Source organism: Antechinus flavipes, chromosome 1, assembly GCF_016432865.1.
Source record: "Antechinus flavipes isolate AdamAnt ecotype Samford, QLD, Australia chromosome 1, AdamAnt_v2, whole genome shotgun sequence".
Classification (NCBI taxonomy): Eukaryota; Metazoa; Chordata; class Mammalia; order Dasyuromorphia; family Dasyuridae; genus Antechinus; species Antechinus flavipes.
The window spans coordinates 339696692-339768780 of record NC_067398.1 but is presented as its reverse complement, the minus strand read 5'-3'; the positions used below and the strand labels follow the sequence as shown (position 1 = coordinate 339768780).

Sequence of the window (72089 nt, the reverse complement as noted above, 5' to 3'; positions counted from 1 at the left end):
TATCCTTCTCTTTCCCACTGTTTAATTATGGGGAAAGAGGGTGATGAATAATCCTCCTATTACTTATCATTGTCATTGCTTCTCATTGTGTAAATGCACAAAGCCATGACATCAAGCATTAATTTTTAAACACAATAAGCATTTATTAAGTAATAAGGCAAAGGCAAGAACAATCAAAGACCACAGTTACTCAATAGAAATCAAAAACAAAATTAGCCAAATTATCACAGTCCACCCATAAATTTTGGATCACTCTCTTCCACAACTGCACACTGGTGTCCATCAGGGAGAATGGACATAAAAATATAGAAAACTGGCAAGAGGTACATGATGAGTAGGGGAAATCATATACCCGATCAATTTCAGACTTTGTTGTTTTTGTTCTTCCTCAAGGACAATATGCATCACATGAAGCTATTTCTTTGCTAGTTGTTCCCCCTTTAGCTCTCACCGCTCTCTTATTGGACAAAGTCATTCCGTTTCTGCTCATGAGTCTATGAATCATTAACAAGTTCTTTTTGCTTAATAGGGTGCTGAGAAAAAAAAATGATAAACTGTCATTAACTAAGTGCTAAGTCACATAACATTAGCATTATAGACTTAAAACTATAAGAGGCCTTAGAAGTCAATGAAGAACATTGTTATACAGTAGGGAATATACAAAGTTTAGGTAAGATTGTTCTCTGCTCTCTTATATTTTACAGACTGGTAAAGAGATAAAACCAAACAGATAATTATAGACCATTATTATATGGTCAGTAAATAACAGAAATAAAGAGCAAATTAGCATGTAAAATCCAAAGAAGATATTTACTGACTGGGGGGCAAAGATAGTATCTCTTTATTCAATTATAATTTCCTAGAAAACAATGACTATATTTCCTTTCAACTTTATATCCTTGACTTTCAGAGCAGTGGTTTGCAAACAATGGGTGCTTTAGAAATCTGTGGAATTTAAATAAATTGGATAGGAAAAACCTTCAAAGACAAATGGGACCACATCTTACATATTAGATCTATCATCTTCCTTCCTTAAATTATGTTCCTGCTTCTCAGACTAGTTATAAGGAGATATACTGAAAAGCCTAAAGTCTTACTGGTTTCTGATCTGGTTTGATCATGTTGATTCTGAGTCAATTTGTGCTTGACTGTGACCCCAAAAGCTATTTATCATTTATCATTAGGATTTGGTTGTGTTAATTCATAGTTGTGACTCACTATCAATTATTAGGTAAATCATAATTAGCTTGGGTAATTATTAGTGAAGTCTCAGCACTTGCCAAACTGAGAAGGCAAAGTTCATTTTCAGATATTTTTTCCTTTCCTTTGGACTAAAGGAGTTGCAATCTTTAGTTAAGTGTTATTTGATAACCACTTAAACTATTTCCCTCTGAAGACAATTGACAATTTAATAATGCTATCTTGGAGAATGAAAAGTTATTAAAATTCAATTGGGAGAACTGTATTTTATAAAGTCCTACCTCTACTTCTGACATACTTAGTGACCTTGGGCAAATTATTTCTCCCCTCTAGGCCTCAGTTTCCATATAAAATTAGGATGATATATTTACAGCTGCAAGCTTACTTAAAAGTAATTTATTTTAACCTCTTCATTTTTCAATTGAGGAAACTGAGGTCTAAAAAGGTTAAGTTACCTGAAGCTATATAGATAATAGAAAACAGAGCCAAGATTTCCAAATCTAGGCCACTTTCTACTATTCCATATGGACTGGATATATTAAATTTCTTTCCAGTTCTGAGGTTTTTAAAATTATTTTTATTTTGTTAAACATTTTCCAATTATATGAAAAATTTTTTTTACAATCATTAAGATTTCTTTTTGAATTTCAGACTCTCCCTTCTATTTGTTCCCACTTTTTGAGAAGTCAAGCAATTTGTTTTCAGTTATGCATGTGAGGTCATGCAAAATATATTTCTATCTTATCCATGTTGAAAAAAAAAGCATATCCAAAATAAAACAATAAAAAATAATAAAGTTTAAAAAGTATGCTTCACTCTTCATTCAGAGTTCATCAGTTGATCATGTTTAAAATCGTTGTTACTGTGTACAATGTTCTTCTGATTCTGCTCACTTCACTTTGAATGAGTTCACATAAGAGTTCCCCTATTTTTCTGGCCATCTTGCTCATCATTTCTTAGAGCACAATATAACCCCAACACAAGCATATATCACAACTTGTTTAGCCATTCCCCAATTTATGGGTATCCCTACAACTTCCAATCTTTACCACAAAATGAGATGTTATATATTTGTTCACATTGATCATTTGCCCTTTTCACTGATTTCTTTGAGATATAAAGCTAGTAGTGTTAATGCAGGCTCAAAAAGTATGCACAGTCTTATAGCTCTTTGGTTATAATTCCAAATTGTTCTCCTAGAATAGTTGAATCAATTCACAACACAATATATTAATATCCTGATTTTTCCACATTTCTTTAATGTTATTTTCCTTTCTTGTTATATAAGCCAATCTGATAGGTATGAGGTGATATCTCAGACTTGTTTTAATTTTCATTTTTCTAATCAACTATGATTTTCAGCATTTTAAAAACATGACTATAGATACTTTTGATTTCTTTTGAAAAATGTCTTTTCATATTCTTTAGCCAATTATGAACTGGGGAATGATTCTTATTTTATAAATTTGGCTTAGTTCCCTAAATGTTTAAGAAATTTAGTTTTTTTCAGAGAAACATTGAAAATTTTGTTTTTAGTTTCCTATTTTCCTTTTAATTTTGGCTGAATTGGTTTTGTTTGTACAAAAGCTTTTTAATTTCAAATAATCAAAATTAACTATTTTTTTCTTGTAATTCCCTTTTTCATTAATTCATTTTTCATTCCCTTCTCCAGAGATCTTGATAAGTAAACTATTCTATACCCTACTGATTTATTTATGATATCAATCTATGTCTAAGTCAATCTTCCATTTTGACTTTATCTTGGTATAGCGTGAGTGGTAAGTATAGTGCTCTATATTTAGATTCTGCCAAACTGTTCCTAGTTTTCCAGAGATTTTGTTAAATGTTGAATTATTATTCCCAAAGCTTGGATTTGGGGGTTTAACAAATACTAGACTATTGTTGTCTTTTATTGCTGAGTATAGTGTACCTAATCTATTCCACTGACCCACCACTCTGTTTCTAACCAGTACCATATCATTTTCATTATTACCATTTTGCAATATAGTTTTAAATCTGAAATTGCTAATCTGCTTTAATTTCTGTGATATTCTTGAACTTTTTTCTTCCAAATGCTTTTTAAAATTATTTTTCTACATCTGTAAGACAATTCTTTAGTAATTTCATTGGTATAACACTGAATAAATTAAGAATTGTCGTTTAAAAATTATATTTGGATCACCTATCCATGAGCAATTATTTCTCCAATTATTTAGATTTATTTTTATTGGTATGAAAATTTGTTATTGTGTTATTATAACTCCTGGGTTTATCTTGACAGGAAGACTCTCAAGTATTTTATATTATCTATAGTTATTTTAAATGTTAATTAAATTATTTTACTTTCAATTTTATTAAGCATTCCTTAATTTTCAGGATTTCCAATTTGGTGTTTAACTTGAGATATTTAATTTAACCTTTTCCTAGGTTTTTAATTGCATATCCAATTCATTGATTTACTCTTTCTCTCTTTTATTTATGTGTGTATTTAGATGTATAAATTTTCTCCTAAGTACTGCTTTGGATGCATTTTCCAAATTTTGTAATATTGCCTCATTATTGTTATTCTCTTTAATGAAATTATTGAATGTTTCTATGATTTCATCTTTGACCCACTCATTCTTTTTTAAATTAAATTTAATTTTTAAAATTTAATTTAATTTATTTTTTTATTATTATAGCTTTTTATTTACAAAACATATGCATGGGTAATTTTTCAACATTGATCCTTGCAAACCTTCTGTTCCAATTTTTCCTGTTCTCTCCCCCCACCCCCTCCCCAAGATGGCAGGTAGTCCAATACATGTTAAGTCTTTTTAAGTATATGTTAAATATTATATATGTATACATATTTATATAGTTATCTTGCTGTACAAGAAGAATCAGATTTAGAAAGAGGGCAAAAATAATCTGAGAAGGAAAACAAGAATGCAAGCAGACAATAACAGAAAGAGTGAAAATGCTATGTTGTGGTCCACACTCATTTCCCATAGTTTTTTCGCTGGGTGTGGCTGGTTCTCTTCATTACTAAACAATTGGAACTGATTTGGATCATCTCATTGTTGAAGAAAGTCATGTGCATCAGAATTGATCATCATATAATACCGTTGTTGAAGTGTATAATGATCTCCTGGTTCTGCTCATTTCATTTAGCATCATGTAAGTCTCTCCAGGCCTCTCTGAAATCATCCTGCTGGTCTTTTCTTATAGAACAAAAATATTCCATAACATTCATATACCACAATTTATCCAGCCATTCTCCAACTTTTGGGCATCCATTCAATTTCCAGTTTCTAGCACTACAAAAAGGGTTGCCACAAACATTTTTGCACATATGGGTCCCTTTCCCTTCTTTATGATCTTTTTGTGACCCACTTATTATTAAGGATAATATTATGCAGTTCCTTATAACTTTTAATCTATGCTTCTGTGGCTTTTTATAAATTTTATTATGGTTTGAAAAAGTGCATTTAATATTTCTGCTTTTCTGTATTTGGTTTTAGGTTTTTATGTCCTTATACATGGTCAGTTTTTGTAAAGGTGCCATGTACAGTTGAGAAAAAGACATACCTTTTTAATTACCATTGAATTTTTTTCAAAGGTTTAGTATGTCTAATTTTTTTTTTTTTTTTTAGCATTTCCTTGACTTTTTAGTTTTTGTGGTTAGATTTATCTAGGCCCAAGAGGGGAAAGTTAAGCTTCTCTATTAATATAACTTTACTGTCTATTTTTTCCCTGTAATTTATATAAATTTGTTTTCAAGAAATTGGATGTTAGACCAATAGGTGTATATATGTTTAGTATTGATGTTACTTCATTGTCTATAGTACCTTTTATCAAGCATAGTTTTCTTGCTTATTCCTTTTAATTACATCAATATTTGTTGTTATTTATCTGAGATCACAATTGCTACCCCGATTTTGGTTTAATTTCAGCCAAAGCATAATAAATTCTGCGTCAGCCCCTTATTTTAACATTTTGTGTGTCTATTTCAACTGTTTCTTGTAAATAACATATTGTTCAATTCTGATTTCTAATCTATTCTGCTACCCACTTCTATTTTATGTGTGAGTTCATCCCATTCACATTTACAGTTATGATTGCTCACTATGAATTTTCCTCTTTTTTTAAAATTTCGCTTTTGTTTATCTTTTTTTCTCTCTTTCTTCTGTCCTTTATCTATAGTCTGTCTTACTTCTGACCACTGTTTTTTTAAAATCTGTTCTCTTTTTATTCACCCTCTCTCCTTATTCCCTTCTTTTACATATATACCTATCTTTATATATCTATTTACCCTTTTCTCTCTTTAAACTCATTTAAATATAAATGAGTTTAAATCATTTCTTACACCCACCATTTTTCTTTCTACTATCAAGGTTCTTCCTTGTGTGTCTCTTCTATGTGAGATATTTTCACCATTTCTTCCTTTACCTTCGTTATTGATTATTCAGAATATAGTTCTTTCTCACCAATTTTTTACATCATCACAACATAATTGACCTATTTCTATCTAGAACTTCCTTCTAACAGGCTTTATAATAATAAAGATCTTAACGTTTTACACAAATAAAATTAGAGCTAAACAATTGGAAGAATATCAAATGCTCAAGGATAGAATGAGCTAATATGACAAAAATGACAATGATATCTAAATGTATTTATTCAGTGCCATATTAATCAAACTACCAAGAAATTACTTTATATTACTAGAAAAAATACCAGAATTTTTCTGGAAGAACAACAGGTCAAGAATTTCAAGAAAATTAATGAAAAAAAATGCAAAGTGACCTAGGTATTCCAGACCTAAAACTATATTATAAAGTAGTAGTCATCAAAACTTTCTGGTATTGACTAAGAAATAGAGTACTGCATCAATAATTGACGTTAGGTTCACCAGTACAATAGTCAACGACTATATAAATCTAGTATTTCATAAACCCCAAAATTCCAAATTCTGGGATAAAAACTCATTATTTAACAAAAATTGCTGTGAAAACTGGAAAATAGTATGGTAGAAACTAGGCACTGGCTAACATCTAGTACCTGTACCAAGATGAGGTCAAAAGGATTCATGATTTAGACATAAAGGATGATACTATAGGCAAATTAGGAGAACAATGGATAGTCTGTCATTCATATCTGTGGAGAAGGAAGGACTTTGTAGCCCAAGAGTAACTAGAGTACTTTATAGTGTGTGAAATGAATAATTTTCATAATATTAAATTAAAAAGATTTTGCACAAATAAAACCAATGCAGTCAAAATTAAAAGGGAAACAGAAACCTGGGGGGGGGGGGAATTTACAGCCAGTATTTCTGATAAAGGCCTCATCTGAAAAATAGAGAACAAAATCAAATTTATAAGAATACAAGTCATCCCCAATTGATAAATAGTCAATGGATATGAACGATTTTCAGATGAAGAAATTAAAGCCATTTCTAGTCATATGAAAAAATGATCTAAATCACTATTGGTCCCAGAAATGAAAATTAAGGAAACACCTCCCAGATTGATCAAAATGACAGGAAAAGATAACGATAAATATTGGAGGGAGTATGAGAAAATTGGGACACTGATGCATTGTTGGTGGAGTTGTGAACTGATTCAACTATTCTGGAGAGCAATTTGGAACTATGCTCAAAGGACTATGAAACTGTGCATACCATTTGATCCAGAATTGTCTCTATCTCAAAGAGGTCTGTATTCCAAGGAATTTATGAAAAAAGGGATAATATGTACAAAAATGTTTGTAGTAGTCCTTTATGTAATGGCAAGGAACTGGAAATTGAATGGATGCCTATCAGTTGGGAAATGGCTAAAGAGTTTATGGCATATGAATGTAATGGAATATTACTGTTCTATAAGAAATGATGAGTAGGCTGATTTCAAAAGAGCCTGGAAAAACTTACATGAACTGATGCTAAGTGAAATGAGCAGAACCAAAAAGTTGTATACAGCAACAAGAAGATTATGTGATGATCAACTGTGATAGATGTGATTCTTTTCAACAATGAGCTGTTTCAAGGGAATTCTAATAAACTTGTAACAGAAAGAACCATCTGCATTCAGAGAAAGAAATAAGAATGTGGATCAACTATAGTATTTTTACCTTTTGTTGTTGTTTGTTTGCTTGTTTTTTTCTTTCTCATTTTTTTTCTTTTCATCTTATTTTATTTTGTGTGCAGTATGATGAATATGGAAGATGTTTATGAGAATTGCATTTTGGATTGCTTTCTGTCTAGGGAAGGGGGAGGGGTAAAGAGAGGGAGAAAAATTTGGAGCACCAGGTTTTGTGAATGAGAATGTTGAAAACTATCTATACATGTATTTGGGGAAAAAAAGCTATTTAAAAAACAGTAAAAGATATCAAATATTCCACCAAGATTTAATTCTTTATGTAAAAACAAACAAGCATATTCACCTTATAGGTATGCAAATTTGCTTTCACCTTTAATAAATGGTAAAATTATTTTTAAAAAAAGATCTTATAAGATACATGGCATCTTTTCATATAGAAAAGTTAACAGTTTAATCCAACTGAGTTTTTCATAATTTTCTTTCATGTTTACCTTTTAATGTTTCTTTTGAGTCTTGCATTTGAGAGCCAAATTTTCTATTCAGATCTGTTCTTTTTATCAGAAATGCTTGAAAGTCCTTTATTTTATTAAATAGATTTTTCTTGGTTCTATTCAGTTCATTTAGCATTAGTTTGTGTAAGTCTCTCCAGGCCTTTCTGAAATCAGCCTGCTGATCATTTCTTATAGAACAATAATATTCCATAACATTCTTATATTTCCAGGATCAGATGGATTCACAGTGAATTCTACCAAGTATTCAAAGGACAATTTCATTGCTACGTAAACTATTTGGGAAAGTAGACAAAGGAGTACTACCAAGTTTTTTCTATGATACAAATATAATGCTGATACATAAGCCAGGAAGAACTAAAATAGAGAAAAAATTATAGAACAATTTCTCTATTGAAAATTTAAACAAATTATTAGTGAAGTGATCATAGTAATATATCACAGGAATCATAACCATGGTGGGATTTATATCAGGAAGACAGGGTTGGTTTAATATTAGGAAAACTATCAATATTGTTAACCATATAAAAACAAAATCAATAAAAATCATACAATTATCTCAAGAGATGTTGAAAATCTTTTTTGACAAAATATAACACTTAGTCCTATACAAAAAACTGCAGAACTTAGAAATAGAGGGAGCATTCCTTAAAATGATAAGCAATGTCTATGATAAGTAAGCATTAATTGAAATGGGGATATGTTAGATACCTTCCCAAAAAGATCAGGGATGAAGCAAGAATACTAATTATCATCTCTTATTCAATTAAAATAATAGAAATATTATCCATAGAAATGAGGATAATAATTTAAAGGAATTAGAATAGGAAATGAACAAAAAAAACTATTAGTCTTTACAAATGATGTGATGGTATACTTAGAGATCCCTAGAACATCAATTAATATTTTTCTTAAAACAATTAGCAATTTTACCAAAGTTAAAGGATATAAAATAAGCCTACATAAATCATCAGAATTTTTTTATATGACCAACAAATCCCAGAATGAAGTAATACAAAGAGAAATTCCATTTAAAATAATTGTAAGCAGTATAAAATTCTCATGAGTCTAACCATGACAAACCCAGGAACTAGATGAACACAATTGCAAAACACTTCACACAAATTCACACTTCACTGATAAAAAGTCACATCTGAACATTTGAAAAAAATATCAATTTCTCGTGGGTAGGCTGAACCAATATAATAAAAAAAATGATAGCTCTGCTGAAACTAATTCTCTTATTCAATGCCATACCAAACTATCAAAAATTATCTGACCAACCTAGAAAAAATAACAAGAAAATTCATTTGGAAGAACAAAAGGTCAAGAATATCAAGGGAATTAATGAAAAGAAATACAAAGAAAGGTGGCCTAGCTCTGTATTATAAAGCAATAATCATTGAGATTTTTTGGTACTGGCTAAGAAATAGAGTAGGATCAATGGATTAGAATAGGTACACTAGACACAGTACTCAGTGACCACAGTAACCTCATGATTGATAATTTGTATTTATTAAATAAATTGTATTTATCAAACATACAAAAACCCTAGCTTCTGGAATAACCACTCACTATTTGACAAAAACTGCAAAGAAACCTGAAAACCAATAGAACACAGACTAGGTATAGGTCAGCATCTCACACTGTACACCAAGATAAGATCAAAATGACTGCATGATTTAGATATAAAGGGTGATTTAGACATGACCATAAGCAAATTAAAAGAGCAAGGGAATAGTCCACCTGCCAGATCTATGGGGAAGGGAGGAATTTATGACCAAACAAGAAATAGAGAACATCATGAAATATAAAATAATTTTAAATAATAAAATAAAAAGCTTTTGTACAAACAATACTAATGCAACTAAGATCAGAAGGAAAATAGAAAGCTGAGGAAATAATCTTTACAACAAGTTTCTTTGATAAAGGCCTCATTTTTCAAATATATATATAGAAAACTGCATTAAATTTATAAAAATACAAACCATTTCCCAGATGATAAATGGTCAAATGACATGACATAGTTTTCAGATGAAGAAATCAAAGCTACTATTGACATATGAAGAAGTGCTCTAAATCACTTTTGATTAAAGAAATGCAAATTACTCTGAGGTACCATCTTACACTTATCAGATTAGCTAACTGGTAAAAGAGGAAAATAACAGAGAGGATATGGAAATGTAGAGAGGATATGGAAAATTGGGCCACTGTTGCAGTTGGGAAGTGGTCTGATCATATTAGAAAGCAATTTGGAACTATGCTCAAAGAGCAATCAAATTGTACTGACCTTTGATCCAGCAATATGACTACTATCCCAAAAAAGCATAAAAAGGGGAAAGGCAAAAACAGCAATAGAAGCCTTTTTTCATGACAGCAAAATACTGGAACTTGAGGAGATGCTCATTAATTAGGGAATGGGTGGACAAGTTGCAGTATATGAATGTAATGGAATATTATTGTGCATAAAAATGATGAACAGGCAGATTTCAGAAAAAAAAACTGTAAAGACTTCTACAAACTGATACAAAGAGAAAAGAACAAAACCAGAAGAACATTAGATATTGCATCAGTAACATTGTGTGATGATCAATTATGAATTACTCAACTCTTCTCAGCAATACCATGATCCAAGAAAAGGTCAAAGAAATCACAAAGGAAAATACTATCTACATCCAGATAAAGAACTAGTAGATCCTGAATGCAGATTGCCCCATATTTATTTCACTTACTTTACTTTTTCATATCTTTTTTTCCTTTTTATCCTTTTCTTCTTTCACATGTTTTACATGATAATACATGTATAATGTTTTTGGAAGAGGGGAGGGAAGGAGAGAATGAAAAGGAGGGAAAAATTTGAAACTCAAAAAAATTTGTAAAAATAATTGCTAAAAATTATCTTGATATGTAATTGGAAAAACATTGTTTAAAAAAACAAAGTATGGTACATACATACTTTTAGCTGTCTCAGCAAGGGAAGAACTCCATTCTACAGACTTTGTGACCACTTGTAATGGTAACTTGAATGTGTGATCTATATGAGGATTTCTGCTGCCTGCCTCTCCAATGTGTTTTGGAATTCAGGCACAATTATTTATTGATTCAACAAGCATTTGTTAATAAGATAGCAATCACATACTCCCTAATGCCAGGATAGCTAGCTGTCCCTTCCCAACTTCTTTGCATTGAAATCCTACCTATATTTTAAGGTTTAAGTCAAACAGTCACCCAAACCTTCCAAGGAGACTTCCCTATTCTGGCCAGCTAGAAGGAATTTCCTGTTCTCTCATTAGGCAGATTCTTCAACTTCACATAAGATGTTCTGTGTTATGTAGGACTTGAAACGAAAGGCCTGAGTATATGGTGAAAAAGAAGGATGACTAAGGTTAGCCAATATATTTCATTAGTTTCTTCCTAAGGTTAAAAGATCTAGAGAGTGGTCTCAGCATGAGCCATGAGCCAAAGTTGACAAGTAAAACAGGCATAGATGGATTGGAATCTGTACTCATGAGAGGGAACATCAATCCTAAGAGAGTACAACAGTCAAGACAGCTGGTACCACTTTCTCCCACTGAATCTGTGGATAGATTTCAGGAGGTCCATTAGTTTAGATGGGCAAAATTATATTTCTTATTTTAAATTTAATTAGTTTGTTCTATTTTATTTTAAGAATTTAAAATCTTATTTTGAAAAGATACTCATAACTTCATAATATGACAAAGGAGTCCATGGCAAAAAAAAAAAATTAAATCTCTAATCTAGAGGAAAGAACAATTGAATTGTTGAAGTTAAAAGAGCTATATTCACATCCTGTCTCTACTGCTTACTAGTCAGATCTCCAGCATTCAGTTTACACCTTCATAAAAATAGTTACATAATATTATCTTTGAGGTCCCTTCTAGGTAGATGAATATATTTTAGTCCCATTGGCAATGGGGCTGTGTCCCTTTCTCTCCCTATACTGGTCTACACATCTCCATGGGGATTAATTACTATTGGGTGTTACTGAATGTGTTAAGTTTACAGGTTCAAAAGCCAGCATCTTTGGAAATAGACTTTATAGGAGATTTCATTACCTATTATAGCAGTGATCTGCTGTTAGGACTGAGCCCCACTCCTCAGTCACAGAACAAAAATTGCAGGGTGAAGTCACCAGAGTGGTTCTCTAAAGGGAAGCAGGTATCCAGCATTTGGCTTGGCTACTCTTGACCATCCCTGGATCTGCTCTGTATACTTGATGAGAGAGTTTCTAAAAGACCTCCCTATTGCCTGCCACTTTCCTCTATCATTCAAGAGCCAGGGACAGCATAACCTTTAATTGGGTGACACTCATTGGCCCTTTAAGAATAGCAGGGCTACCTGTGGCCTTCCCTCTCTCATCCTTAACAGAATGTCCCTTTCCTTCCCCCAGCACTTGTGTGTGGGAGGGGAAACCCTGTTACCTAGCAACAGGATGCTGGTGTTGAGTATGTTTCTGTTTCCTAGGAGATGAAAATCACTTCAGTGAAGGGCACCCAGGGAAGCCCAGTTTAGATTTCTCTCGGTCCTTGACTTAAGGGGAGCCATCTGTCTCAAAGACCATGCCTCAGACCAACATGTTGGTCACCCAGGAGCCTGTTCCACAGTCAGTGAAGAACTCTGACCTTGTCCCCAAGGTCCCTGAAGTGGAACATGACACAGGGCACTATGGCTCCTCAGAGCTGACCACGGCTAACTTCCGGTCAGCCAAGTACCTTACAGAGGAATGGTATCAAAATAATGATATTCGCTGTCACCAGGCCTTTGCTGACTGTGACCAGTCAGAGTGCAACCGGCAGGAGTCCAAACATCTGGCAGCTGAGACAAAGGCCCTCAGCCAGCGCACACAGCAGGACACTAATAAGAAAGTAGGGGAGAGACTACAAGACATACATTTTTGGAAGTCAGAGCTACAGAGGGAGATCGAGGACCTGATGGCTGAGACTGACTTGCTGATTGCCCAGAAATTGAGGTTGCAAAGGGCACTGGATGCCACTGAAGTACCTTTCAGTATTTCCATGGACAACCTACAATGCCGGGAGAGAAGGCAACCTCCAGACCGGGTCAAGGATGTGGTGGAAATGGAGCTGTTGAAGGTGCTGAAACCCTTCACCCCCTGGGAGGGCTGGAGGGATGGATCATATCCCCCTATTTCTGAGGAAGCCTGCTGACAAGTAACTATTTTCCTAAACATGGCTGGTCTCAGCATAGAACACCAATGACTGGTGAATAAGGATCCCAGGGGCAAGTATCAGTAGACTAGTCAGTGTAAGGATCCTCATACCCTCTCATGCACCATTAGACTTTATTACTTTTAGAGGTTAATAGTAAAATGCAAAGCTATTAGGAGGAGGGTAAATGGAGGCCACTTACCCACAATTTACTTTTTCCTGACAGAAGGATCCAAGGTGAAGGTTTTATTGTGACTTTGGAAATAACAGGGATGGAGGGATTAGAAGAACTGAAAGGATAAATCCAGATTATGAAAGCAAAATTTATATAAATGAGACTGTAATGATTATTCAAGACTAACATTTTCATTTAACAGATGAAGAAATTAAATATTAGAGAGTAGAAAGGATGTGCCCCAGAGTCACATTGGTAGCCTGCAGCAGATAAATGATTTAAATCTGAGTCTTCTAACTCCAAATCTATTCTCCTGACAGTACATCATGATTTCCCTAATTTCCCATTGTTTTTTGTTTTTGTTTTTGTTTTTACTTTTGGTCAATACAAGGTTGGGCCGAAGTTAGTATACTGAGTATTCTGTTGTCATGCAGCTATTGGTGAATCTCCTGGATATGTAAGAAGGAGTGCAAATAGAATGTGGTAAGATCATGGGGTTGACAAATGGTTAGGCAAAATCTTTTAAAGAGATAGTATACACATCATTATCAAGTCCAAATCAATTATTTTACAAAGAAGCAGCTTAGGAAGTTAAACAGCCTGTGATAATATATAAGCATAAAAAAAGTAGAATTAGAACCAGAATTAATTTTGGGGCTGTTGGGTCCACAGATCTCATTTGTTCACATTTTTTTCAGGGAGATAAGAGACTGGGTTTTAATACTGGGAGATAAGAAGATAGGAGATAAGAAACCAGGCTCTAGCCCTGGTTTAGCTGCTGATTTCCTGTGATAAAACAAATAACTTCCCCCCATTGGGCTGCAGTTTCTCCATATCCATATGGATATCCATATCCAAGGATATTTAAGGTTCTTTTACACACATATAAACTGCATGGAATTCTGATTCTCTCTTCTTCTGGTCAGATTGAGCTTTGACTCTGTCTATCTTTAGCTATACGTATACCAGTAGAGAAGTTGGGGAAGAGAAGTAGATACAATTGACAATTGACTCATATATTGTAAAAATCCAATTTCTGTTTCAGGATCATCTATGAGAATGATCACATGAAGTTTGATTTCTTTCCTCATTTTCTTCATTTGGTGTTTCCTGGCCCCCCATCAATTAGAGCCATCTCATCCTATCATCTATCCCTTCCCCCTATTTCATTTTGGGGCACACTTTGCCTAAGCAGAAGATATGAGTTTAATCCCTGCTCCCCTGCTTACTCCCTGTGTAACCTTAAATAATTTACTTAAGCACTTTTCTCAGTTTCTCAAGTTCCTCATTTTCCTCAATGTTAAATGAGATTGTTAGATTAGATGACTGCTAATATCTCTACCATCCCTTTTTGTGATGAGTCATTTTTCAGTCATTCTCTATTCTTTATGATTCTATTTGAGGTTTTCTGAGCAGAGAAACTTAAATATTTTGCAATTTCCTACATTTCCTACTCTAGCACATTTTATAGATGGGAAAACTGAGGCAAACAGAGTTAAGTGATTTGCATGTGGTCACATAGCTAGCAACTGTCTAAGGTCATATTTGAACTCACAAAGAGGTGTCTTCCTGATTTCCCAGCTTAGCACTCTATCATCTGTGCCGCCTAGTTTCTACCCCCAAACATATGATACTACAGCCAATACTCACATAGGCAAGTCACTTCCATTCTGTTCCTCTGGTTCCTCCTCTTTTTAAAAATACTGCTTTTTTCCTGGTGGAAAACACATTTTCCAATCAATCCAAAAGAATATTAAGGAAAGAGAGAGAATTGAATTCTGGAGATTTGGGCTTCTGTCCTTGTCCAAACATTCATCATCATATGATTCAGGATAAGCTGGTTTAAATTCTTCTGAGGATTATGCAATGATCTCTATTAGCCCTTCTAATCTAGTGTTCCAGGTTCTTTTTACTTTATAGCATGATATAAACAATAACTCAAGTACAAAAGAGATCCTCTATGTGCCTAAGCTTGTGCTCAACTATGCTGTGGAGAGATATTTGGGGTTAGATAGCATTCACAGCACAGTTAAATGATAGTAAAGAAACTTTACTATAAAGAAAAGTAACTTTTCTTTACTAGTAAAGAAAGCTGTTCAAATAAGAGAAAATAATACATTAGTTAAAATCTCCTTAATTAGTAGACTTTCTGAGCTGGAGGGAACTTTAGATGTCATATACTCCAACCTCTTCATCATGCAGTGGGAGAAACTGAGATCCAAAAGGAAGTAATGTGCCCAAATTCACATAGATAATTTCTGAAAAGAATTTGAACTCTAGTGTCCTGATTACTAGCCCAAAGTTCTTGTCTTTCTGGTTAGAAGAATAGAAATAGTTTTTAAAATGTCTTTCAACTCTTTTTTGTCATTCATCTGATAGCATTTGTCCCCATGCTTTTGGTCCACAGACACTGGGCTACTTGGAAATCCTTTTCACTATATAATTTAAGATGCTTATAAATTTGATTGGATCATGGTTTCCAGGACAACAGAATTCACAAACTCCACAATCACTATCTGCAACCCATTCTAATTTATGCAATTTAGTTTGGTTCTTCCCCCATTGCACTACTAAGACAGCTTCCTTATTTCTATCCTTAGTCTAAGAGATGAATTATGAAGGTCCCTGAGGCTGAAGAACTGAACATTTCAGCCACTATGGCTCTGTAAGAGACAAAAACAATCTGAGGTACTGTGAAACAAGTGAAAAGAAACTCACTCTCCATCAGACTCCTGGGTTATCTACTTGTCAGACTCAGGCCTACATCCAGCAGAAGATTCTAAGTTTAAGACCTTTATAAGATACTAGCTGAGATTTCCCATAACCCCATAGGGTTAGCCTATGCCTGAAAGGTGAATTATGACACAGGACAGAATTTGTCTTTTATGGTTGATAAGGTTTTAGGTATTCTCTCTCCCAAAGGTATCTGATTTCTTTAGACATCATCAAAGACAAAAAAGCCTCCAGGATTCATAGTAATGAAACTGGGATGGCAGATTAGTAAAACAGAACAGTAGAAAAGGAAAGACAAGAAAAGGAATAAAAGGGAAGGAATATTCATTACGTTTTTACTACATGAGACTTTACATCTCATTGATGAGACAATGTCATCTTATCAAGTGTTAGGAAGTTATAGAGTAGAAAGTCAAGATGGAGAAAGGATTTCAGCTTTCATAGTCTTATTCAATGTATATTTCTGTTTATATTTTCCACAGTTAAGGCATCCATGATCATAGGTACTGGTACATAGTTTATCATTTCAATGCTATGGAAAGTGAACTGGAATTTCATCCACTAACATTAAAGATTTTGTGACAAAAGTCATTTACTTTACCTGAATCTCAGTTTTTTTTCATGTGTAAAATGAGTGGGTTGGTTTAGATGATCTTTTGGTTCCATTCCATCACTGATGTTTTATGAATCATTATTCTCCATAAATCAACAATGTGTCCAAGGATGCACTTGTCATGTTTAGTCACTGACAATTTCATATCTTTCCTATGGCAAAGCTTCTTTCAATCTTCCTCATCTACCAGCAAACCCAGGGAGCAAACCAATCAATCCAATTCAATATTTAATAATCAGGTATCTAGTATGGGGATCATTGTCTTAGGCAGTAGAAGAGATAGAAAGCTATGGAGTCACTAGAGTTAAGAAAATAGATTTTTTTTTAAAGCTTTATTAGTATAAAAATTTTGCATCATTTTCATATCCCAATGTTTCACATACACCTCCATCTTAATAGAACAAAGAGCAGTCAAATAAGACAAATGAACACACTGGCATATCTGAAAATGTATATATTTGATACCTATAATCTACCACTCCTTTGCTGAGAGGAGGAAGATAATGCTTCATTATCTGTATTCTGAAGTCATAACTGGACACTGCTTTAATCAGAGATAACTTTGTCACATTGATCCATCCATGATTACATCAACATATGTCATTTTCTACATTGATGGCTGTCTTAAATGGTGCATTCTGATCTTAGGAGGTTCTTACTTAAGTCTTTTCATAAATTCTCCATGGAGGATCCATCCAAAATGCTGGAGGTATTCCCTTGGTTCTTTTAATATCTGGAAGGCAGAAATATTCCATTAAGGCCATTTATTTGTGGGCATTAATTCTTGTCATGTTACCAGAGCATTTTCTTTTCGGTCTACACATATCTTTGATAATGTCTGTTAAACATTTTTTACATGCAACCTAGTACTTATAACCTGATCCATCAAATTTATTCTCACTATGCATCTTTCTATCATCTTTTGGGTTACTAATACTATTAACCCTTCTTAGATCATGGCATATTATATCACATAATATATAACTACATAATATATTTATTAATGTTATTTAATCATATTAAATAGAGCTATATAATCATGCTATATTATATAATTATATAATATATACTTAAATCTAATATAATTATTATACATATATATATAAAAAATCATAATATTGATATTTAAGGAATGGAACTGAGCTGTTTCAGCAGCAAGTAATTTGGGATCATTTGAAGTGCTGGATAGATAAGATTCCATTTAATCTTCTCTTACATATCAGCCCAGCTCACAACCTATTTACAGCACCTTGCTAAAATATATGTATGTGATTTTCCTCTAACTATTACAAGAAGTAAAGATGGAAAACCAGAAAAAGTTCAATTTTTATTTAAATTTTTAATTTTCTTTACATGTATACACGTACCACACATGTGGATATATAAAAATTTGTATATACATGCATTTCCTGGAAAGATGCAATTATCAACCCTTGCCTTAATCTTCACATTATTAAATGCATACATGTGTAGTCAGTTTATGGGATGCCCATTCAGCTGCATTTCATAGTCTGAATAATAGACATTTTTCATCTATATGATTTTTCTGTCTATGTCAGACAAATTTCCTTTATGTATCTATTCACTTTACTGAGGATATTTTATAGTGTTCTGGAACTCAATGTGCCATTAATATATTTTCATCTGCAAGTAGAGACATTTGGAGAGCACTGCTATTAATGGGGAATGGTTTTTTTCTGTTTGGATTCTGCCCATAAGGCCAGTGCAATCTTAGGTGAACATTTACTAGCCTATCTTATATCTGAACTGATAGAGACACCTTGAAGATTATTGAAGAAAGTTATTTTTGTAGATATACCTGTCATTTTTCTATAACTTTAACTTCTTCATGGGAGACACCTGAAGGAGAGTCTTCAAGGTTATGTTTTATTTTTCTAAGTCAAAATTTTCTCTTTTTTGTATTTGGAAAAAAAGTAATATTTTAATAGGCAAATGACAGTTTAATATAATTATAATTTTAACCTTGATGACCCCATGAAATGATCTTGGTAACAAATCAGGACTCTGAAGACCTCACTTTGAGAACCAATGTAATAGATCATTTATACCAAAAATCTCTAGAAGGGTTTTTTCTCTTATCCATCAATAACTAAAATCCTTATTACTTTTGATCCATTTTTTGGGGTTAAGGATCATCTTATCCCCCCTCACCTTCTCTAATAATAGTAATACAAGTCACTGCCCCTTTTCACATCATTCTTGATATGGAAAGTAGTTGTAAGTTAAAATTTTCTAATCAATAAATACACAGTCAGATCTTTTATTTTTTTTACTCAGTTAATGGGATAGCTATTAATATCTGCTATAGGAAATTATTTGGTCAAAGTCTTCATCATTCTTTCAACAAAGCTACACCTCATGCATACATAGACTATTTTTCACAGCTTAGAGAAATGAAGGGAAAAAAAAACATGAGAATCAATAATTATTGATAGCTTTTTGGTTGTTTTGGGTGGGGGAGGGCAGAAATATAAACTTTACTAAGCGATTCTATTTTGGTGGAAATTTCATTTCTATATCTTGAAAATCAAACTCCCCTCTCCCCAGATGACTTTAAAATTATTTTGCCTTGGTTGTAAACTTCCTACTTGTATATTTTTTGTGATCCATCAGTCCTTCCCAGCCCTCATTTAAATACCCTTCCTACTTCCTTAAATGGTATGTTGAGTAATAGGATTGTATATCTGCTCTGGTCCATGAGTCCTTCCTATCTACCATTTAAATGCTATTTCTACCTCCTTAAATGATGATATGTTGGAAAATGGAATGATAAAGTCCAAATGTGATGTTCCCATCATCATACCTGATAATATATTATTATCCAAATGTTAACAAACTTGTTCCTTTCCATATATATTGTCCTCTTCCCAACTATAGCCACAAATGACTTCTGAACAATGTGATTTAGCTGGATTTCACAACAAACTTTCATGTGCTTGTTTTTTCCTTGACTGTCAGTTTTATGAGATAATACGCCCAGTCTTTATATATATGTATATATATAAAGACTGGGCGTATTTATATATATATATATATCTTTATTTAATTAAATATTTCCCAATTACATGTACCAATTTAAACAATTTTTTTAAAAATTGAGTTCTAAATTCTCTTCATTTCTCCCCCTTCAAAAGACAAGATTTGATTTCTATTTTATACATGGAAGGTCATGCAAAGCATATTTCTAGATTAGCCATGTTGAAAAAGAAGACACACAAAAATAAAACAAAGTTACTTTAAACAGGTGGTAGAGAAAAAGCAGGTTTTTGTCTGAGCTTTATCTGGCTTCCCTAGGAATCAACACTAGGTCAAGCCCCTGAAAAGATTTTGAAGTGACAGAAATCACAAATATTTGGAGTGTAAGAAATTTCCAGCAGAAGATATTTTGGAAGAATTTCAGGAAAGGTCTGTTTCAATCAGGTGTGGGGGCGGGGAGGGAACTGTCTAGTGCAGGCCTAGCACAGGAAAACCCAGGGTAGCACACTGGGGGATTCCACTGGGAGGCTTCTGGCCAAAATACAACAGTGTTAGATACTCTGTCCTAATTCAGAAGCCAGTGGTTTGGCAAACTAGCTGTGAGACCTCCAACACAACTATAGAAGGCAAATAGTGAGCCTCTGCCACACTCATCTAGCAGGAAGTCTAGGAAGCCACTAGCACTGGCTCTAGGGCAGCATGAAGCTGCTGTGTAGAGGAAGATTGGGACACTCTTCCCTTTGCCCTAAAAGCAGGCCTCAACTTTTAAAAATGAACAAAAAAAGCAAAAAAGAGCTCTGATCATATATAACTATTATGGAGACAGGGAAGAACAGACTTCAAACCCTGGGGAAGCTATAGGCAAACCATCTCCAGATGAAGTCTCAAAGAATGATATGAGTTGCTCTCCAACTCAAAATTCTTTCTTGGAAGAATTCAAAAAAGATCTTAAGAGTTAGAAGAAAAATGAGGAAAGGAAATGAGAATTTTGGAAAAGGAAACACAGAAATTTACTGAAGAAAATCACTCCTTAAAAACAGATTGAGCAAAATAGAAAAAGAAAATAATTCTTTGAAAAACAGAATTGGTGATATGGAAACAGAACAACTCCCTAAAAAATAAAATTGGTGAAATGGGGAAAGGTCCAATGAACAAAAATACAATGAACAATTGTATTTAAACATACAATTGGAGGGGCAGCTAGGTAATGCAGTGATAGAGCACCAGCTCTGAAGTAAGGAGGACCTGAGTTCAAATCTTACCTCAGAGACTTAATACTTCCTAGCTGTGTGACCCTGGGAACTTAACCCCAATTGCCTCAGCAAAAAAAAAAAAAAAAAAAAGTACAATTGGCCAAATGAAAATGGAGATAAGAAAGCTAAGAGGAAAATAATTCATAAAAAATTAGAATTTAACAAATGGAAGTGAATTACTCAATGAGACATCAAGAATCAGTCAAACAAAACAAAAAAAAAAAATGAAAAAACAATAGAATAAAATACCTAATTAGAAAAAACAACTGATTTGGAAATCAGATCTGAGAGAGACAATCTAAGAATTATTGGAGTGCCTGAAAACCATGGTGAAAAGAAGAGCCTGAAAAACATCTTTCAGGGAATCATCAAGGAATATTACTCAAATGTCCTAGAACTAGAAGGTAAAATGGCCATTGAAAGAATCTACTGATCCTTCCTGACAGAGATCCCAAAATGAAAACTCTAAGGAATAACATAGCTAAATTTCAGAATTATCAGATTAAAGAGCAAATACTTTAAGCAGCCAGAAATAAAGAATTTAAATATCGAGGAGCCACAATCAGGATTACCCAGGTCCTCACAGCTTTCATTTTAAAGGATCAAAGGGTCTTGAGTCTGATAATCTGGAGGGCAAAGGAGCTTGGACTGCAGCCAAGAATCAACTATCCAGAAAAATTAAGCATTATTTTTCAAGAGAAACAATGAACATAATGAAATAAGGGATCTTCATTTATTTTTGATGAAAAGACCAGAGCTGAAGAGAAAAAATAATCTTTAAATAGAGAACTCAAGAGAAGTATAAAAAAAGGAAGAAAAAACAAGGTTAAAGGTTAACATGTTTACATCCCTATATAGAAACATGCTATGTATAACTGTTGAGAATTATATATTTGTTAGGGGTATACATAGAGTATGGGTATAATTTGATGATATTAAAAATGATATAATGATCATTATGATGATATAAAAAAGAAACAAAAAGGGGAAAAGGGATTGCACTGGAAGAAGAGAAAAGAGGAAGTAAAATGGAGTAAATGAGATCACTTGAAGAATCAAAAAAAACCTGTTACAATTGAGGAAACGAAGGGAGAGAGATGAGCATTGTGACCCTTTAATCTCATCTAATTTGGATCAAAGAGAAAATACCAGACACATCTAGTTTGATATAGAAACTTGTCTCACTCTATAGAGAAGTAGAAGGGAGAAAGGAAAAGAAAAGGAGGAGGCTAATAGGAAGAACAGAAATATAAGGGGAAAGGGTTAAGAAAGGTGTGGGAGGAACTAAAAAAGGGGAGGGCAGATTGAGGGACGTGGTGGTCAGAAACAAAACACTAGTGAGAAGGTTAAGGAGGAAAGGAAAGAGAAAAATATAACTTGGGATAATAAGATGTCAGGAAATACAGAACTAGTAATTTTAACTGTGAATGTGAATGGAATAAATTCTCTCATAAAATGTAACTGAATTGCAGGCTGGATTAAAAGCTAGAATCCCACAATATGTTGTTTACAAGAAATATTTTAAGCAGTGATACATACAGAATAAAGATAAAAAACTGGAGCAGAATCTAATTATGCTTCAGCTGAACTAAAAAAAAAAAAAAAAAAGACAAGGGTAGCGATTCTGATCTCAGATCAAGCAAAAGCAAAAAAAAAAAAAAAAAATGGTTAAAAGAGATAAGGAAACTACATTTTGCTAAAGAGTATCATAGATAATGAAGTGACATCAATACTAGACATATATATACCAAGTGGTATAGCATCCAAATTCCCTGAGGAGAAGTTAAGAGAATTACAAGAAGAAATAGACAGCAAAACTATACTAGTGGGGGATCTCAACCTTGTTCTCTCAGAACTAGATAAATCAAACAACAAATTAAGAAAGAAATTAAGGAGGAGAATATAATTTTAGAAAAGCTAGTATGCTGCTCCTTTGGAGAAAATTGAACGGGAACAGAAAAGAATTTACTTTTTTCTTGATGTTAGATGGAAATTACACAAAAATTGGCCACAAATTAGGGCACAAAAAAATCTCAAAATCAAATGTAAATAGTAGGATTCAACCTGCACTCAGAGTTCATCAATTATTTCTCTGGAGATGAATTGTATTTTTCATCAGAGGACCTTTGGCATTGTCTTGGATCATTGTCTTAATAAAAATAGCTAAATCTTTCATAGTTGATCATCCTTACAAACTTACTCTTACTATGCACAGTGTTCTCTTGTTTCTGTTCACTTTCCTTTGCATAAGTTCATTCATGTCTTCCCAGGCTTTTCTGAAACAATTATGTTTCACCTTGATTATTGCAACATCTTCCTAATTAGACTTCCCTGTCTCTTGCCTCTCCCTTTTCTAATCCATCTACCACAAATTACCAGAGGCACTTAATGCACAGCTTTATGGTATTAGGCAAAGAGTCCTATCTCTGAAGATAATATTTATAATTCAATTTACACAGTGCCCAGCACATTATAGGCACTTAATAAATTCTTTCTCTTGATTTCCCTTCTCTCAGCAGAGGATCTTGTTTTAATTTCTTTTCTTGGCTATATATTACTGTGTGACATTAATTAAATCATTTAACTATTTTGGATCTTGGTTTCTTTATTTGTAAAAATGAAGGATGTTGGAATAGATGACCTCTTATAGGTCCCTCCTAGATCTGTGGTCCCTATATTATTTTGATGTTTCAAATCCTCCAATGACTTCATATAATTTATGGGAAAAAATGAAAAGTTCTCAGCTTTGAAATCAAAGACCTTTATAAGTATGCCTCAACCTACCTTCCAACTTTGCATCAAGCTGTTTTTTTTTGCATACACCCTCAGATCTAACCAAGTCCATGTTCACATTATCATCTAAACATGCTCAGTTCATTCCTGATACTATAACTTCATTCACATTGTTTTCTAGTCTAAAATGTTCTTCCCTTTCTTCTCTTCTTACCCCAATACTACTGATTGTTTTCCTGATGCAACTTTAGAAAGATTTTTTTTTCAAGAAATCTATCCTAACTTTCCAGTCCATGCCTCTCCCTTTCTCTTTAATTTCTCTAGCTCCAACTGTCTCTGCTAAATACACAGTACAGAACTTAATCGCCATTTGTGAATTTTGAATCCTGGTAAAGCAGATGCTATATTTATAATATTGGCTTTATGCTGTAAAAAGGGACAGTTAATGATTTTTTCTTTACTCAGTCCAATAGCTAATGTAGTTATGACTCCTTGTGGAATCATGCTATAATACAGTTAGGAACCCACTTTCCTTGTTTATAAAGTAAGAATATTCATAATTTCAAAAACTTAAAAGCACAACAAGAGCAAATTGTGGTTGTTATTTCTCTTTGAGAACTGACTGGCATTCTGAGATTCAGAGGGATGTCTTCTCTAAAAACCCTAAGATTGATTTAGAGTATTGTGATCTTAGAATAGAAGAAGGGACGTGAGCCATGCCCAGGAATTTTAGAAGAAAGACACATAGCCTGGGAAAGAAGAGATTAGAAGAAGGAATGGGCATATTCCCTTTTCTACCCACAACTTAATAAGGCAAACTGGAAAGAATCAATGGCATAGGGACAGCAACAGACAGAAGTAACCAACAGAAAAAAAAAATGAGCTACAGCAAAAAAAAAAAAAAAAAAAAAAAAAAAAAGATAACAGTTGAGTCCTCAGGACTCTTCAGAACAGAGGAATCAGTACTCATTTTTTAAGAGCTTACAGAAAATAAAAAAGAAGGAAGAAAGAATTGTTCTTTCCTCAACTTTCTCTCTTTATGATTTTCTAGTATTCTGCTTGATTATTTTATCTTAATATTTCCTGTATTCAGACCTTGACTGAAATAGTTAGAGGCCAGGAATTACTTGGAGATAAAAAAATCTCAATTCCACCACAGAGCAAAATATCTTTCTGAATATTAGGAATTTACCTATCTGGAGACTCTGAGCTATTAATACACTACTTTTTGTCTGCTACAAACTTTGCAAAGGGGAAGAAGATAATATGGACCTCTCAACCATAACATTGAACTTAAGTTAAAAATCAAACTCATAAATACTGAAAAGTTGGCTCTCCAAAAATGGATGTACATATTTGTTTAGTTGGCATCATTAAGGTTTTCTCTTTAATTTTCTTAAGTCTACAGCAGAGTTGTCAAACTCACAAATAGCCAGCAAAACTCTCTCAAACAGCCCAAACCAGTTAAAATGTAACTGGAAAATTTTATATATATATGCATATATATATATGTATATATATATATATATATAATGCAATTAGATAATATTAATTAGTAGTTTTCTAAGTCATTATGTGCCCTTCAGAGATCCATTTCTATTTAACTTTGATATCACTGATGTAGACAAACCACAAAAGAATAAATTAAGCCCTAATATATAATGTATGTTGATTTCCAAGGTGTAAATATTTACACTGAAAATTTGAGAACATGTTCTCTTGAGTCAGTTCAAATTGACTCCAAATAGGAGTATGGAGGAAAAAAAGATCGTACCCTAAATGCCTTTCAAAGAAAGAGGTAAGGCCTGGGAAAGATTTTGCTCTGTTTAACTTAGCTGGAAAGAGGGAATAAAAAGGATATAATACCAGTCATCCAACTTGATCCTCCATGAGTATTCCTAATAGTTATTATTACTTCAAAACATTAAGAAGAAGATTCCTTTGGTTTGAGCATACCCTTCACCCTATGCAATCATGGTCCTTTTATGCGTTATTGGATATTTTCATAAAGAATTGTAGGAAAAGAGATTCATCATTAGAATTAATATTATTTATGTAGGAATTTGAGTCACCACCACCATCATCATCATCAACAATAATTCTCTGATAAATGAAGGGACTAAATTATCTAGAGGGCCTCTGAGTTTCTTCCTGCTCTAAAGATATTATCCTACAATAACAATTTTATTTATAAATAACAATTTATTTATGCCATTTATCTCCCATGGGTCTATGCTACATTTTATAAAAGAAATGAACTAGACTACTCTCAATGGCCATTGATATGTCTTCTAACTCAAATTTTGTGATTCTGTGAAATCCATGGAATTCCTACCATTGAGACCAGAGGAATACTTGAAAACTCTAATTCTGACCAATGGGCCAACTGCTTATCTTATGCAGGACAAGTTATTTCCATTATGAACCTTTGTCCTTTCATTTGTAAAATGGGATAATAACTCAAAAGAATACAGCATAAACATGAAAAAGAGCCATTATAAGACTATTGTCTATCTGGTTCTCAGGATTCCAAAGTTAGAATTGTTCCTTCTGTGAGCAAAAAGCCTGCCAACTCTGGGAATGACATAACAATTTAATCTCCTTTAAGCCTCGCAAGAAAACAAGCTCCATAAATTTAAGTGAATCACAAAATTCTGTCTTAAAAAAGGAAAGGATATTTCTGTTGGGCCGCCACAGTAGATACTCAATGATATAAAGCTGACCTAGTGATTTATGGTTTGTTCTGCACAATCAGAGACAGTCCCAGCCCTGCTGGTATTGTAACTAACTACACAGGATCATAAAAAGAAGTGACAGTCACAGCCTTGCAATCCAAAACACTCATTACTTTCTCAATTGATGGTCACTTGTGCCACTAAAAAAGACAATTATTATTATTAACTGGGCAATCAGCTGAAAACTGGCACAAGTCTTCTTCCAAGCCCAAATAATTTTTCCATCTGTGTATGGATTGAGCAGATCTGTTCATGTACTGAGTGAAAATACCTTTCCTGAAATCACTTATCTGGCTGATAATTGTTTCTTATCCTTACACAGACAAGATAGGTACTTTATACTCTAACAAAATTTGCTATAGTTCCCACTTCAAAGAAAGTGATATTGCATATCTCTCGAGGAGGAGCCCTGAGAACCTTAATATATAGACATGGTGGAATCATTGGCCACTAAAAATGGAAAAATCTGGATTTAGCACCTTACTACACAGTGCATGAGCTGGGATTGGGAGTGTATATACTAAAAGGCATTCCTTTGGACCACGATATGAAAGAAAAATAACTGTGATGGCAAAAAATTAACTTAAAACCATCTCAATTCCAGACCTGCTGTTTCTAGATTAATCTCCCATTTGCCCCCTACTAAGAAAGTTCTGGTCAAGTTTAACAACTAGCTCTCCAAATTGAGGGACGCACTTTTAAGATTAATCTGCATCATTAACACTTTTCTTCATCACTTTTTTAACTCTAGACAGTCAACAAAACAATAAATCAAGTTCTGATTTGCAGTTTTTCAATTTCTAAGTTGAAAATGCTCAACACTGATAATTTAACAATTAGTTCTCGGAGATCCTTTCTGAGCTGACTCTGACTATATGCCAAACCCACACACTTGGAGTGGTGCTAGTCTTTAAAGTTATAAATCTTTAGAAACAGAAAGGATCTCCGAGTCCAGCACCCTGGCTTTATACAGAGTGAAACTGAGACTCAGAAAAAAGTGATTTACCCACTGTCCAAATAAAGTAATTGCAGAAGTTAGTGTAACTCCCTTCTTTTATTAAAGTCCTTTCTTATTCCATATCATATGATTTTACAGTACGTTGAAGTTTACAGACCACTTTTATCATAATAGATAATGCAAGTATTTTTCTCACTTTACAAAGAAACTGAGGCTTAGAGTTTAATGATCAGGATAGCAATGAATTTAAATTCATGTCCTATGATTGATTCTAAGGCCAGTATTCTTTCATGATATTATGCTGCCTCTTCGAAAATATACTCCAAACTCAATCATCCATTCCTTCTCATTTCTTTGCAAGGAAACATGAATACTTTTTTTTTTAATCAAATGGTATTTTTTTCTAAATACACACAAAGATAGTTTACAACATTCACCTTTGGGGGCAGCTAGGTGGTACAGTGGATAGAGCACTAGCCCTAAAATCAGGAAGACCTGAGTTCAAATCTGATCTCAGAAACTTAACACTTCCTAGCTGTGTGACTCTGGACAAGTCACTTAGCTCTTTTCCCCCCGCCCCCCTTCCAATTGCCTTATCCAAAAAAAAAAGCCTTTTCAAAAGCCTTGTGTTCCAATTTTTTCTTCCTTCCTTTCCTTTCCCCCTTTTTCCCTTCCCCAAGATAGCAAGCAATTCAATATAGTTAAAGAGAAACATGCCAAGTTTTGTTTGCTTTGGTTGTGAGGACATTCAATTACCCTACACTAAGAAGGCATTTTATGTTACTTTTTCCTTATTTAGTAATGTGAAGAATTAAAGCTTTGTAGGTTTCTTTTTTTTTTTTCCTTTATTTTTTAGTTATCTCTACAGTACCTACATTAAATTAGGGGAAAGAATTTTTTTTTTATTTTTACCAGGTTAAAAGGGTCAGGGAAATTCCATATTGGTAACAGTGGATGCTTCATGTTGTGGCTAGAATACTAGGTCTGCAGCCACAGATGTGCTAAAGTCAGCTCATACTGGCTTTTGAGACTGAATTGTTAAATTTTTCATTGTGAACATTTCCATCCCAGAAATTAGCAAATGCTACAAATCAGAGTTTGATTTATCATTTTGTTTGTCTAGAAAGTGATGTTAATGCAGATTAAATTGTAAAATATGTTATGCATGAATTTTTTTTTCCTTAAAAGTCAATTGGTAAACATTTATTGGTGCTCCCCTGCTTCATGTAATCCTGTTCATATATCTTGATTCTATTCTGTAGGAAGCACAAGAATATCACAAGATCCTTTAAGGGGAAACATTCAGCATTAGAACAAGAGTGAAAACTGTTAAGGGCTCTCTGGCTCTCAGAGAGCTGGCTACCTCCCTATCATTAGCTCTGTACCTTTGTGGGTGGTAATGTTTGTCTCCTTAATCTAAAACAGAGGTTATTAACCAAGAGTCTTCACACAACTTGAATGGGGAAAAAATACATTTTTATTTCAATATAATTATTTTCTTTTTAAATACTATGTATTTTACTCTGAACTTGAATGGGAAAAAATACATTTTTATTTCAATATAATTGTTTTCTTTTGAAATGCTATGTATTTGTGCAATCTATGCACTAATGCACTCGGTGCATTCAAAATGTTATACTGAGAAAGGGTTCATGAGTTTCCAAAGAGTCTATGATATGTAAAAAAACCTAAACAAAAACAAACAAACAAAAAACAATCAAGAACTTTATCTAAGGATTTGGTAAGTGAATATACCCAAATAGCTCACAGTTAAGCCCCCATTTTACCTAAGGCCATTTTTCCTTCATTCCCAGTTGTGCGCTTCATTGATTCACTTCTAACTCTAGGACATATTATAATCAGCATTTAATCAGAATAAATCAAAGGTTGCCTGGGGCATTCAGTTGTGGATGAGATGCTGATCTGCATTCATAAAGAGAATTCCTCACCAAGAAGCTTCCTACACAACTCCCAGCCCTCCATCCCTCCAAAAGAAGAGAAATATGAAAAGTAGAGCAAAGCAGAAGCATAATTTAGCATCATCACAAAGATGCAAATGATATATTACACTAAAACCTTGTGATCACCTCCTTCCAAGAAACCCTTTCAGGGTCAATATCCATTTTTTTTCCCTTAGGTACCAGCCTGGAGGTGACCCAGTAATACAGTTTTCATTTCTCCTTGTTAAAAAATAAAAAAGGGAATTTTCTCCCCAATGACCACATATGAAGCTTTGTAAGTCAGACCTTTTGTTGATGTACATCAGGAAATTTAAGCACTTCCTGCATAGTAGTAGCATAGTTTGGACAAATGGGTAGCACCAGATCCTTATGTTAGTCCAGGTTCTCCATCTTTGAATGGTGGACTTTCTCCGAAAGGTCACTATTACTTGCTCTAAGTGTCCCCTCCAAAGGAGAGGTTCCAAAAAGTGGAGGCCAGGGCAATACTATCAGATAGCAACTAGTCCTTTGCCATCTTCTCTCAGTCTCCTTAAAAACTCCACAAACCTATTATGATATGTAGTTCTTAGACTGAGAAGGAAATTGAGACCCCAAACAAGCTTCAGACTATATATATATATCCAGAAAATAATGATCATGATGAATTAATAATAATAACTGAAATTTATATTAGTACTTTAATTGTTGCAAAGTGCTTCATATACATTTACTTCTCACAACCCTGTTAAAGGCAAGCAGTCACCCCCATTTTATAAATGAGGAAATTATAGGAACCAGAATGAAAGTCCAAGTCCTTTGACTGTAGATCCAATATGCTTCTCTTCACACCAGTGGTTCTCAAACTTTTGTTCTCAGTATCTTCATGTTGTTAAGAAACTATCGAGGATCTGTTCAAAGAGTTTTTGTTCACATGGATTATATTTATAGCTATTTACTATATTAGAAATAAAAAATAATTTTGAATATGTACACCCTCTGAAAGGGTTTCAGAGACTCCAACAATTCTTTGGACTACACTTTGAGGATCACTGCTTTACACTATGCTTCTTCTGTGAGTTTTACAACCTCAAAGAATTTAATAGTTGGAAGCAACTTCAAAGGCCATTTAATCCAAGCTGGATTTGAACAAAACATGCCTAACAAGTGGTCAGGAAGCCTTTGCATTTGAGGAAGGTCCTTCTGTCCCCTGAGATTATCCATTCCATTTTAAATAACTCTGATTGTAAGATAATGTCCTTATATCAAGCTTTAATATGCCTCTCTATATAGCTTCCATACATTACTTTTACTTTCATTTTCTGGGACCAGTAGAATGTCTCTTTTACTTTGTAGCCTTCAAGGATAGCTATAATGTTACTCTCATTCTGGCTCAGACCAGCATGCTATTTCTCCAACCATCTTTTCCTCATTGATAAATAGGACTCTACCGATGGATCCCTAAATTCAACAGGTTGGTTTTGCTTTATCCTTCTGGGATCCAGAGCCTCCTGCCACTGAGGAAGATACTCTCCCTTACCTCCTCTTTAAGCATCATCTTTCTGGATAAGAATATAAGTAACTTGAGGACAGAGGGAAGAGACTATTTCATTTGCTTGTATATGTATCCCTAAGAAAGATGCATAGTAGGTACTTAATAAATGCTCAGTCTACCTATCTAGTTCTCCTCCTTTATGCCTTCTCATCTCCACTCCAAGTATTCCTAATTCCTTCAACTGATCTTTGAGATCTTTATATTTTTACAAATTTTCACCATTCGCATGGACCTCTTCTGAAAGAAGAAACTGGATTATTTCTAAAAATTCAGTACCCTATAAGGAGCCCAATGCTCCAGAGATGGTCTGGCCAGAGCACATTCTTCACCTTAACTTTTTAGATTTAGTCTAATGAACTAGCTTGTCATAACTGTGATTGATTCAACATTTTAGCTAACTACTTTAGCAAGTTTGATAAGGGTATCTTTTATGCCATTGGCTAAGTCACTGATAAGAAGTGTTTGGCAGCACAGAACAAAAGACAGATCTTTGGGTCATCCTAAAAGACTGGCTTCTAAGTTGTCATCAAACCATTAATGATTGTTCTTTGTATCCAGTTATTCTTTCCACAAGGATAGTATTAGAAATTTTCTCAATTATTTCCCTGGCACCTAAGCTGATGCTCTACAATTACTCAGCCAAAAAAAAAAAAAAAAAAGAGGGAAAAAAGAAATGAAGTTAATTTGTCATGACCACTTGATGTAGACACTGCCCTTTTTTTCTGGATGTTCACTAACTTAGCTCTTCAATAATGGAGTTTAGAATTTTGCCAGGAATCAAAACCAAGATCTCCTGGTCTTTATAGTCTGTTTCCTTTTGTGAAATTTGGGACCTTCTCTAGGCCTGTTTACGTCTCCTGTTTTCCACAATCCTTTAAAGATCACTGATAGGGTCCAGTGACCACATTTGCCATTTTTTCCTGCACTATTAGATACAATTCACTGAGGTTAGGGACTTGCACTTTATTTAGGGCAGTTCAGAACTTTTTTTACTTTGATGCCTATTTATCTTGTGTTTCAACATTCCTCCCCCCACATTAAGTTTTATTTTATTTTATTTTTTCTCATTCTAAATTCTTAGCAAAGCAAAGCAAAGAAAAATAGACTTGAATAACCCCGTAATAACCCTGTGTTATTGGTTTTCATTGTCTTATTCACCTCAACAGTCCTTGCCTTACTTTAAAAAATAAAAAGTTTTCAAATTTATGTTAGCTTAAGTACAAAGAAAAGGGAAAAAAAAAAACACTGCCACATATACAGCAAAATATGAGAGAATGTAATATAAAGTACAATATTCCTATTTCAAGAAAACCTATATAATAAATACTAGACATTATTTTTACAATTGTCCAGCTTTGCTTCCTTGGTTTTCTTTCATATATACATATATACATATACATATATGTAATATATATATATATATACATATATATATACACATACACAGATATCTATATTTCTATCTATCTATCTATCTATATACATGCATACACAGATACCTAAAAATTCAAAATTTTAACTTATCAGTCTATTTATGGTCAAATTAATCCCATTCACATTCTAAACTATAATTTTTTGTATATTTTCTTCTTTCCTATTTTTACTCATGATTCTTCTCACTCTATTCTTATTACCTGCTAGTTCTCTGCTTTACTTCTACCTGCTACCTTGCCCTCCTATTACTGTCTACCCTTCCTAGAATCCCTCCATGATTCTTGCCTCCAACTTATCTTCTTGCCCTCTTATTTCTTTCTGAATTTAGAAGACTTTTATACCTTTTTAGATATATGTGTTTTCTTTTTAAACTATTCCTAATAATGTTTCAGCACCATCTCCCTCCCCACTATTAATTTCTTCTATATCACTTTTTCCTTTTTTCCTCATTTCATGAGATAATTGATCCTTTTTAATATCTCTTTACAAAATTTTACTTTTTTAATCACCACATCATACTCTCTTTCAAACTACCCAAATAAAAATGTCATAATAGAATGTATGTTATATATATATATATATATATATATATATATATATATATATATATATGAATAACATCTATATATATAAATTGATCAATTTTGAGGGACGTAGCTCTTTTCAACAATGAGGTGATTCAGGCCAATTCCAACAGACTTGTGATGGAAAGAGCCATTTGCATCCAGAGAGAGGACTGTGGGGACTGAATGTGAATTACACATTTTTGTTTGTTTGTTTGTTTGTTTTTTGTTTGCTTGCTTTTTGTTTTCTTTCTCATGTTTTCCCTTTTTGATCTGCCTTTTATTATGCAGCATAATAATTGTGGAAATATGTATAGAAGAATTGCATGTTTAACACATATTAGATTATTGTTATCCAGGGGAAAGGGGAAAGGGAAGAGAGGAAAAATTTGGAACACAAGGTTTTACAATCAAAAATTAACTTTGCATATATTTTAAAAATAAAAAGTTATTTTTAAAAAAAGATAATTTCTTATATTGTATTAAGATTTTAAAAAATAATTATTCTTGAGCAGTCCAACAATTCTTATTATTTCTCCTCAATCTGTTCTTCAGATGAGTTATTTTTCTGATGAAATGTTAGTCCTATTCTTACTTTGATCTTCCTTTTTTCCAGCAATTTTACTTTTTAAAAACATCCTCTTTTTTGGTTATCCTTCCTTTGTTACACTTCTTGCTTCAATTTATTACACTACCATCAGGTTGAATGGGCTAGAACACACTTTTATTTATATTCATCCTGCAAAATTCAGTGTCTGACCCATGATAAATGCTGATAAATGCTTGTTAATTGGTACATTGAAGTAGAGATCTAAGAATAATAGAATTTAGTCATATGCTATGACTGTGATATTTAACATACATTTTTTTAAAGAAGAAGAAAACTGAATTTGATAATGGATGGTGATGGATGAAGAGAATTACATTGATGGAGGGCAAAGTAAAGATGATGGAGAATCATAGATAAGCGATGGATGCTATGGTGTGAGGTGAAGAAACTTGGAATAACATAAGGGACATTTATGGTATCAGCTTGGGTCTTTCTTCCTTTTATCATTATAGGTGTGAAAGATATTCATAGGTATTTGGTTTACATTAGTACTAAGCCTATAACACAACAGTTACCAATGTGGAAACCCAAGAAGTGAAGCCATTATCTCAGCTCCAGCCTCCTACTATTTATTGGAATTGCATCAGCTGACTTATTCTTAATTTCATCTCTAAAGAAGAGTTCCTGATTTAAAGTTTAGATTGCATCTGACATCCTCAGTTATTCACTTTTCTGCCATTGGCATGAAATGGATGGAGTGTGAGAAAGCATTTAGTACAACAATTATGATAATAACTCCATTTATATAATGCTTTTAGTTTTTACAAAGTACCATTATAAATATCCATTGCACCACCTAGTTGCCTAGCATGGGATAGCTCCCTCAATCTTTGATAACAAAATAGCCAAAAGAAAAGAAGAGCTCACATCTATATAAGCTTTACCATTTACAAAACACTTTCTGTCCAAAAATCTTATGAGATAGTTCACTTTTCATTACCTTCCACAACTTAATCAGCCATTCCCCAACTGATGAACGTCTGTTCATTTTCCAATTCTTTGCCACTATAAAAAGAGCTGCTACAAACATTTTTACACATGTGGATCCTTTTCCCTCCTCCACCTCTATTTTTTAAAAATTGGAAAATAATATTAGTAAAATCTATCAATATATCAAAAATCCTAGTACAAAAGTCCATAGATCCACAATCTTTGAACAAAAATTGGGAGAAGTGTCTTTTCCTATCTTTTCTTTGGAGTTCGAATTTGTTTTTATTATTTTTTATTATTTTTTATTATAGCTTTTTATTTATAAGATATATACATGAGTAATTTTACAGCATTGACAATTGTAAAACCTTTTGTTCCAACTTTTCCCCTCCTTCCCCCCATCCTCTTCCCCAGATGGCAGGTTGAACAATACATGTTAAATATGTTGAAGTATAAATTAAATACAATATATGTATACATGTCCAAATAATTATTTTGCTGTATAAAAAGAATTGGACTTTGAAATAGTATACAATTAGCCTGAGAAGGAAATCAAATTTATTATTTCTCAACATTCATTTTCAATTGTTGTATTATATATATATATATACCACAAAAAGTGCTTTATGGAGAACTTATCCTTTTATTCCAATTACTTCCCAAGGATATATTCTTAACAGTATAAGCTCTGGATCAAAACACATGGATATATTAGACATTTTATTTACATAATTCCAAATTACTTTATTAATTCAGATTTTCATCATGGTAGTATAATCTCTGGATCAAATTACATGGATATATTAGACATTTTATTTAGATAATTCCAAATTACTCTATTAATTCAGACTTTCTTTGACAATACATTCATATGCCTATCTTCTTACAACCCTCCAACATTAACTTCACATCTTTTGTAATTTTAGTAAATTTTAGGGTTGTTTCAATTTACATTTCTCTCATAAATGATTTATTCCCTAATAAGTGATTTAGAGGATTCCCTTATATGGTTAATTTTTTTTTTTTGAGAACTGTCTTTTTTATAGCCTTTGACTACTTCTGTATTGGTGTTGTGGTTTTACATATTTTCTTTAATTGTCTCTTTATATGTACATTTATCTAGGTGGTACAGTGAATAAAATGCCAGGATTGGAGTCAAGACTTCTCTTCATGAGTTCAAATCTAGCCTCAGGGGCACTTAATAGCTATGTAGCTCTGGGAAAGTCACTTAATCTTGTTTGCCTAGGCTTCCACATGTTTAAAATGAGTTGGAGAAGGAAATGACAAACCATTCTAGTATCTCTGCCCAGAAAACTCCAAATAGGGTTATAAAGACTCAGACATGGCTGAAAAGTGACCGAATAACAGCTACTATATCTTGGATATCCACTCTTTCTCAAAGATATTTGATACAAAGCATTTTTCCAAGTGAGCAATTCTCTTCTTAACCTAGATTCCTTTTGTTTATGCAGAAGTTTTTCAATTCTATGCAGTGAAAGTTATTATTTTATCTTTTATAATTGTCTTTACCCTTTGTCTAAGGATTACTTTTCTATGGGGCAAAGATTATTATCACTATTCTGCAATTAAGAAACTGAGGCTCAAAAGGAATGATCTTCCCAAGGTCACAAGGCAAGTTAACAGAAAAAGTGGAGCTTGAACTGAAATATTTTGATTCAAGTTCTGGAACCACATCTCTTTACAATTGTGCACAACCAATGCTGATTCTTAGTAGGATGGATTCTCTCCTCTTTTTAAAACACAAATTAGAAGACTAAATAGAATAATAGGGATAAGTGACACTGATATATAAAATGGTATCATCATAAACATAATGGCAAAACATAATGACAATAATAATTGATCTTATAATGCCAGAGAGATGGTACATTATTAAAGAGAAAAGAAAAATGAGTTTATTTAAAGCCTCCATCCCTCCCTTCCCTTACCAATGCTTAACAAACTGATCATTTATGGCTCAATTTGCTGATCAGTGTTTATTGACTTGCTTTGCATTTTAATTATGATTTATTAGTCTCAAGATATTCACTTTCAAATCTTAGAAGTGATTTTCTTGGGAAAAGGAGGGAAATTATGTCTAATACAAGGGATAGGATACCTCACAGGGTGCTATCCTATATGTTTGCTCTCCCTCCCTCTTTTCCCAAGTGCTATCCAAGATAGGTGTAAGGAGTATAAGAATCAATGGATGATTTTGGTTTTGAAAACCTGGTTCTGCTCTTATTCCTTGTGTGATCTTTGGCAAGTCCCTGACTCTTCTTTCAGCTTCTGATTTCCTTGTGTGTAAAATGAAGGAACTGAATTAGATACTCTTTTTGTTGTTCAGTTTGTCCAATTATCCATGACTCCATTTGGAGTTTTCTTGGTAGAAATACTGGAATGGTTTGCCATTTCCTTCTCCAGCTCACTTTACATATGAGGAAAGGAAGGCAAACATGGGTGAGTTGCCCAGAGTCATAGTTAATGCCTGAGGCTGGATTTGAATTCATTAAGATAAGCTTTCCTGATTCAAAGCCCTGTGCCATATCAATTGTGTCACTAGCTGCTTCTACAAATGAACCTTGCAATTTGTAAAAATGAGAGGACTGGGATCAGTCAGGATTTCTATACTATGTTTTATTGTTGTTCTTGCCTTTTAAACTCAGGAAACCGAACTCATCCGAAATGTTCAAGAACTTCTAAAAAGGACTCTGATGCAAATCGTTAACCAGATAAGGTAAGACATTTTTGCAACATTTTTATGTTGCTGACCAGTCCCTTAGAAGCAACCTTGGGTCAATTAGACTTTTGTTAGCTTTTCCTCAAAGAAAGAACAGACACATTTCATGTTTGAACCATCAGAGGAACATGCTGTTTTGGAGCCAGTTGGTGCCAGATCTGAGAGCTATTTTTCAGTGCAAATCTTTTTACCCCAGAGATAAATATAAATCAGGGTGATTTATTGTTTGGTTGATTATCTAAATGTAAACAAGTTATGGAAAAAATGTTACCAATTCTGATTAGATGTAAAAGTGTGTTGTGCATATATTTGGGGTTAGAGAGGTAGTTGTTTTTAAAAGACTAGATTTTTTGACATTTTGTTTTTGTTTGTTTTGGGTTTTATTATGATTTACAGACTGAACAAAAGACATGGTGATTTTAGTTTATCCCCACCATCTTCCCTAATGTAGTTTCATATCCAGTATTTCACAGATTTCACAGACAAAATTGTCTGATTTCAAATCCTGACTGCTTCTTACTACCATTGTAATTTTGGAAAAGTTATTTGTATTCTTTAGAATTTATTTTGGTGAAGTTAATTTATCTTCTCTTATTTATAAAATGTGGTAGTTTGACTAGATTTCTTTGGTCTCTTCTAAATATAAATTCAAGATTCCTGTTATGCAAAAATTTTTATTTTCACTTTACAGATAAGGAAACGAATTTAGAAAGAGAGGAAGTTCTTACTGCTAATAAATGGCAACAGAATTAGGACTAATTTCAAATCTATTGCTTTCCCTTCCATCCTGCTTTTCTTCCAAGTGGCCATGGAATTACAGTATCACCTTTTATCACACACATACAAATTTTACATTTATATTCAAGTCATGTGATATATAAAATACTTATTGGTCCCATAGTGCATATGATAATGACATATATGTCGATATGCACAAATATGCATATGCATACATCTACACTCATTCACTGAAATTTGAAGCAAATCCGTATGTCCAATAAAAATATAAGAACCCATTTTCTTTTCATTTCTTGGTTGGTACTGACACCTGGTGGATAATATGAAATAGAATTTCCTCTGAAATGTTCAGATTCATGGGATCAATATTTTCATAAAATCCTAGGATTTTAAAACTGGAAAGGCTCTCTAGTGGCCACCTAGTCCAAACTTTTAACCTTAAATAGAAATTTACACTCTTCCAGACAGATGACTTCCTCTCCTAGAAAGGATGCTTCCTTAGGACTTCCTGTCCTGGAGGGGATGCTTCCTTTCCATGATATTTCATGCTTTGAGTTCCATAGATTTACATGAAGGTTATGAGTTTCATAGTATCTCACCTCTGATACTACCTGTGTGACATTGGACAAGTTACTTAACTTTTATGAATCGCAGTGTCTTCATTTGTAAAATGAAGGGTAGGGATAGATGATTGCTAATCCTTCCAGCTCAGAAGAAATTCTGGGATTCTTTGACTATTTTCTTCTTATTCTAAAATTTTGATGCTATGAGGTAAGATGAGCTCTAGGTGATGGAGTAAAGCAATGAACTGGTATAGTTTGGTAAAGGAAAGGAAAGAAAGGCTCTGTCTTCTCTATCCATGGATTAATATGGCTTCTGTGCCATTGCCACCCCCAACTCATTTTGTCTGATTGAAAGAATTTCTAATTTTACCTTTGATCTATGGTTAGCATTTTAGTTCTGCCCCTCATTGATTTTCTAATCTGGTATTTTGTTCCTTCAATCAAAGTTTCTAGTGTCAGATGTGGCCGTAGCCCTAGGTTCTCAAAGGCCATATTGCTATAGTGCAAGCTTCTGCCAGGAAAGAGAGATTTTAAGTATTGGTCAGCAATAGACTGTGTGTCCATATCCATACAGATTAATTTATCACTAAGAAAGTCAGGTGGTGAACAATTTAGTCACAGGAAATCATTATGGTTCTCTATATTGAGAGTGTGAGATCTGATTTATTTGGTGGTATGTCTGCTCTGGAGATAACAAGAGGAACAATAACATCAAAAATGTTGCATTCAGGTAAAGTCAAAGCCCACAATATTCAAATTACATCAAGATCCTTTAGAAGTTTCATTGTCCAGAGAGGAACATTTCCTGAGGGCTGGAGGGTAGAAGTTTGAAAGCTTTTACATTCTAGCACAATCATATTCATATAGGTTGAAAATGGTAGGAGGTATGCCCCTTTATTTATTTGTTTTGGTGTCCCTTTATTTAAAAAAGAAACCTTCAACTTGCTGGTTAGTACAAAACCTTTCATTCTACATAAATGGTTATAACTGTACACCTAATAGATGATTTGAGCATCTCATTGGAACTATGCCACATGCCTTAGCTTTGGGGAGTCTTCATTTTCTTAACAATAAAATGAACTGTTTTGGACTAGGTTGTCTCCCAGATTCATTTCAGCTCTAACATTATATAACTCTATAGCCCTATGTACCTGTGAAATGTGTAACAGAAATATAGATGGAAAAACTAAGATTCCAAAGTAAAATGTCTTGTTTGAGTTTTGGTTTTCCTGACTTTCAGATCATTGGTCTGATGCTATCCTATACTTTTAAGTTGCTCTAGTCTCTGTCACCTATGGGTGAATGAAATATCTAAAAACAAGTTTGGGTGATGAAAGAGAAATAGATAATATGAGGACCCTAGAGAGAGAAGTGCCCAAGATGATATAATTAAAGACAAACTTTAGTTTTTTCTTGATTTAGAAGTTGCAGGGCAGCTAGGTGGCACAGTGGAGAGGGCCCCAGCCCTGAATTCAGGAGGACCTAAGTTTAAATCCAGGCTCAGACACCTAACACTTCCTGGCTGTGTGACCCTGGGCAAGTTACTTAACTCCAATTGCCTCAGCAAAGAAAGAGTTGGGGGAATGGATGCTGCATATTTGTTTCAAGGAACAGAGATCAAGAAAAATTGTGGGAAGGAAGTCATATGGGATGTAGCTATACTAGTTATCCAGCTAACTAATCTAGAGTGAAGTATTTCAGCTAATAATTTCCAGAACCAGGTTTTAAGACTGAACATGAGTTCAACATTCCAAGTTCAGCATTCCCTCTATTATACTATGTCTGTTCCCTTGTAGCAATCAGGGATCAAAATCTTTTAGGCACTTTTGGGACACTTCCACTTGACTTCTATGTGATCGTTTTACATTTTAATCCATTTGAATTTCTTCCCAATATTCCTCCTCCTTTCCTTTTAGGCTGAACAGAGACCACAAGGAATTCTGTGAAATGGACTGGTCAGATAAGGTTGATACCTACAACATTGATGTGCTGTGTTCCGGTTACAACAACGAAAGCACCACTGTTCAGTTCCACCCTCATTCATCCAAGTTAGATGACGGGTCAGGACCTCTTTGCTTATTTTGACATCTCATCTTCTGTGATCTCCGGGCTATTATTATTTGCTGTGAATGCTAATATATCAGTCACTGTGGTATGAGTTGGAGTGAAGGGGAGAAATAACCAGGACAGCTATACTTTTTATTTGGGCTGGTAGAGTGGAAAAGTGCCTACTATAATCTATTATTTAATTCAATTTAGCTTTGAAATGGATTTTTAAGCTTATGAAGCTTATGTTTGAATGTGAACATTGTGATGTTCTGGAAATTAACATTAACATTAGTTTTAAATGGAATGCTTAATCCATATTGAATATGTGACACAGTAGAAATGAATATGCATCCTTTTTCTAACTTTACTACCCTGCTACCAGTCAGAAGATTCAGATTTTCCTGAATCTTTTTTTTTTTTTTTATGTTAGAAGAGTTGATTTTATTTATTTATTTTTTAATTTTTAAATAACTTTATATTGACAGAACCCATGCCAGGATAATTTTTTACAACATTATCCCTTACACTCACTTCTGTTCCGATTTTTCTCCTCCCTCCTTCCACCCCTCCCCCAGATGGCAAGCAGTCCTTTACATGTTAAATAGGTTACACTATATCCTAGATACAATATATGCATGCAGAACCAAACAGTTCTCTTGTTGCACAGGGATTCCTGAATCATTTTTAAATCTTCCTATCTGATTTTATGCTTCCATTCCCTTTCCCTCATATCCATTCCATGGATGAGCACTGATTAGCAGAGATAGACCACACCTTTTATCATAATACTCCTCTCAGCATTACTCATAAACCTTGAATGAATGGAAAAAGCATTTCTGAAACAAATCCAACAGGTGTATACCCTTTCTAGTCTGTATCCAAGGTTCTCAACATTCTGCCCCAAGTAGCTTCCAAAGACATGACACACAACTTTCTTGTATTTCTAGTCAAATTAGTTTATCGTCCATGGTCACATCACATGCTTTCCTTCCCAAGTGCCCTTGCTCATGTTTTTCTTTGTGTGTAGAATACATTTCCTTCTACATCTCTACATGTCCATCTATCAAAGGCCTACCTCCATCTTTTGTAAATAGTATTTTTTATAATTAAATGTAAAGATAATTTCAACATTCATTTTTATAAGATTTTGAATTCCCCAATTTTTCCCTCCTTCCCTGTCTATCTCCCTTCTCAAATTTCTCAAGTAATCATACATGTGAAATCATGTTAAACATATTTTCATATCAGTCATTTAGTGAAAAAAAAGAAACAGAATAAAAGGAAAAAAAAACTACCCCCCAAAATGAAAATAGTATGATTTGATCTGCATTCAGACTCCAGAGTCCTTTCTCTGGATGTGGATAGCATTTTCCATCATGAGTCTTTTGGAATTATTTTGTATCACTGTATTGCTGAGAACAGCTAAGTCTATCATATTTATCATTACACAATATTATTGTTATTATGTACAAGGTTCTCCTGGTTCTTCTCCCTTCACTCAGCATTAATTCATATAAGTCTTTCCAGTTTTTTTCCTGAAATTCACTGCTATCATTTCTTACATGACAATAATATCCATTACATTTATATACCACAACTTGTTCAACCATTTCCCAATAGGTGGGAATTCCTTCAGTTTCTAATTTTTTAAGCCCAATCCTTCTTTTGAGACCCAGCTGAGTTATCTTCTACAGAAAGCTTTCTCAGGTCTCCACAGCTTTCTGAACTATGAATTCCTTGGCTACTTTTGGGGTAAGTCCTCCTTTAGCATTTTCCCCCTCTGTCTTACATTGTAGATCAATTTAACAATCTTTTATTTTATTAAGGGCCCACCACAAACATGTTACCCTGTTAGTTATTGGGAACACAGAAGACAAAAATGAAACCCAAAGAGTCTCTGGCTTTCAAAGACTTCACAATCCTTAGACTTACACTTAGCTCTTTAAAATTATACTAATCACAATTACACCGTACAAGGCAATTATATTGTAGTTATGCTTTAAAATTATACTAATCCAAATTACATTGTACAATACAATTATGTTGTAATTATGCAGGTCAGTGTCTTAGCTACTACTAGACTTCATGAGATCTCTAAGGGGATAGGTCCCATCTCCTCTCCACCTTTCTATTGTACCTTATCCCCAATCCTTCAGGTGCCAACTATAAGAATATGTGTAAATGAGATGTTAGTGAGTATCTATTGAATGAATAGCAGCTGGTTTGGATAAAGATGGTTTTCCTTAGTAACACTTCAGGGATTTAAAAGAGAAAGTTCCACAAAAGAGAAATTTCCACATATTATAGACCACCATCATCATCACTCAATTTCTGTGGAGTGCACCAGTTTCTTTCTCCTCAATATCTTTGTGAGGGAAGGAATACAAGGGTTATTTATAGATGAACAAAGGGATGTTTATAGAGAAGAAAGGATTTGACAAACTCTAACAGCTAATAAAGATTGTACTTAGAGTGATTTGTAATGCTAAAAAGAGACACAACAAATCCATCCCCCCTTATTTTAAAGACCCTTGAAAATAGGAACTATTTGTGTATTTGCATCTCCATAATCTTGAAAAATACCTAAAAGTAGTCTGGGCTTTATAAATTTGTGCTGAATTCAAAGTCTTTTATAATCAGCCCTTTCCAACCATTGCAGGTTTTTAATGCCTTGTTCGCTGCCACATATCCTGCCTTGCAATGACATTGGCTTCCTAACACAAGTCACTCTATTTCCCATCTCTGGGCATTTAATTCCCATGCTATATACTCTTCTTCCACACTTTTGCCTTCTGGTTTCTCCTCAGGTCTCATATAAAATCTCATATTGCCTGAGAAACTTTTCTCAGTTCTCCTTAATCGCCAAATTATCCTGGATACAGCTTGTTTGCATTAAATTATTTGACATTTTTTCCCCTTCTTAGACTGTGAACTCCTTAAATACAGGGCTTTTTGCCTTCCTTTATAATTCAAGTGTTTAGCACAAGGCCTGGTGTATAGCAGATATTTAATAAATACTAACCGACTAAATGACTCACTCTAAAGGAGGGAAATTGGGTTGGAGAAGAAAATTACCTTGCCTCATCTCTAGTTAGTAAATGTTTAGACTTTGGGACTACTGATGCCTTCCTAAATCATTGCTCCTTTGGGGCTGTGACTCCTGCCCGTGGCCTCCCTGAATGAACTACCACGGTTCACAGATGATGTTCTCTTGTGGCTCTCAGAAGTATTCCCCAACACTTTCCCACTTTATAGTGTATTCTAGTTCTTTTAAGAGGGGGCATTGCTGTGTAGTTTCTTCCAGTGACCAACAGATGGCAAACCGCCTCCACCAAATGGTCAACTTGCTTCTATACCCCTAGTTCATCCCAGAAAGAAGATGGTCTACATGTGAGTCTTTCTCATGTAACCAGGGGTCCTGGAGACTGACCGTTGTATATTTTTCTCTCTCTTCCTTGGTGTGAATTGCTAAAAGTGATAAGCATTCAAGAAATATTGGGGAAGTCAAAAGAATATAAACTGGTATTCTTAGGATCATAGATTGAGAAATAGAATTGTAGTTCCAATTTTTATATTATTCATGAGGGAACTGAGGTAGAAAGGAATTAAATAACTTTTCAGAGACATGCATTCATATAATTGGACTCAAATTCAGGCCTTGTTGAATTTCTCTAGATCTAGTACTCTGTGCAATCCTTATTTCTCTAGTTAGAGTTTCAAAAGCATCTCCAAAGCTGCCTATTAGTAGGCGGTTTTAGATATAGAGACTGGGGCAGGAAAAAAACTGTCAAATTGGTGTTCTGAACTTCGCCAGAAATAATAGAGTAGAGATATTTAAATTGGAGTCTGTGATCTTTAGAGAGATTTTAGGCAAGTGTGTACTTGGATAAAAAAAAATACACTTTTATTTTCACTTAACTTTTACCTGAAATTTATTATTTCCTTCAACAAAATAAAGCATTATTTATCAGATTGGCAAAGGGGTCTGTTAGACAAAAAAAAAATGTTAAGAACCCCTGGTATAGAAATGAATAAGTTTTTGACATCTGCCTCTGAAAAAAATGACTCTCTGATGAGTGGCCAGACAGAGCATTGTATGAAAGGTGACAGGGATTTGGGATCATGGTTAGGGCCTAGGACTAAGCAGAAGACTGATTGAGGTTTATGAAGGGTATTGAATTCATTCTGATTTAGGAGAGCCCAGTAGGTGTAGTGGAAGGAAAAGAAAAAAGTACATCTTCCTGTAAAGTTCTTTCAAGCTAAAGTGACCAGAATCTAAGGAGGTGTCACTAAGCCCAAATCAAATCCAAGAGATTGAATGAAGCCAGATGTTAGTTTCTGGCCTTGGGCATCACAACTAGTAGCCAAACCCATCCAAGGCTTATAGAAAGGAAAAAGTAAATATTCTTTCTGTAAGCTATTTCTCCCCTCTGCTATATGAACACAGTGATCCCATTCAAAGGTATAATCTGTATTGCCTTTATGCACTTCAGGATCTTCTCTGAGTACATTATAACCATGGGCTGTATTTTTTCTGTTTGATTTTTTGGTCAAGGGATTTTAAGGGACTTTAAAGTCCTTTAAGAGCTTAACCCCTCTTTCTTGGTTTTCCAAACTTTGACCCATGGAGTGGCTAAGGGTCCTAGTACCTTAAGTAACTCAGACTTTCCAATATATAATAGATTTAGAGCTAGAAAGAATCATGAAAACATTATAATCCGATTCAACTTTCTGGATTCACAGAGGAAGAGACACATTCAGAGAAATCAAACTCTTTATAACAGGTTTTATAGCTAATAATGAACAATGATAGGATATAAAGAATGTATTCTTTCCACTAGAACCTTCCCTAGAATAAGAAGTGGGACCCTTACTCAACTAAGCCACTTTGTGTAAACTCTAGCATCCCAGCCTCAAATACTAAAAACTCTTCCCCACATCTTATGCATACTTGAACATAAGAGATTAACTAATATTCTTTTCTAAATAATATTAAGGTAGAAATGGAATATAAGAAAGATAGTTACAGCTGTTAGGAAAAAAATTTTTTTTGGAGGAGGTGAACTTTGATCAAGTCCATCAGGGATAATTGTCCCTATAAGGAAGGAGAGTTAAATTCACTAGTTCAATTACATGTTTTGTGGCAAGGAGCATTCTGCTATCTTCCTTAGATCAAAGATCAAAGATATCTTTAATTGGTGGCTGCCAACAACAATAACAACAAAATCTTATCTTCTGCCTAATTCAAACCCTGTATATCTCCTCCTTCTCTTTTTCTTTTACCTCCTCCTCCTCCCTTTCTTTCTTTTCCTCCTCTTCCTCCTCTAAGTTATCTTTTCTGGTTAAACCTACTAATGAAATGATCTGTCTTTTCTTTAGATTCCTACTTTTTTCTTTGTGCTATAGTCAGTAATTCAATAAGATTAAGTGCCTACTATGTGCCAGTCTCTGTGCCAAGTGCTGTGGATACAGAAAAAAGGCAAAATATAGTCCATTTTCTCAAGTAATTCACAGTCTTATGAGGAAGACAATGTGGAAACAATTATTATCAAATAAGCAATGTGAATAGAATAAATTGGAGATAATCACGAGGGAAGGCATTAACATAAAGAGATTGGAAAAGATTTCTTCTAAGAATCAGGATTTTGGAACCCTGGGGAGCCAGGGGCTAAAGTGAGGAAGGGGAGAATTCTTAGCATGGGACTAGCCAAGAAAAATGTCAAGCCTGGAAATGGAGTATCATCAATGGAGAACAAGAATGAAGGCCATGTTATAAGGTATAAGAATATTGGAAAAGTAGGAATGGGGCAAGATGTAAAAAACTTTGAATACCAAATATATGGAATAGAGGGAGGCAGTTGAAAGTCACTGGAGTTTATTAAACTGAGGGCTGGGGAGGGAGCGGTACATGTGTGACATGGTTGTGCTTTAGGAAGATCACTTTCCCAACTGAGTAAAAAATGGACTAGAATGGGGAGAGACTTAAGCTATAGTCCCACAGTCAATGTAGCCTGTGAAGACCATCATCTGCCACTTTTTCTAAGCTGTCCAAGTTTATTTCTGCTGTGAGCCCCTCTCCCTTACTGCTCTTTCCTATATGGGAACTGAGAACCTGGCACACACTATACAAATTATGCTGCATGTTCAGCTTGAATAAGTCCATTTCATTTCCTCAGTTAGAATGGAAACTCCTTGAGTGAAGAAACTTCTTCTACTGACTCCCAAAAGAAGTATTTCCTTGTTTCATGACTGCTTAAACTCTGGTCCTAAAAACACTAATTTCTTTACCATCCTCTGATTCCTGTAGTGTCTCCACCCCAGAAACATGGGGCAGGTACTGTCAGGAAAATGTCTGCCGGGCACAACGGGAGAAGATAGCGTCCCTCAACCTGAGATTGCTGATTGACAATATCCTGAATGACAGTTCCAAGGACCTCTGTGTACAGTGTGATGCTGTCAACCTGGCCTTCACCAGGGGCTGTCAGGAGATTGAGAACGCCAAAAACAAGCTGGAGCATCACCTGAGAAAAGTGAGCACCTGTGCTGGGAACACCTCCTGCTCACCATGTCTGCCTCAAAGCCCTTAGGCCCCAGGCCCATGCTTTCAAAGTCCAGTTAGTCAATTGACAAGCATTTTTAAAATACTTATCCTGAGCCAGGCACTGGCTAAGCATTGGGGATTTTAAGAAAACAGAAAACTATTCTCAAGGAAATCACAAGTCCACTGGTGGAGACAGCACAAACAATTACATAGAAATAAGCTTTATATAGGACAAATTAGAGATGACTATGTTGTTTTTCTTATGGTTTTAAAGGGGACCAATGATATTATGGGATGAATAAATTGAATTTAAGTGAGACAGAATTGTACAAAGTCTCAGCCTCAGTTTCTCCTCCGGTCCAGGGGCTTGACAAAAGTCAGGATGATTGATAATAGCTTAAAAAGTAGCAGATGACCTTGGCATCTTCTATGTCTGACCAAGCTTTTAAGTGCTCCACAGCACCCACTTCAGATGCCTTCATGGCCATTGGAACAAATAAATTATAATCAGCAGAAGAAAAGCACTAGCATTAAGGGGATAGGGAAAGGCTTCTTATATGAGGTTTACCTAAGGAAGGCAGTCAGGGAAGCCAATAGGTAAACATAAAAAGGGAGAGTGTTCCAGGCCTGGGTGACAGTTGGTGAAAATGGTCAGGAGATGGATTATTCTCTATGTGATGAACAATAAGGAACCAGTGTCATTGGATCACAGAGTAGGTAAAGGCGTTAGGTATAAGGAGACTGGAACAGAAGGAATGAACTTCAAAGCATTTTATTTCTGATCCTGTAAGTGATAGGGAGTCATTGGAATTTATTGAAGAAAGAGCATATATAATTATGAGCAGCTAGGTAGTGCCATACTACACAGAGAGAATTGAGCCTGATGTCAGAAACTTTAACTTCATGAGTTCAAATCCAACCTCAGACACTTGGCAGCTGTAGGACCTTGAGCAAGTCACTTAATCCTATTTGCCTCTATTTCCTCATGTGTAAAATGGGCTGGAAAAAGCAATCAACTCTAGTGTATTTGCCAAGAAAGCTCCAAATGAGGACATGACTAAAAAATGACTAAACAGCAACATAATCATATCTGCACTTTAGAAGAATTAATTTGTAACTGAGTCAAGGTTATATTGGTGTTGAGAGAACTTTCTGGTAGAGAAATCAACCAGCTGACTATTATAATAGTCTAGATATGATGAGGGCCCATACTAGAACAGTGGTAAATCTAAGAGGAGAGAAAGAAGGGGGTAGATAAGACATGTTCATTTACATGAACTTCACTCTGTAGGTAGACATAATTTTATAGATAATCTAGTCCATTTACCCAGGGCAGAAATCCCTTCTGTAGAATTCTGGTCATCACCTGATCACCGCTTGAAGCAGTTCGATAACCACTGATGATAGCCTAAAATAGCTCATTCCTTTGTCAGGAATTGCTAGGAAGCCTAAAACTGCCTATTATCTAGAATCATGTAATGTTTGGGCTAGAACTAGCTCGTTTGGCTCAAAATCCTCATTTTATAAAATCAAAGCATTCATAGATTTGAAATATTTCATCCATTGTTCTATTGTTGAGAAGTAGCCACTAATGCAGATATTCTGTGTCTAAGACCATAATTCTTTCCATGACTTCCAATCACTGGTCTTCTATGAAATTCTCATTTTCAGAAAGCACAAACTTGTAGCAAAAGCCCCTTCCACCCAGAATCATAGCTTAGCCTGGGCTTCCAGATTAAGCACACAAAACACCTTACTGTCCCTTATTCCAAACCTGGGTGAATGGCAGTGAATCACCTGGAGACAAGCAGCCAAGGCTCCCTCTGTCAGCACTTAACACAGATAAAAAGAAGAATCCTGGGGACTTCTTATTCAAGTCCTCACTTCCTCAGCAAGCCCCAATCTGTTTTTTGTTTTTTTTTTTGTTTTGTTTGTTTTTTTTTTTTTGGCTAAAAGCAGATCCTACTCAGCTGCTTCAAAATAATTTGACATTTGGGATAATTTGTTACAGTTATAAAGTGGGAGTGACACTGTAGGTCATATTCTAAGGGAATTTTGATGGGAATGAATGGAAGCAGCTCCTATGCTTTGCAGCAGAGGCCAATTTGCTCTGCTATATCTCACCCCTGCCAGGGCAGGAGTGTCCTGTACAACATTCTGGACAGACAGTTTTCCATGTTCTGCTAGAAGACTTCCAGGAAGTGGAACTCATCACTATTCACTTGTGAGGTTCCTCTTTGCAATGAACTGGAATCAGTCTCTTACTGGCTTCCCTTTTGCATACTTCCTGTGGCTCAATTTTTTCATCAATAAAATGGAAGTCCTTTCCAACTTATCACATACCACCTGAACTTTACAGATGGGCAAAGTGAGGCTTGCAAAGTGACATGACTGGCACTACACAGCTAAAACTTGCCTCTCACCCTCTCGTGTTTCCTTCCTCCACCTCTTTGATGAGTAAGAACAGATCCCCAGTTAAATCTATAAAATGATATAATTGGACTCATTGACTTCTAAGAAACCTAGATATGTGATTCTATGACACTTTTCTTTTTATAACTTCCCCCACTATTCCCTAGCAGAGTGTTTTTGGGGTGTTAAGTGAACAGGATACTTAGCCATTTTGACTCAAGCAGCTCTTGGGACCTTTTATCATTTCCAATTTGGCAATGATTTATCAGGTTTCTTTTATTAAACAAATTTAGGCTGGGGTTCCACTAGCAAAAAGCAGGTACAGAACAGAAAATTTCCTGCAGTCTCCAAATAGTTGTACACATTTCTTGTTATCCCTTTTCTCATTTCCTTGGTTATTTTGGCTCCAGGATCTCTGGTCAATGAATGTTGGGACCGAGCCATAAACTTGTCCCTGTCAGCACCATCTCCAAGCTTTTCCTGTGCTTTAGGGACAATTCTATTTCAGTCATTAGAATAACAAAATACATACAGTTAGAAGTGATATAATGCTTAGGAATACAAAGAGAAAACATGGTACAAGGGCTGGGGGGGAGGTGGAATCTGAAGCCTAAATCTACCTTATGGAACATTTAAATGCCTGAGTTGAGAAGTCAAGGGGTTCATTTTTCCCTCTGGTCAAGCTCAGAGAGCATGGTAAAAGATAGAATTCACAGGGAGTGCTTTGGAGAGTCATGTCTCCAGTCTTGCAAGGAGAAGAAAGAGAAATGATTGTGGACTTGGGCCTCTGGGTTTAGGTATATGACATATCCCTGGGTCTCACCATCTACTGGGCTGGCTCAGTTCTGCCATTTTCTTGGTCACTTGGTGAAAGCACTCTTTTTAGACTGCTGTCTTTCCCTAAGCTTGCTGGCTATCCATATTAACCACAGATGCTCAATCTCCTGTGTAAACACTTTGCTTCTTCCACAGATACTCAGAGAAATTACTGACCAGGAAAACAACATTTCATCCCTCAAACAAGCTATCAAAGACAAAGAAGCCCCCTTGAGAGTAGCTGAGACGAGGCTTTATCAGCGATCTCAAAGGCCTAATGTGGACCTCTGTAGGGACGATGCACAAATCAGGTAATGACTTTAGCCAGGCTTCACATAGATTATGTTTTTGTACTTATATGGCACCCCATTAGCTAATCAGAAGATCACTGGGGTTGCTTTGGGATAATTCCGAGTATAGTCTGAATCCTCATCTTTTATAGTATTTTGTTGCTAGATCGTTCTAGAGATACATAGGTACATTAGCAAAAACATTTAATAAATATATTAAGTAAAAAGGAAATTAAATAATGCAATATTCTCTCTACTCATACACAAAGGAGCATAATATCCTACATCTCCAGAAGAATTATCATCTAATTTTCCTTTAATTCTGCTTATATCCAACATATTGAAAGGACACAGTCAAAATTTCTAGAAGTCTATATTTAGAGCACATAATCTCTGAATTGGAGTATTTTTCCTAGGATTCCTTCAGAGAAATTGGAGAATAGATGAAATCTTTTACCTTAGCCATAAAATCATCTACATGTGGATCTAGGGATGGGGGAATGCCATGGTCATATGACTCCACATAGTACTTTTTTGCCAAGAAACAGTTTGGTTATGAGAAGAAGTACTGAATTTGGAGTCAGCAAATTTGGGCTCAAATCCAAAATCTAATACTATCTTTTGCCTTTCCAAATCTCATTTTCTTCTTCTCTAAAATAATGATTACTTAAAAAAATTATAGTGCCTATTTTGTAGAAGTATTGTGGAATAAAAATGGGGATTTTTTGTTTATTTTGTTTTAAACCTTTGGATGCATATGAGTCTTGGATTTCATTGGTGTCAAGAATTTCTAGTGAGAAAATTTCCTCCACTCATACAGCCAGGCAAATGTAGAGTCATAAAGAGTTGCTTGGGGGAATGGAGTGGAAGAGTGATTTGTTCAGGGTTATAAAGGCAGTCAGTATTTCTCAGAGAATAGGACAAGAGCAGAAGTCTTATACTTCTTTAATCAACTATTTAAAGAAACTTTGGCAAGGATATAGCATTATCAATAAAATAGGTTAATATTATCATGACACAACCTTACTAGAGGAAAAGCAAACACTCCTGGTTGAAACAAAATGTGACCAGACAAATGGAGAGCCCAAACTTTGCCATTTTCTTGTCAAGTGGTATCCTCTGTTCTTGGCATCAGTTTATCTGTATAATTGTAGGGAGGGGGCAAGTGATCCCTTCTGTGTCTGATCGATCAGTAGCAGCCAGATTCCAGCTCTCCCTGGATACTTTCCCCGCTCTGCCTTTCTGTACAAGGGATCTCTCCCTGTGTATGCATCCAAGTGCAGCAGAACACTGATGTTTATTATTCAAAGATTACAAGGAAATCTATTAGTTCCATGAGAGCACATTTCAATATAAAGATCATTTTTTCCATTAATGTATCTCACAGAGTACCTTCCAGCTGATCCTCTTTCAAAGTAGCAGAATCTAAATCACTATTCATTAAGGAAAATGAAATGAAAACAGCTCTGAGGTACCATCTTACACCTATCAGAAAGAAAAAGAGAATGGAAAATGCTGAAGGCAATGTGGAAAAAATTGAGACATTAATGCACTGTTGGTGAAGTTGTGAACTAGTTCAACTATTCTGGAAAATAATTTGAACTATGCCCAAAGGGCTATAAAACTACACATACTTTTTGATCTAGCAAATCTACTACTTGTTCTATATCTCAAAGAGATAAAAAAAAAAAAGTAAAAGGATCTATATGTATAAAAATGTTGATATCATCTCTTTCTGTGCTGTAAAGAATGGAAATTTTAAAAATGCTCATCATATGTGGGAATGGCTGAACAAATTGTGGCATATGAATATTATTGTGTTATAAGAAATGATGAATGGGATGGTTTTGGAAAAATCTTGGAAAACTTCTAGGAACAATATAAAATTAACAGAACCAGGAGAAAACTGTACACAGTAACAGCAATATTGAATGTTCAGCTGCATCTGATCAATACAGTGATCCAAGAGAATTCCAAAGGATTCATGATAAAAATTTCTATCCACTTAGAGAGCAAATGAATAAAGTCTTAATGCAGATTGAAGTATATGTTTAAGGATGATATGGAATATGTTTTGCATGGTTTCACATGTATAATTGATTTCACATTGTTTGCCTTCTCAATGGATGAGGGAGAAGCTAAAAGAAGGGGAAGAATTTGGAATTCAATTTTTAAAAAATGCTGTTAAAAATAAATAACAAGATTTTATTTTTTTTTTTAATGAGAGCTGAAGACCACAGCCCTAAACAAGAGATGACCTGACTAGAAATATCAATGAGATTTCCTGAGAAGTAAAGACAGAAATCAGGCAGATAGATGCTAGATCATCCCTCCAAGGGAGGTTAAAAGATTTGCTTTTTAAAAGGTTTTGAATATTGACAAATTCAGCTAAGACAAGGATTTATTAAATTTGTGATTTAAGCAAGAAAGGACACAGGAAGAAGCAAAAAAAGAAAAAAAAATGACTTGGTGGTGGTCACAGAGTGAGACTACAGCTGTGAATGAAAAGGGAATTGGATTTGGAAAGAAAAGAGTATCAAGTCCATCTGCCACGTTGAGTTGTCTAGGCAATGGATAATATTTCTTTATTCACCATAAACTCATAAGGTACTTACTATTGTTATAATTATTGTTGTTCAGTCACTTCAGTCACATCTGACTATGACCCCATTTGAGCTTTTCTTAGCCAGTTCCTTCTCCAGCTCATCTTATAAATAAGGAAATTGGCAAACAGGATTAAGTAACTTGCATACAGCAAGTAAGTGTCTGAGGTCAAATTTGAATTCAGGTTTTCCTGATTCCAGGCCTAGCATTCTATCCACTGTGACACCATTTGATACGACAAGGAACTTCTCTGTATATTGTACAAAGTCTGGGTATTATTTTTGTTCTTCGCCTCCATCCCATTGTGAGATCTTTGAGGCAGGGGCTGTGTTTTTGCTTTTATTTGTATCACTAGCACTTAGCGTTGTCCCTGGTACCTAATAGGAACTTAGTAAATGTTTGTCATGGGGAAAGTCAATAGCATACACAGCCCTGACAATGCCTGTGGCACTTGCAGATAGAACAAATGGATGGACTGCACCAAATTTTGTCTACCAGATAGTGGCTTTCCCTGTACTTATTCAGATCAGCCTTCCATAAATCCAATCTAAGAAGTCAAATTAGATGTTTTCCACCCAAGGTCTCCACATCATCTCTTTGGAAATAAATTTGTCTCACACATCTATCACATTGCTTGATGGATCAGATCAACTACACTCTGATCAGAACCAGTGATTAAAGCCCTGTCACATAGCATCATTATTACTAGGATGCTTTACAAGATTCATGATCTTGTCAGTGTAGGTACTTTCCCCACCGACAGAACATATATCTTCCCTGACTTACAGACAGATTCATTAATTACTAGGTCAGAACATTTACAAAAGTTAAAAATAATGTTTAAAATCACTTGGATTCATGAATTGCTAAAGACATAGAGGTAGGACAGCTAGGTGAGGCAATGGATAACATGCAGGGGACCTGGAGTCAGGAAGATTCATCTTCCCAAGTTCAAATCCAGCGTTAAACACTTACTATCTGTGTGACTCTTGGTAAGTCATTTAACTCATATTGAACATTTACCAATCAGCTCTAGTGAGACTATAGGAACTGCCTCCACTCTGCCACTGAACCCTATTTCCCTGATTCCTGGTTCAGGATTATTTTCTTGCCAGACTACTTCTGTAGACACACACACAGACACACACAAACACACTATTTTGATGGAATTCAATTTATGTTGAATTTAGTTAATTTTTATTTAAAAAAATAGCTATGTATTTGTTGAATTTAAATAATTTTTTATTAAAAGAAGATAGCTATGTATTTGATGACAATAAATACATCTAATGGATTTTTTCATTCTTTTTTTGTGGGATAAACCCTCAAGATGCTGAAGCATGACTTCCATACAATTCACTATTTTCCATTATACACTTGCTTATATAGACACTCAAGGTCATTATCACAACCAGAGGCCTGGTTTTCTAGCTCATTGCTTCTCCCTTTCCACCTGGACAAACATAATGGTGTAATGGAAATTGTACTTGACATCTGAGGCCTTGGGTTCTAGCCCTGGTCCTGCTACTTACTACTTATGGTGACCATGACTATTGAAATTCCTTTGGCCTCAGTTCCTTCAACTGTAAAATTAGCACATATGTGTGTACTCAGTTATCTTTGATATCCTATTCAGTTTGAATTCATAACATGGGATACAAGATCTCTTCCCTTGCCATACCCCTCTATTACCCCAGTGAATGTACTCATTATAATCCTTTTGTTCTTTGTTCTCCTGTGTCTTTGTGATTTAGACTGGCCAGTGAGGTGGAAGAATTAACCATGTCCATCAAGGCTCTAAAAGAGAAGCTGATGGAATCAGAGCAGGCCCTGCACAACCTGGAGGGTACTCAGATGATTCTGGAGAAGGAAATTTCCATCAAAAATAATAGTCTGTTCATTGACCGTCAAAAGTGCATGACACATCGCTCCCGCTACCCCACCATCCTCAGGCTGACTGGCTACCAATAGGGACTCAAATCCCTCTTTTCAAGACTACCCCATTTCAAAAGAAAACTCAGAGTTGCATTTATTATTTTAAAAGAATTGCATAACTCTATAATAGAAAGTGCCAGTTATACTAAATAAAATGTGTTTACCTTTATACATCTTCCTTCTAGTATATTAAAACTAACTTTAAGCTCTTAAAAACTTGATGTACCTGGACAAATCATTTAACCATTGCCTGCCTCAGTTTCCTCATCTGCAAAATAGGGATAAAGATAACACACCTTCCAAGGTTGTTGTGAAGATAAAACAAATCTTAAACTACTAAATAATTGCTCATTTTCATCATCTTTATATTATGGACACAAATCATAGATTATAGAATTTTGAGAATAAGCAGAAAGGTACATTAAAAATTATTTTGCTAATCTCTTGGTTTTATAGTTTGAGAAACTTAGACTTAGAAAGGGGAAGAATCTTGCCCAAAGTCAAACAGGTTCTAAGTAGCAAAGCCAAGGTTCAAAATCAAGTCTAACTCCAAATATAGTATCTTTTTTTCCCATAACAAGCTAGTTTCCAAGACATTACAGAGCATCTGCTCATTTATCTTTAATCTAGTCTCCCTAATTAACCAGTCAATAAGCTTTTCTCAAGAGTCTGGGAAGAAGGTCATAGAATCAAAGAATGTTTCAGATGAAAGGACCTTCATCCAATACTTTCATTTTACTCATGGGAAAACTGAAACCCACTGAAGTGAGGAGCTTAGACCAAGGTCATGCAAGATAGGAGAGAGCCAGGATGGGATCTCTTAACTCCAATATCTAAGGCTATTTCCATTTATATCATGCTCAGATACCTCCCAAATGCATTCTCAAGAGTTTTCTACACACTCTTTCTTGGTAGCCCTATCACCCCATAATAAGGCTTTTGAAACAGAATACTCTTTTCTACAAATATCCCTTCTCAGCAGCATATGACATCTTCAAAGACCCCTTTTTAGCATCATTTCTTTCTACAAGCAGCTTTTTTCAGTTTCTTCGTCCATCCTATCATTTCTTCCATTTCCTTTTTCTCTTCTCCCTTACCTTCCCTATACCTACAAACATGAGTATGGCAGTTGCTTAGGTAAGGCTGGAGTCAGAATAGGAGTGGAAAGAGTAAAGGGGTTGCATATTGGGAATATATTGCTTGGTTTTGGAGTTATAATAGTTGGGGTTGGCATAGTAGGAACACAGTTAATGATACTTTATGTTCCTTGTTGAGGAAAACTACCTTGAATACCCTTCTGTGGGTGCTACATAAGATTTTTTTTTTTACTCTTCCATATCTATACCCACCCTAGAACCATGTTAGAACCATGATAACCCCATATAAAGGCTTCCTCTGATACCCACAACAGGGGCAAATATAGGAAACTAAATTGTCCAAGTTACAGAATATTTTTTTTTAATATTAAGCACATACTATATATCAGGCACTGTCAAGCATTTTACCCCTTTTTTATGTTTTTTGTAGTAGTGGTACAATATGGATCTACTCTTATTTTCTTGCCAAAAAATCACATTTTCTCATGAAAAGGAAGGACACCTTATTTTTCTTGCATAAGATGACAAATATGGAAATATGTTTAAAAGGATTATACATGTTTAACCAATATCAGATTGCTTGCTCTTTTAGTGAGGGAGGAGGTAAGGAAAGGAGGGGAAAAAATCTGGAATACACAGTCTTACCAAAATGAATGCTGAAAACTATCTTTACATATATTTGGAAAAATATTATTGTGGGGGAGAAAGAAATTAATGAATTGCTGGGGAAAAAAAAAAGATCAATGTCTCTTGATGCACAAAAGACAAAAGACCTTGCTCATCTTGTGTGCCATCTTGGGAAGGAGACAGATATGCCAGAAAGGTCTGACTTGGTAATTTATCCAGCATAAAGAATTATTGTGAAGTAAATCTCTTCCAGCAAGGAGATAAAGTTAAGTGCCTTGCCCAGTCCATATAACATAGCTAATAAGTGTTAGAGGCAGGAATTAAAATCAGGTTTTCTTCACTATTAAGACCCACCCTCTTATCTGCTACTCCATTCCTCTGTCCCATGACCAAAAAGATCTTGACCACTTAGAGGACAGGTAGCAAAGATTGACTGGATACTTGTTGATGCAGTAAAGAGAAGCTAATGAGGTTGAATGAGACGAACTCTGAACTCCCTTCCCATCATTGAGATTCTATGATTGCATATGAGAAGATTCAAATCAATGACCACTAATGCAGCATCATACATTTAGTCTGGTTATTTTGACCAATCTCATTAAAGAAGAGATCAGCTTAGTCTGTCCAGTAGCTCAGATGATGTAAAGAGATGGCACTTAATGCTGACCCACAGATTCCCTTTATCTCTGTTTTCCCATTAACACAGAGCTGAGAGTTGACTGCCTTATTAAAACCAAGTCTAAAATTACTGTACTTTAATTGAAATGATGCAGGGAACTACATTAGGGGAGCATTGTCCTCTGTGACAGCCAATTTCACTCTGAAGTCCATTATCCTCAAAGCACACTAGCCGTGACTGCTAACCATTCTGACTTGGGGAATTAAAAGCCCAAACCTTTGCTCTCCAATAAATGACATCAGCCAGACATATTCAATCAGTTCTGCCCAGGACAGGAAGCACTCTCTGATGTAAGTCCAAAGCTGAGGGACTAAGGGCACTGTGTGAGATAGCAGAATGCAAAAGGAAGGAGGATGAGACAAATTAATAACCTGTACCCTTTCCAGGGTGGCACACAAGATGAGCAAGGTCCATTGTACCTCAAATCACACTCCCTTTCCTGAGAATATGTGATAGTTGGAATTACAGGGAAAAAAAAAACCTTCCCAGTGATACTTTGTCTTCATGCAAGAAATAGTGTATATTCTATTCCCACCTCCATCTTGTCCCAGCTAACTAACCAAAACAGAAGAGAAATTACAAACTTAATTATAGTTCTTATTGGGAATAAATTATTAAGATTTCCCTAATTACAATCATTTTCCATTCAAATATTCCTAAGCTGTGTTAAGAGGCTCAGGGCTCAGCTAATAACACCAGGCATTCTGATTCACTGGATTCCGATTAGATAGCCAGGAAAAGGTGCCTGAGAGTAAAGAAGAAAATATTTCCAGAGAATAATTATAGAAAAGTGGAGACAATGAATCTGAGTTCTCCTTCTCCTATAGTGGTTGCAGGGGGCTACATATATCATGTTTTGAGAGTTTTGAAGCTTTTTTTCAGAACAATCCTATGAGAAAGGGAGGAAGGTAAGTTCTATTCTCATTTTATGGATGAGAAAACTGAGGTTCAGAGAGATAAAGTGATTTATCATGCCCAAAGTCACATAAATATCTTGAATACTTAGGTACTTAGGCAGCTAAGTAGACCAATGGATAGAGTTATGGGTCTGGGAGTCAGGAAGATCTGAGTTCAAATTCAGCGTTAGATACTTAATAGCTATGTCACTTTGGGCAAGTCAGTTCACTACTTCTTACTTCAGTTTACTCAACTGTAAAATGGGTGTTCTGGGCTAGATTTTACTTAGGCCAATTCCCGATATTTTAGGTTCCATGTTGGAAGAAAATGACATTTGTAGAATTCAGAATTTGCAGGAAATGAACAACAAGACATTTAATAAGGCATAGCTGAATCAGAAGCTAAGAGATCCCCCAAATCAGAGATGATAGGCTCCCATTGTGATTTACCAGCCAAGCATCTGAGTTCCTTTGTATTCCTCATGGCTGCTTTGTACTCAGGTAATGAGAAAGTTGCTTCAAATGTTTGAGACCTTATTTTTTTTTTTGAGCCAACCAAGTCTTGAAGAATATCTCAATATCTTTTTTTTTTTTTTACTTTCTTTTAAAATTAAAGCTTTTTATTTTCAAAACAGATGCATGGATAATTTTTCACCATTAGCCCTTGCAAAAACATATGTTCCAATTTCCCTGCTTCCTATATGACTAGTAATCCAATATATGTTAAAGATGCTAGAAATATATATCAAATTCAATATATGCATACATATTTATATAATTATCATGCTGCACAAGAAAAATAAAACCAAACAGAAAAAAATGAAAAAGAAAATAAAATGCAAGTGAATGACAGCAATAAGAGTGAGAATCACTTATTGTGATACACACTCAATTCCCATAATCCTTCTCTCTGGGTGTGGATGGCTCTCTTCATCACAAAATCACTTGGAACTGCTTTGAAGCATCTCATTATTGAAGAGAGCCATGTCCAGCAGAATTGATCATCATAAAATCTTGTTGTTGCTATGTATAATCATCTCCTGGTTCTGCTCATTTCACTCAGCATCAGTTCATGTAAATCTCTCCAAATCTCTCTGAAATCGTTTCTTACAGAACAATCATATTCCATAACATTCATATATCATAATTTATTCAGCCATTCTACAACTGATGGATAGCCACTTGGTTTCCAGTTTCTAGCTACTACAAAAAGGGGTGCCACAAACATTTTGTTTTGTCTGTTTGTATTCTTTGACTATTTATCAATTGGAGAATGGCTTGAATTCTTAAAAATTGGAGTCACTGGTCTATATATTTTAGAAATGAGACCTTAATCACAATCCTTGAATGTAAAAATGTTTTCTCAGTTTATTGCTTCCCTTCTAATCCTGTCTGCATTAGTTTTGTTTGTATAAAAACTTTTTAACTCAATATAATCAAAATTATCCATTTTGTGATCAACAATGATCTCTAGTTCTTCTTTGCTCACAAATTTCTTTCTCCTCCACAGGTCTGAGAGGTAAACTATCCTATGATATTCTAATTTGCTTATAATATAACTTTTTATATCTAGATCATGATACCATTTTGACCATATTTTGGTGTACAGTGTTAGGTGTGGGTCAGTGTCTAGTTTCTGCCATACTAGTTTCTAATTTTCCAGTTTTTGTCAAATAGTGAAAAGGTCCCAAAGTTGGGGCCTTTCTCAATATCTTTTAAGGGAAAAAATAGCCTAATTTGTCAGAATTGGGGAATAGAATGTGGAGGGGATTAGAATATTAATTAATCTTACCATACCTGGCTGTCACCTGAGTGACATGGACAATACTGTTGGACTGGGATTCAGGAAGATCTAAACTTGAATCTAGGTGTGGACATTGTGTGACCGTGGGCAAATCACAATCTCTCTCAATCTTAGTTTCATCATCTATAAAATGAAATTAATTATAATACCTTCTCCACAGGGCTCTTATGTATCCACCTGAGATAACAAATTTAAGATGTCTTTCAAATATTAAAGCATTATATATGCCATGTATTAATATGCATTATTTATTGATATTTTATTAATTCAATATATTAATATTATTTCTTAATATTAAACTGTTTGATTTACTAGTATAAATTTTTAATAATACTTTTTTTATTTTCAAAATACATGCAAAGATAATTTTCAATATTTATCCTTGCAAAACCTTGTGTTCCAATTTTTTCTTCCTCTCTTCCCTCTTTCCCTAGGCAGTAGGTAATCTGATATATGCTAAACATGTGCAATTCCTCTATACATATTTCCAGATTTTTTCATGATGCCCAAGAAAAATCGGATCAAAAAGGAAAACCTTGAAAAATAAAAAAGCAAGCAAACAACAACAAAAAAGTAAAAATACTATGTTGTGATCCACTTTAATTTTCCATAGTCCTGTCTCTGAATGCAGATGGCTCTCTCCATCACAAGTCTATTGTAATTGTTCTGAATCACCACATTATTGAAAAGAGCCACATCCATCAGAACTGATCATCACATAATCATGTTGCTGTGTATAATGTTCTCTTGGTTCCATTCACTTCACTTGGCATCAGTTCATATAAGTCTTTCCAGACTTCTCTGAAATCATCTGCTGATTGTTTCTGGTAGAACAATAATATTCCATAATATTCATATATCATGATTTATTCAATCATTTCCCACCTGATGGGCATCCACTAATTGTTAATTGTTAATAATCCATATTAAATTTCATCTTGGTACATCTGGACTAATGTATTAGTATATTAGGATAATTCTAGGTCTTGATTGCCATCTTTTATGTCAGCTGTTCTTTTAAGTTTTGTGTCATGTGCAAATTTTCAAATGTGCCATCTGTCTTTATCCAAGTTATAGCAACCACAGTAACAATTAAAAAAAAAACATGAAATTCACACAACATGAAATGCTGATGCCTGAGCTACTCCCAGCAGATACCTGCTTCCAGGTTTACAAAGAATCATTAATAATTACATCTCTTGAATGCAACTAATTGTACTATTGTCTAGCTTATTCATTTCTCATATTTTTTCTCAAGAGATATTTTTAAATTCTTTGCTAAAATCCAATTAAAGCTAAATTTCAACAATTCTCTGCGTCTGCTAGTTTGATGACTATATCCATAAAGGAGATAAGGTTTATGTGATTTGACATCCTTTTTATAAAAACTTATTATTATATTGATAGTTTTTATTTTTATAGCATAACTACCTCTGGAGATACACAAAAACATTTTCAATGCCAACACTTTCCACGACTCAAATGGAACTTTTTCTTGTAACAAAAATCAATGATCAAAACATCCAATAAAGTAAATTCATCTAATACTAATCAAACATTTTGTCCCAGTAAACTTATTTCTCTGTCATAATAAGGGAAAATATTTCATTTGTAATGGCATTAAATTTTTTTAATGATTCAGAGATTTTTTTTTTTAGTAATCCTTTCATTCACATTGTTGTAGTCATGTTTATTAGTCTTTTGGACCAGTTAATTTTACCTTGCATGAGCTCATATAAATCCTCTTATCTTTTCTCTGTATTCTTCATTATCCTTTATTTCTTGTTGTATAATAATATTATATTGTATTTATATGTTGTAATTTTTTTCAACCCATTTCCCAATTGATGGGTTTCTACTGTTTGTAGTTATTTGTGACTACAAAGAGTGGCACTGTAAATATTATAAAAACAAATTAGATTTGTTTCTATCTTTGACCTTTTTGGAGTATATGTCCAGTAGTGGAATTACTGAGTCCAAAATATTAATAGTTTAATCAGTTTTCTTATATTATTCCACATCAAGATCCAGGAGAGATGGAGCCATTTAAATTTCCATTAGCAATGTTTTAGTTTGCTTGTTTTCCCAGTCCTTCCAACATGATTTCCAATTTTTAAATAATTTTTGTCAATTTCAGGTTGTGAGATGAGCATCAGATTTATTTTAATTTGAATTTATGTTTTTTTGGGGGAAAGGGGATTTGGACCATGTTTCCAAATGATCTTAGGTAACTTGCAACTGGTCTTGAATCCTTTAATTATTTAATCAGAGAATTTATATTGCTTTCCAAATATCAAATTATAAAAGTAGCTCTTGGATTTATATTGAGAATCAACCCAAATATGTATCTTTTATCACAGACTTGGCAGAGACAGTTTTCCATATAATAGTTCCTTACATCAATGGGATTATAGCTTCTATCCAAAATTCGCAAAGATATTTATCCATTTTATTTGGGACAAATTATTTTCTTAAATAATAGCTTATTTTCTTAATTGATGTCCATTTATTTTATTTATTTTTAGTCCAAAGACCCAATATCAGTGTGGTACCAGTATATCTTCTCTTTCTCTCTACGTTGCCTTACTTCCCCTCCCTTTATTCTTGTTGGCACATAAGAAGGAAAGGAATATGCTATCAAGGTTTGGTGGTGGTGACCATAGCTGCCATATATTGATAAAACCAAAATTCTCAAGAGTCCTCCGGATAACACTATTGTAGAGAATATACTCTTCCTACTCACTATTGAACCAGAACTTGTGTGTGCCACATTTTCACAAAATCAGTCACAATAATGTTATTGACTCAAAACATTAAATACCAAATGATAAGACAAAAGGAATGATGACATTTACTCATTAGAAAACAAAAACTAAAATACTCAGAACATAACATTTACTCAATAAAAGGTAAAAATAGGATCAAAATGCAATAATCCTTCCATAAACCCAGATCATTATTTTATACAACTGCCCACAGTGTTCATTGTAGGGAGGGACAGTGTGAAGAAGAGATGATCATATGTTTACAGAAATTTAGTAGGGAATCATACAAACAAGGAAAACCATATGTTCAGGGCAACTTACAACTTAGACCTCTGAGGTTTTGGTAGCCACTTCTCCCCTCTTCTTCTCAAAAGTCTCCTACCGTTTCAATTGGGTCTTTGAAGCAATGTCATGTTCTTTTAATGTACTTTTAACAGAATTTTGAAAAATGTGTATTATGTGAGAAAAATATACATTTCCAATGAAAAGCAATTTACTTAAAACTCAGATATACCAGCTAATCAGATCTATACACAAAGAGGAGCTATGAAAGTATTTCCTTTCTCAAGCATAGAGGACAATTAAGGAGGCAATACTAGCAACCATAAGAGTTTTCCTCTGTCTTAGGGGATAGATAGTACCAAAAGGCAATAAGCCAGGATGCTACTTCTCTGTTGCAGCTATAATGTTTAAAGCCTGCCTGTTAGCCAGACTAGATTTGTCAGTTTCAGAATCCTGTTTTCTGTAAGTTTCTCTTTACTTTCTTTATCCTTTATTCCCATATTTTTTCTGACTCCTCTTATTTTCAGCTTTTTTTCTTTTTCCCCCCTAAAGCTACTAATAATGCCTCCTTGTGTTTAGTGACTCATCTCTATGTGAAACCCCTAAAAAAATCCAACTGTCAGAAATGGCCAGTATATAATCTTCCTATGATTTCCAGATGATTGTTTAACTTAAAGTTCTTCAGTTATATATCCTTAGAAGCAATCTGAAAGCATGTTGTCTGAAAACGAACTTATGAACAGAAATACCTTGTAGAAATCCCCACCTCTTTTCAGGACTTTTCACTCTGAGAGTCCCTCAAAACAGTGATTCTCTTGAAACACTTTTATATCTGATGAACTGGTACTTCTTAAGCTGAGTTCAGTGCTCCATTCACAAATGTTTTCTTTTTTCCTCTGCTCCTTTGAGCAACCCAAATGTCCAAATTAAGGAGTTATTGGGGAAAGATAGTGCCTCACATGTGTTAAATCTTTTTTATGCACTCACATTTCTGACATTCTATTTATTCTTGATGAACTTGTGAGGTCTCTTTGGGGTCACCATTTTGTTTTGTAACTGTTTACTAACAATATCTTTAATCAATTTAGAATTTTGCTAGGGATATAGCAAAACTTAATAGCCTTGAAATCTGCAGATTTCGTTCTCTTTTTCTTCTTCTTCTTCGGTTTAGGGTACATTTGCCCTCCTCCAGACCTATGGTATTTCTTCCATTCTCTGTGATCTTTCAAATATCACTGAAAGTGACTCAGGAATTACACATCCACTCATTCTTTTATTATTCATGATGGAGTTCATCTTGAATTTATCAAGGGCAACTAAGTACTCAATTATTATTTCCTTACTCATCTTCAGTTTCAACTTTCCTTTGGTCATTTTTATTCTGTACTTTCCAGTCAAAAAGTTATAGTCTTTGACAGAAAATGCAAACAAGAAGATTAATAGCTCTGTCTTCTTTCTGTCTTGATTTATCACTTTTTCTTTCTTTCTAATAGTAGCATTGTAAATTAGCATTTACATATCATCTAAGGTCTGAAAAGCTTCAAAAACCTCTATTTGAGGTACAAATTTGTTCTATTATACATGTGCTATTATGATCTCCACTTTACAGATAAGAGAATAGAGGCAGAGAAAGATGTTTATGCAGAATGATACAGCTAGTATGGGTTTGAGGCATAATCAAAACTCAGATTTTGACTCTATCCACTTTCCTATCCAGCCGCCCTAGGGCTCATGCCCCTATTTTGAGTCTTCTCTTTTCCCCAGTAGAGTTTAAAATGAACAACAATACTTGCTATTATCCTAAACTTCCACAACTAGCCTCTTTTTATTGTAAGATTTACTATTTTGACATGTTAATATCATCTTTCTACAAGCATTCTTCATTACCACATATTTTTATATAAAATCTACATTGGTTAGAGAGTTTCCTGTTCAGCCACATCAAATCAGAGAACTGATCACTGGAAAAGTTTTTCTTATATGGATTTTAAATCTGCCTCTTCATCACATCCAGTTTCTGATTCTAGTTCATTTTTTAGGGATAAATGGAAACATTCTGCTCCTTCTTCCACATTATTGACAGAAATAGCAGGAGAGTTCTTCCCTCAATAGATTTATCTTCTCTTACTGGGAGTGAACTCAAGAAGAAACAAATTTTAATCCAGCCTCTCATACTTCTTAGTTTTCTTGTTTAATCCCTTTCCCTCAGTTTCCTCAACTGCAAATAATGAGCTTTGAGAACAGAGGATCCTCTCCATGTCCTGAGCAGATGCTGGAGGAGTTTTAGTGGAGATTTCCTACAGGAAATTCCTTTAAGTAACTGGAGATTATTTTATTTTCAATATTTTTTATCATATCCCTAATTCATAGGATAATGGAGCTAGAACTAGAAAGCCCTTCAGAGTCCATCTCATTCAAATCCATCATGTCACAGATGAGGAAACTAAGGCCCAGGAAAGATATATATGTGTGTGTGTGTGTGTGTGTGTGTGTGTGTGTGTGTGTGTGTGTGTGTATCTGACCCAAGATTATACAGGTAAAAAGTAAGGGAAAAGGTTTTGAATACTGAGTTCTCGGATCCAAGTCCAGTGCTCATTTCCACCTTTCCATGATGTCTTTTAGGGGATCCTATCATGGTTTTGCTACTGCTTTCTAGCCTTTTCCCTTATGTTCACATTTCTCTAATGTTTAAAGACTTACAAAGGCTTCTCCTCATAGCAATCCAGTGAAACAGATAGTATCAATATTATTGGTGATATGATTTTACATATGAGAACTTGCCCAGGAATCCACACAACTATCAAGGGTCAGAACCAAGACTCCTGACTCTCAGACCATTATTCTTTTCACTAGAATAGATTCAATTCAAAGGAAGCAGACAAACTGAAATGTCTTCCCAAAATCTAATGCAATCATGTCCATTAATTTTTTCAATAAGCACTTAATGGGCAGCTGTGTGTGAAGTACATTCCTAATACCACAGGCCTGACTTGGTCTTTCAGACTGTAACAATTACCTAGCCCCAGCATCCAGATCACTTTGCAATGGTGATTTTTAAAAATATCAATAGTTTTTTTTCAAAATACATGTAAAAATAGTTTCAACATTCACCCTTACAAACCTTGTGTTCCAAAATTTTGACCTTCCCTTCGCCTTCCCCTAAACAGCAAGTAATCCAATATAGTTAAACATGTACAATTCTTCTAAATGTATTTCCACATTTGTCATGATGCAGAAGAAAAATCAGATCAAAAAGGGAAAAAAAAACATGAGAAAGAAAAAAGCAAGCAAACAAATAACAACAAGAACAAAAGGTGAAAATACTATGCTGTCTCCATTTAGTCTCCATTGTTCTCTCTTTAGATGCAAAGGGCTCTTTCCATTACAAGTCTATTGGAATGAAATGGTGATTTCTATAAAATGCATTTGAACACATTTATTTCTCTGGGCCAGCCAAATCTGGAAACCAGGCCACAGAGTCAAAAAATTTCAGAGAATGAAGGTACCCTTTTAAGGGCCTAGGACCCTAATTTAGCAGAAGAGTAAACTGAGGCTCAGAAAGCTAAACTAAACTTGTTGAAGTTCTCACAGATAGGAAGAAATCATGGAATAAAGGCTTCTGATTCCATATGCTGTTTCTTTCCCATTAAAACATACTGCCCAGATGTATGAGGATGGAAGTAATAAATGGCACCATCTGTGATCATCTAGGACAAAGCTTAAAGATTAATAGCAGGGGATGAAGAACAGCCTCTATTCTTAGAATGGGGGGAAGAGTATCAGTATGGGCTCCCTTTAAGGATTCTGAAACATGATGTTCCTTCTGTGTGTCTGAGGAGGGTTCACTACACAATTTCTGCATCCACAGGATACTTTAGATGCAGCTGCTTTTCTTTAAAATATAGCTACAATTTTCTCATCAAGAACTAATGAGCAAAAGTGGTGAAACAGATGACTTGCATTCTAGTGTGACTGCTCTCTACTGACTACCTCCTCATTTTTCATTATCTCCCCACCACCACCATACACACACATCTTTAGTGGTCCAGTAGAGAGCTGGGTCTGGCAACAGCAAGACCCAACTTCAAATCCTATCTCAGAGAGGTGATTGGTAGTTGTCCTTTGTTCTCAAATAGGACCACAATGATATATCACTATGTTAGAGTTAAGGTACAGTATGTATAATGGTGGCTGACCAGAACAATATGAACCAAAAGGGGGAAAAGGACCCACATGTGCAAAAATGTTTGTGGCAGCCCTTTTTGTTGTGGCAAGGAACTGGACACTGAATGGATGCCCATCAGCTGGAGAATGGCAGAATAAGTTATGGTATATGAATGTTATGGAATATTATTGTTCTGTAAGAAGTGATTCAGTAGCATGAATTCAGAGAAGCTAGAGAGACTTACATGAACTGATACTGAGTGAAGTGAGTAGAACCAGGACATCATTATACACAGCAACAATAAGATTATACAATGGTCAGTTCTGATGGACGTGGCTCTTTTCAATAGCAAGGTGATTCAGGTCAGTTCCAATGATTTTGTGTTGGAGAAAGCCATCTGTACCCAGAGAGAGGGCTGTGAAGACTGAATGTGGATCACAGCATAGTATTTTCACCCTTTTGTTGCTATTTGCTTGGTTTTTGTTTTCTTGCTCATTTTTTCCTTTTTTTAATCTGATTTTTCTTGTGAGCATGATAGTTGTGGAAATACATATAGAAGAATTGAACATATATTAGCATATATACATATATATGTATATATGTGTATATATATATATACATAATATTTAACATATGTTGGATTAGTTGCTATATAGGAGAATTAGTGGGAGGAAGAGAGGTAGAAAAAAATTAGAACACAATTTCCTTTGGACTGGGAAGCACTGGGGTTAGCTCTGGCAATGCATGTGTCAATCTCATTATGAATGTGAATATCCCTGGAATGTTTACCACCAAGATAAGTGAACTTATCCACAGCATCCAACTTCAACATTTACTGTAACTGGTGGATCCACATATGGATGGTGTGGTGTTGGCTGATGGAGAACCATGTGTTTTCTTGGTGTTAATTATTAGATCAAAATTCACACAAGTAGCAGAGAATTGATCCATACTTTATTGCATCTCAGCTTCAGAAGCTGCATAATCATCTGCAAAGTCATACACCAACACTCCCTCCACTTTAGTTTTGACTTATAGCCTTTTGATTTGATTCCATGTTTCTTCTCATTGAAGGTATTTGAAAACATGTTAAAAAGCATGGGAGCAAGCACACAGCCTTCTTTTATTCCACTGGTAATTGGGAAAGTTCAAGAACATTGCCCATTGTCCATAATTTGGGCAAACATGCCATCATGAAATTGATGCTTTCTACTGATGAACTTTTCTGGGCAATAACATTTGGACACAATTTTCCATAGACCCTCATGACTGAGAGTATCAAAGGCCTTGGTCAGATTTCCAAATGTTGTATACATACCTCTGTTCTGCTCCTGGCATTTTTCCTGGAGTTGTCAGGCAGTAAACACCATATCAACTGCTCCTCAGCTCCCTCTTAAACCATACTGGCTCTTGGGTAGATGACCTTTTTCCAGGTGTAGGGTCAAGAGAGCTCTGGCAATAATCTTGCCAGCTATGACTAAGAGAGAGCCCCCTAGTCGTCCCTCCCCTCCCCCCCGTCCTCTCCCCAGGATTGTTACAGGACAATCTATTCCCTTTGTCTTTGTAAAGATGAATAATGAGGCATCTTTGAACTCCTGGGTTATAAGCTCCTCTTGCCATATAATCTGGAAAATCTCAGACAGCATTTATATGAACAATGGACCCCACTACCTTGTAAATCTCAACTGGAATAGAATCAATACTCGGTGCTTTACCACATGAAAGTAACCTAATGACATTCAAAACAACATCTTCATTTGGAATTTCAGATAGGGAGTGTTTGATTTTAACTTGAGGTAAACAACCAATAGCTTCAGCACTGATTAATATTCAGCCCAATTCTCCAGGACCGTATCCTATCACTAATCAGTGTGACACCATCAGCAGAGTAGTTGAGATGCACTATAGGTCTTTGGCCCAAAAATAGCCTTCAGTGCATCATAAAAGCCCTTTGAATTGTTACTATCAGAATAAAACTGAATTTCATCTGCCTTCTAACAGATCCAAGAGCTCTGCATCTGTCTAAGCATTGCTTGTATTTTATTTTTGATGGAATTAAATGCTTATTAGAGATAGATGAACTTTTCTACTGGTACATCATGTGAAGATCTCCTTTTTTTTTTTTAGCAGCTTCTAAATTTTTCCATCAATTTTATCACAAATGTCTTGATGCTTATGATGTTCTTCTGACCTAGATGAGTAAATGCAGTGCTGTACACTGAATTTTTGAAAACTGCTCATTTCTTTTCTGCTCCCCTGTTGCTAACTATGCATTGGCTCAACTTACCTTCCAGATTAGCAATGAACTAGTCTCTCTCAGAGAAGTGCTCTAATATGTTGATATTAATTTTCCTGGTAGTCTTTTTGATTTGGAGATACAACTTTTGTTGAAAGTAAATATTTAGGTTTGGACATGTATACTTATTTTGTATTTAATTTATACTTAAATATATTTAACATGTATTGGTCATCCTGCCATCTAGGGGAGGGAGTGGGGGAAGGAAGGGAAAAATTGGAACAAAAGGTTTGGCAATTGTCAATGCCGTAAAATGACCCATGCATATAACTTGTAAATAAAAAGCTATTAATTTTTTTTAAAAAGAAAGTAAATATTTAGTTTGAAGAGGATAAATTTGTGACTAATCCAGCATTCTTCATTGTGTATATTGCCTTCATCAACCTCCCATCCTGTTTCTCTCTTCTCTATACAATTATTTAATGCTAAAATTTCCCTTGAAGGTGTATACATGAAATTTTATTGTGTTTAGGTAAAAGGAAGATAATGTTGGTAATGAGATCATGAAATGCTCAAGTCTTCAGTTGTAAGTGACTGTTGTTGTTACTGTTTCCAGTTTCATTCCTCCTAAAGACTCCCTGCCATGAGTGGTACTTACCCAGAATTATAAGCTTGTCCTCTTTTGGCACATTAATTGTAAGGGTTTCCAGGTCTCCATAAAGTTTTCCTTTGGTCTCATTAGGGCTCCTCATGATAGGAGCATAGACACTGATGATAGTGACATAACTTTTTCACATTGTCATAAGCCTGTCATTCATCCCTTTTGGTAGAGATATATAAGCTTGTGAATTAGTTTTAATTGCAAAACCTACACTAGCTTTGATTGACTTAGTTCTCTCTCTCTTTTTTTTTAAAGCAACACAATGATCTAAGATGATTCCAAAAGACTCATGATGGAAAATGCTGTGCACATTCATGAAGGGAACTAATGAAGAGAGAGATCTAGATCAGTAAACATATTCATATAAAAAACTTCTGTGACCAAACAATAAAGGATTAGTCCAACAAATTATTACTAATCTTTTGAAATTAAAGTATAACCATTTAAATGTGAAACTGAATTTTCTAATTATTCCTTGAATTTATCTTTCTATATCCTTTCTTTCCTTCCTTCTTTTCCTTATTGCTTCATTTTTTCTTTTTCTTTTTAATAGCTTTTCATTTTACAAAATGCGTGCAAAGATAGTTTTCTTATTAAAGCTTTTTTTAAATTTTCAAAATATATGCATGGATAATTTTTTAAACATTAACCCTCGCAAAACCCTGTGTTCCAATTTTCCCTCCTCCTCAGCTCTCTCTGAGACAGCAAGTAATCCAATATATGTTAAATATGGTAAAATATATATGTTAAATTCAATATATGCATACATAGTTATATAATCTTTCTGCACAAGAAAAAAATCAAATCAAAAAAGAAAAAAATGAGAAAGAAATAAAATGCAAGCAAACAACTACAAAAAGAGTGAAAATGCTATGTTGTGATACACACTAAGTTCCCATAGTCCTCTCTCTGGGTGTAGATGGCTCTCTTCATCACAAGATCATTGGAACAAGCCTGAATCATCTCACTGTTGAGAAGTACCACACCTATCAGAATTGATCACTGTAGATCTTGCTGTTGCCATGTATCATGATCTCCTGATTCTACTCACTTCATTTAGCATCAGTTCATGTAAATTTCTTCAGGCCTCTCTGAAATCATCATCCTGATAATTTCTTATAGAACAATAATCTTCCATAACATTCATATACCATAACTTATTCAACCATTCTCTAACTGATGGGGCAGTCACTCAGTTTCCAGTTTCTTGCCACTACAGAAAAGTCTGCCAAAAACATTTTTTTCACATATGCATCTGTAATGATCGCGTGTTTAAAATCAGCCGGAGTCAGGAACTCAGGTTAAGGGAAAAATCTTCAGTCTTTATTGAAGTGGAGAGGTGAAAAAAGATTGCGATAGCAATATGGGCAAGAAGGATTGCGATAGCAATATGGGCAGCTGCGATAGGAAGCCAGCTAGCAAAGCAAGTGGGCCTGAGCTCTCCTCCCCTTCCTTTTTCACTCCCCTGCCTCCACCCACCAGAATCGTCATTTCCTATACAACACATCAGGACTTGAACAAAGAGTGGGCGGGGCCATTCTTTCTCCAAGCTTATATATTAATAGAGTATGGTCCAATTACTATTTAGCCTCATGTGCTTGGGACCTCAGTGCATCAACTCAAGCCTCAGCCCATTACATGCGTCCCTTTCCCTCCTTTAAGATCTCTTTGGGATACAGGCCCAGTAGAAACACTACTGGATCAAAGAGTATGCATAGTTTGATAGCTCTTCAGGAATAGTTCCAAACTGTTCTCCAGAATGGTTGGATCACTTCACAAGTCCACCAACAATATATTAGTATTTCAGTTTTCCCATATCCCTCCAACATTTGTCATTATGCTTTCCTGTCATCTTAGCCAATCTGAGAGGTGTGTAATGATAACTCAGAATTGTCTTAATTTTCATTTCTCTGATCAATAGTAATTTAGAGCACCTTTTCATATGACTAAAAATGGTTTTAATTTCTTCATTTGAAAATTATCATTTC

General features: G+C 34.7%; 1 protein-coding gene across 1 annotated transcript; it reads left to right on the top strand.

Annotated features, from left to right (window-relative positions):
- Positions 1–12286: 12286 nt before the first annotated feature.
- On the top strand, positions 12287–55105 carry TEKT4 (tektin 4). Its single transcript, XM_051969390.1, has 6 exons — positions 12287–12900; positions 36868–36938; positions 40159–40302; positions 46599–46821; positions 50217–50371; positions 54709–55105. Exons 1-6 carry the CDS (start codon positions 12367–12369, stop codon positions 54923–54925), a joined length of 1344 nt encoding a protein of 447 aa, XP_051825350.1. The 5' UTR covers positions 12287–12366; the 3' UTR covers positions 54926–55105.
- Positions 55106–72089: the final 16984 nt, after the last annotated feature.

Excerpts from the sequence above, each read along its gene's own strand:
- TEKT4 (XM_051969390.1), top strand. The coding sequence starts at position 12,367 with ATGCCTCAGACCAACATGTTGGTCACCCAGGAGCCTGTTCCACAGTCA. Across the intron at positions 36,939-40,158 it reads CAAATCGTTAACCAGATAAG|GCTGAACAGAGACCACAAGG; the intron begins GTAAGACATTTT and ends CTTTCCTTTTAG. Across the intron at positions 40,303-46,598 it reads TCATCCAAGTTAGATGACGG|TGTCTCCACCCCAGAAACAT; the intron begins GTCAGGACCTCT and ends TGATTCCTGTAG.